The sequence below is a fragment of the Benincasa hispida genome, chromosome 10, assembly GCF_027475165.1.
Source record: "Benincasa hispida cultivar pf3 chromosome 10, pf3_genome.v1.1, whole genome shotgun sequence".
NCBI lineage: Eukaryota > Viridiplantae > Streptophyta > Magnoliopsida > Cucurbitales > Cucurbitaceae > Benincasa > Benincasa hispida.
In genome coordinates this window covers 36,227,786-36,289,159 of record NC_143487.1, presented here as the reverse complement: position 1 = coordinate 36,289,159, position 61,374 = coordinate 36,227,786, and the positions used below count along the sequence as shown (strand labels likewise).

Here is a 61,374-nt window from a genome sequence, read left to right as displayed (position 1 = left end):
ATCTGTAGGTTCATTAGATTCATTTGCTAGCTCAATCAAACTAAACCTTGGAATAGTTTGATGAGAAAATTTGAAACGTTCAAATCAAGTTTAGGGATTATTGATGTTTAATTGTTGAATTAAACAAATTGGAGAGTTGAAAATATTTAAATATGATTTAAATATTGTAAACATGAATAGAGATTCATGTTCGGGATAGGTGTTTTATTAATTTAATATTCAATATTATTCTAATTTAATTAATTAAATTATTTAATTAATTAAAATTGATTGTATATTTGAATTACTTTTAATAAATATTAAAATTGAATTTATAAAATTCAAGAAATTCAAAATTCAAAAATTCTTTTTAAATTAATTGTATGAAATTGCATCAATTGGGAGTTCTACAAAGATTGTAATTTCTAAAACCCTAGTTGTGTTTTATGAACATGCATGCTTAATCTCTAAAATTAATGTAGCTAGATTGCTTAAGATCCTAATTACTTTCGTATGTTAATTGTTAACTCTAACAATTGGTATTAGAGCATGATTCAAGCACTTAATTTACCTTAATTTTAGTTTGATGAGTGTTTTTCATGAGATGAATGCAATGGTTGCTGAAATGGATAATTTACAGTTTTTGCATGTAGATTTACGTTCAATTGTGTTGCAATTATTATAATTGGCTTATGTTTATGGGTCTTGTTATGTGAAGAATGGTCTGTAAAATTGTTAGGGTCATTAGAGTTGAAATTATGTTGTAATGAATAAGATTTGGAGCATGTGTATTAGAAATTGAAGCTAGTTTCTGTTTCTTTCAAGAGGCATCGAGGTGCTATTGAAGAGTTGTCGCGGCACTGTGATAGAGCACTATCTCTGTCTATCTCAGTTTAAAGTTATCAATAATAGATCCACTCAACTAAACAAATATAGAGTGCAAATGATATAGAAGCTATAGAAACATATATTAATGTTTATCATTGAAGTTTATTACTGTCTATCTAAGATAGATAGATATAGAATACTATATCTATCTATCTCAGAGACAATGATAGAACTCTATCACTATCTATTTGAGATAGACGGAGATAGAAGTCTATCTTTGTCTATCTCAATTCAAAGTTATCAATAACAGATCCACTCAACTAAAAAAACAATATAGAGTGCAAACGATATAGAAACTATAGAAATAGATATTAGTGTTTACCATTAAAGTCTATCACTGTCTATCTCAATTCAAACTTATCAATAATAGATCCACTCAACTAAACAAATATAGAGTGAAAAACCATATAGAAACTATAAAAACAGATATTAGTGTTTACTATTGAAGTCTATTACATTCTATCTGAGATTAGATAGAGATAGTACTATCTCTGTCTATCTCAATTCAAAATTATCAATAATAAATCCACTCAACAAACAAATTTAGAAATATAAAGTGTAGTACTATCTCTGTCTATCTCAATTCAAAGTTATCAATAATAGATCCACTCAACAAACAAATTTAGAAATATAAAGTGCAAACAATATAGAAACTATATAAACAGATACTAGTGTTTACTATTAGACTCTATCATTGTCTATCTCAATTCAAAGTTATCAATAATAGATCTACTCAACTAAACAAGTATAGAAATATAGAGTGCAAATGATATAGGAACTATAGAAATAGATATTAATGTTTTCTATTGGACTCTATCATTGTCTACCAAAGATAGACAGAGATAGTGCTCTATCTCTATCTATCTTAATTCAAAGTTATCAATAATAGATCCACTCAAATAAACAAGTATAGAAATATAGAGTACAAACGATATATGAACTACAGAAATAGATATTAGTGTTTACGACTAAAGTCTATCACTGTCTATCTGAGATATTCTATCTTTGTCTATCAAGATAGACAGTGATGGAACTTTATCACTGTGTATCTCAGATAGACAGAGATAGTGCTCTATCTCTATCTTTCTTAATTCAAATTTATCAATAATAAATGGATTGATTAAAGTTTTTGCTAAAGTTCCTAATATAGATAGTTGACATACAAGTACATTATTAAATAAGCACTATTAAATAAGCATGATGCACAACAAGTATGTATTGTTATTAAAGTTCTATTGATACATGGAAAATTTAAAGTTATCAACTACTTTAATTTTACCTTCTTCTTCTCTTCAACTTTCATTATTTTCTTTCATTTTCCTTTACTTCCATCAACTTTGACCCCTTTTCTTGCTTACCATCTAGTTAAACAAAATTAGGTTCAATAATGTTTAATAAGTATGACTAACTAGAAGAATTAATGAAATGAAAACAAAAGAGAATGACTAGAACCTTGAAGGATTTGATGATAGATTGTAATCTTGAAGAATCAAAAGCAGCAATAGGAGAAGAAGATGAAGCAGTAGGACAGAGGAAGAAGAAGAAGGAGAGACAAAAAAATGAAGTAGCAATGGCCAGAGAAGAAAATGAAGTAGCGGAAGAATGAGAAACCGACGAGATAGAGGACAATAGATGGTTATTGTGTAGTATCTAAGGATATGTTGCCGTTGGAAGAAGAAGACGTCGAAAGACACGGGTATCAGGCATAAACGTGGGTTTTGGATAATCCAATTAATCATTGGGCTGGTCGTGATTTTTTGTTTAGGCTGGGATATTTTTGGTATTTCACATGTTGGGTTGAGCTTTCTTCCATCCGTTTTGGTTTCTTTTACAATTTTACTATTGATTGTAAATAATTTGGACTTTTTTATTACATTTGAAAAGAACCATTGTTTTTATTTATTTTAAAAATAATAAAATAAAAAATTTTAACAAAAAAAATTGATAGTTTTGTTATTTTTCCACCGAAAATAAATTCTGAAAGGGAAATAATGTGTTTGGAATTATTCAACTAAAAATTTTAAAAAGAAAAAACTTCTTTGCATGCTACTTCTCAAACTTGCCAAATTGAAAATAAATTACAAAGTAAAAACATTCCAAAATTCTAAAATAATAATAAAAAGCAATTATAACTAGTCGGGACAAGAATATTCTAGTAAGATAAAGTTATTGGATACAAGTTGGGTTCATTTGACACAATTTGTCGAATTTTTTACCATCAATCCAACGTAGTCTTAAAATATTAATATATTCTAAAATCAAACCATCCCCCATTAAAAAAATCTTATAATATACTGTGTAAATAAACTTTAGTAGATAATTCTGATTAGATTTTGTAAATAGTTCAATATATAATCTCTTTCTTGCTTAAAAAATGAACAAATTATATCAAGCAAATGGTACACTAAAAAGAAGCAATAAAAGACGAAGGTTATTATAAGTCAATAAAAGCCATCAAATTGACCTTCACAATTTTAAAACCTTTTTTAAGAACTGAAAACAAGAGAATAAAACGACAAAGACAAAAAACAAAAAACAAAAAAACAAAAACACAAAAACGAAAAGGGAAAATCATTTTCAAACAACCATTTTTCGAAATATTTTTTTTGACGGCGAGAGTTTCAACTCCTTTGACAAGATTGCAAATTTACAACATCAATCGTCATGTGTGTTGGAAGCTGGCTGATGGCTAGCCCCACTTTTTTTAGTTTGGGATACTAACCTCTACGAGCTTCCTTTATTCTATTTTATTAAAAATTAAAGATTTGTTTAGATGGTTTAGAGATAAAAAAGTTTTTCAAAAAAACTATTTTTATTTAATCACTATTGATAAAATCTATTTAATATAGATTTTGAAGGTTTTTAAAGAGTTAAAAATACTATTTGAGAGTCTATTTGGAGTGATTGTCAAATATTTTAATTTTTTAAAATGATTTATTTTCAAAATTAAATACTTGACAAATTAAAACAAACACACTCTAAAATAGCCCACAAAAACAAAACAAAGAATTAGACTATTTTGTCCATTTACAAAAATACTACAAGAAAGATATTGAAAGTTGTTCGGCATAGAAAGTATGTAAGTTGTTTATTTTTAAGAGTTTATATATCAAAAATTTTCCGTGTGTTTTGATCCAAATATATTTTTTAAGTGAAAGTGAGTATAACTCAATTAATATTTAAATGTGTTAGTAACTACGAAGTTTGTGATTCAAATTCCTCTACCTTACTAAAAATATAATAATATGTATATTTATATAGTGGTTGAAATCTCTCCATGTTTGTGCATTGACGCTCTCATCTAGTTGGGATAGTGATTGAGGTGGTTCCTTCTGCAAAGGATATGTTGCTATTTTCTAAAACGGACTATTTAACTTTGTCATTTATCTTGTTAACATTTTATTTATTGGCAAATTGTAAGAAATACTCTTGAACTTTGTACTTTTTATTAAAAATTCAAAAATACCGTTACCATTTGTTTTAGATGGAAACAACTAGTATTTTGTTTAAAAAATGCCCTTAAACTTTTAAAAGTATAAAAAATATTCGTAAACTTAAAGAAAATTCAATAAGACCTTTACTATTAGTATATAAATAGAAACTTTTAATACATCATTACAAAAACAACTCTAGAATTTCAAAAGAAAATATATTAAATGCTCCTATAGTTAGTATAGTGATCAATGTTTGAAGTTTCCTTGAGTTCGAAAAGAACCAATTTTATAAAAAGAACTATATGAATATCTCTTTTTCATATGAATACTCAAAATTTTCTTTTATTTGTCCAATTCTTAAATCCATTTTCTTAGAAATTAAAATAAAAACCAAAATTTTAAGGTCATACAATGATTGACTTCTTAGCCAAATTCCAAAAACAAAACTAATTTTTTCAATTCTATTCTTTTTCATTTTCAAAATTTGGTTTAGTTTTTTAAACCATCGATAAAAAAATAGATAACAAAGAAATAAATTTAGAGGTAGAAACAATGTTTTAGACTTAATTTTCAAAAATAAAAACAAAAAACCAAATAATTACTAAACATAATTTATGTTAAAACATAAAATCTCACCATCTCATAAAATTCCAAAATAAAAATCTCCCCTTAAAACATACAAAGATGATAAATAGCCAAATACAAAAAAAAAATGTAATTTGCTATTAATACACACTTAACTTTTAATGTACAATCTTATTAAAAACATTTAAATAATCATGATCTCCTATTATTCTTTTTCTTCTTGTTATAGTTTATATACCTTAACTGAAGTTGACAATTTTGTTTATTTATTTAAGATAAACAAATATCAAAGTACTGATAACAAAAAGGAGAAAGAGGGTTTGAAGAAGAGAGATGGGAAAAAAGAGGAAAAATAGAGAATTAAGAGGGTATTAATGGTTTTTGTTCATATAATAACAATATTGGTTTTTATTATTATTACTATTATTTTTTTTGTTGCCAAAATGAGCATAACTCAAGTGCATAGTGTTTGTACAATCAACTTCTATATATATATATATATATATATATATATATATCAGTATTTTTAAACTATTTTTAGAAGTTTAAGAGTATTTTTTAAAAAAGTTTAAAAGTTTAAAAGCATTTTTGGCAAAAGATACAAAATTTGAGGGTATTTTATATAATTTAGTCTTATTTATATATTAATGAGCAATACATGGGTGCATCTCTATCTTTGTGTAGTTAAAACCTACTCTCATCACATATAAAAATTATAATAAAAATATGAGGAAAAATTTGAAAAAAATTTATCACGTAATAAATTATAGTTAAAAAAATTTGTGAGATGCAGGGTAAAAGTTTGTATTTTTTCTCTATTTATAAAGTTACGGGAACGAACTTTTCATTTATTTTTAAAAACTAGTTTGAGAACATCTGTGATAGGCTTATAGCACTTGGTTCAAAATCTTTATAGCTTAAAATTTTAAACAAATGTACTTTTGATTAAATTTAAATAGTATAAATATTTAATGTTAAATTTAAAAGTAATGAAAAAGATTATGATTAAGACTAATTTCATAGAATAAAACATAAATAATTGGACAAATATAATTTTTTTTTAGATATTGGAATTGGAGTTTAAAAATAAATAAAGAGTAAAATGGAGAAAGAGAAATTATTTCAAATGATAAAACTGTTAAAAATATTTACCAGATATAACAAAATTTTAGAACTACCAATAATAAACGTTGATAGACAATGATAGACTTCTATCAGTGTCTATCAATGTCACTGATAAACAATGATAGAAGTCTATCAATGTCTATCAGCATCTATCATTGATAGTTCTAAAATTTTACTATATGTTGTATATATGTTGGTTTCTTTTTCTATATTTTAAAACAATCCATGGAAAAATATACTTTCATTTATAATTTTAAAGGGTCTTGATTAAATGTAATTATCAACATCTTTAATAATGATATACATTTAAGATTTTCTAAAAAAAAAAAAATGAAACCATGGTGTATCTTCGTGGAATTTTTAAAAATGGACAACTATTATTATTATTTTTAATAAAAAATTAACAATTTAAAATTACTTTAGTGACTACTTTGTCAAAATATTAACCATAAACATTGAATTCAAATGAAAGGAGCAAAACATAGTGAACAAAGACGGATTTAGTAGGGGGCTAGAGCCTCTCCTCAATTTTATGCTCTTTATATATATATATATATAGAAAAAATGGCATTCTATCCAAATCACTAGTTAGTCCATTGATAAATATGCCTTCCAGCCCTCACTAAACCTAGGTTCAAATTTCACTCATTACATTAATTTTTATTAAATTATATAAAGTCCATTATCAACAAAATTTCTGGATCAACTAATTGTAAAATAAAAAAGGTAGAGAATGATGTGAAAGTAGAAAATGATGTGAGAGAACAAAATATGAATTGTTGAAAGATACGAGGGCAAAAGATAAATGTAACATTAACTTTTTATAAAAAAAAAAAAAAAAAATGTATGAAAGGTAGGCGATAAAGGGATGGTGAGTGCGAAGATTCGTTATTAAAAAAGTTAAAGATATAGGGGTAATTAGAAATTCTCCCCTCTTATTCCATTATAATGTAGTATAGATTTTTGTAAAAATATATATATATATTTGTGAAAGTATTTACGCACATTATCATTAAAGATAATAATATAAATATATATTTTACCTCCTTTAGACAAAACCGACCTTAGCTCAGTTGGTAGAGCGGAGGACTGTAGTTGGAATGTTCCATCAGGTATCCTTAGGTCGCTGGTTCGAATCCGGCAGGTCGGAATATTTTTTTCCATTTTTCTTTATTCTAATTCTCATATAAGTATAATTTTTTATTTGCTTGAGGAATCTTAGTTCCCATAGTTCGTGTAAATACAGTTTTACTATGTTTTTCAAATGAACAAAGTTCCCATAGTTCATGTAAATACAGTTTTACTATGTTTTTCAAATGAGCAAAACCACATTTTGCTTCGAGGGAACGTCACTCTTTTTTTCCTCATTTTCTTCTTTTTCATTTTCCTTTACAAGCATGTCAAAATAAGTTATAAAAATTAGATCCATACTCCTACAATATAAATTTTACAAAAATAACAAAATCGATTAGCCCTGCCCAATTTAAATGAGGCATTGAAATTGAAAAGTAAAAAATACCTCCACTGGTTCATTGAGTTCCATATAGAATTTGATTGCTATTTGATTGTTATTTGATATTGATTGTTATAAGGTTGCTAATGATATAAATTGCTATCTGATTGATGTTTGATTATTATCTTATACTAATTGTCGATTATACCAATTATTATTTGATTCCTATCTAATTACTATCAGATACTGATTTTTAATGACATTGAATGCTATTTGATAATGTTTGCTATCTGATTAATATTTGATATTGATTGTTGTATGATTGTTATCTATAATAATTGCTAATGATATTGATTTGTTATTTGATTGTTGTCTGATTGTAATTTGATACTGAATGTTATCGGAATGTCAATAATATCGATTGTTTGATAGCAGCACTAACATCCTCACCTACCTTTTCAGGGATGGTGGCTATCCATCGAGAAATCCCCAAGGTCATCAGAGGGTGGCTCTATAAATAGAGCATTGACATCAATGGCAAAGTATCTTGGAATTCTGCCTTAGAAAAAACCTGTAATCATAGGCGAAAGCACATTCAAGAGTTTCTCTAATAGTTCTTCACTTCCATGGATCACCTCTGATTGACGACTAGAACTACGCCAAAGCAAGAATCTGAGAGGGTCTTCTTCACTTCATGCTACCATTCCATCACTAGCAGCCTTTTCAAACATCTATTGGAAGTAAGAGATTGCTGAAAACTAGTTGTCCATCTTTTTGTCTTATCTCTGTTGTTTTATTACATTTTGGTTTAAGACATTAATGTTAGACATATTTAAATAATAATATGTTTAATTAAAATATGGGTTATGTATGTGGATTAATAATTTATCACATTGGGTTATTTTATTAGATTGGACTCTATTATGTCCTAATTAATTAAGGCCCTAGATTCCTAATTGAGTATGGACTTAATGGGTAGAAGCCCATTCCTAGTTAAGGGTTTAATGGGAACCCTAATTGAACTAGTATATAAAGAGACTTTAGGGCTATGGTCTCCAACATACCAAAACATTTAGCACTCGTCTTTCTTGAATCCCATCTAGAGAGAGATCCCACTAAGACATTCGGAGTTTTGGTTGAGGAAGACCATAGTCATCCATCATAAGCTATCATCAATTTTGCAATGGAATCCGATATGTTATTCTTGACAATTTGACATGAATGATCCTAGGGTTTATCTATTCAATATAGATATAAAGAATTTATGCTAACAAGTGGTATCAGAGTATGGATTTCATGTTGAATTGTCGATTCACATTTGTTTGTCATGGATCTTGATTCGATTTTGGGTAAAGAAGTTTAAAGAATTAAAAAAAAAAATCATGTTTATAATAGAAAAGGCTACTGTGGGAGGAATTTTCAATGATGTTCTTAGTTTATTAATCAATCCGTTTGATTTTTCCAGCGATTCTTATATGATCTTGTTTGATCTTGCTGGTGGTTCTTGATCTTGATTATTGATAATTGAGTGAATTTAAATCTAGCTTTTAAATTAATAAGATTTGTGAATTTGAATCTAAAGTTTTACTAGTGATTTAAGTCAAGATTTGAATAATCAAGTTGTGGATTCAAGATTAATTGATCATGCTATGGTTTAAATTTAAATATGATTGATAATGTGGTAAATTTAAATTTAAATTTGATTGATATTTTGATGAATTTAAATTTAAATTTGATTGATGATATTTAGCGATATTCACATGTTTTGTTGCTTTAATTGTATTATGAGTATGTAATTATTAAGTGAATATTGGTAAAGACTATTTGGTGTTCTTCCTCTTTTATTTTTTTTGTACAATAATATTATTATATTATTGTATCTTATTTTAGATTGAGTTGGTCAAAATAATATGTTACCAAAGTATCCTCTGTTATCTAGATTAACTTAATTCTAAAATATATGATGTGCATATTCATGAATTTATGCGGATAATTATCAGCCCAAAGGAAGATAATTATTTTGCCAAATTGTGGATATGCATGTGGTAATGAGTACGTGGCAATTATAAGGATTGTTCATGTGAAAAATAGTCGGTCCAAAGAAATGCTATTTTTTGACAGAGTTAATTGTCAGTACTTTGATTACTATGTTGAGAGTACCATTTACAGTTTCTGTTTTTTGCCCAAAAGTTGGACATCAATGTTATGCTAGGTATCTTGTTAAAGGGGCCCACCACATATGTGAAATAATTTTGTTATATTTTAATTGTGAGCATATGTTTTGTTGTTTATTGTTTCAGTTGGTCTTACTCAAATATCTGGAAATCTAAGTTCAATCCCTAAGTTGAATGGATCGAACTTCAAGATTTGGAAAGAAAGACTAGAGATACTTCTTGGGTGTATAGATTTTACTAGAAGAAATTCAGGTTTTAATGTCGATTTTAAACCGACATTGAAGATAGTGTTATTAAAGCCCTTTAATGTCGGTTGCCTTTAATGTCGATTTTAACACCAATAACACAGCCTTCAATGTCGGTAGCAACCTTTAATGTCGGTTGCAAATGACATTGATGGTCTTTAATATCGGTTGCAACCGACATTGAAGGTCTTTAATGTCGGTTGCAACCGACATTAAAACCTATTTTTTTTTATTCTTAACCGACATTGAAGTCCGAATTTGTCTGTTTTATCAATTATTGTCCGTTTTTTAAAGTTCCCTTGCCAAATCCATTTTTTCGGTAAAAAAGTATAATATGACACATCATCATCGAACGCTATGGCTAGGACATATTATTCATGTATGGATTGTAAATCTATTACATTTAATCTGCAAATTTTGCTATAGAATTATAATTTAAAAGGCGTACAATAATTCAATCCTTGAAAACAAAAATTACAAGTAATACAAATATTATGATTTTACAAGGGCAACAGAATCTTCCGTGTAAGGGCAACACTATTTTATTTGTCTACAAAGTTGGGAGGGTTTGAGAGATTAAGAGATGTAATATACGTTGTTGAGATGGACTTCATTACCAGACACATGGAGGGTCCTCCAAGCTGCATTTTCTCCATAATAATGTTACAAGTTGTTGATAATAAACTCTCCCTTCGCATCCTTTTGATTTCCGATACTCCCGTGGTAATCAGATCCATGTCAATAGTTCCTGAAAGTTTATTGCAAAGAAGCAAAATTGAAGTTAGGATATATGAGTTAAGAAAACACACATCACAACACACAAGAATAATATCAAGTTCTAAAACAAAATTCTCTTAAACCTAACTTCTAGCAAAGAGCCATACCTTGAACATATAAATTTATACAACACAAATTAAGCACCTACCTTCAAACGATGTTTTCCAAAAGGAGGCCGTAATTCTCCATATGTTGTGGGTAATACTTTATCATCAGATGACAAGTTTAAGAGTTTTAACAAATCACCTGTGAGACAAGTGCTATCAGAAACTAATAGAAGAATTTTACTTCCCACAAGTAAATCAAATATTTGCAATTATGGAGACCATGCTATTGTATTCATAGTGCTACTCACAATGCTGCTTTCCTGCTGTGTACATGCATGCCAAATCAATGGCCTAGATGTATAAGAGAAACCATAAAGCGCACACACCTATCAATATCAGATCAATAACAATTAAATATTTCTCTAAAACTTTGATGATTATTGACCTGATATTGATAGTTGTATGCCTTCTATGGTTTCTTTTATACATCTAGCCCATTGATATTATAACCATAATCACATTTATATAAAAATATAAAAGGCCAAATGTTAATGAAACTTCAATTTGTCACGCACAGATGGACTCAGCTTATCAACAATCATTTCCAGCATATCACTCTCAGACAACCATTGCATCACATCCATAAAATTTGGATAGATGTGATCATCAGCACCAACAAGTCGCACCAAAACCTGCAGAGAAAACTCCATTTCTTATTAAAGTGCAAACTAAGCATCATTTAAAGTATTTTTTATGGGGAGCCTTCAAAGGCCCACATTACCTCCATAATAGATGTAATTCCAATTAAATCAACTAATTGGCGTAGTACATCTTGATAAGCCTGCAAAAGGGGAGAATGCATGAGATGGCAGTTTAATTGTTAAACTGTAGAACAAAGAAGTCTCAAAGAAAAATTTTGACTAAAATGCAGCTGTATGTTGATAAGATTATAGCATCCTACAACCATCAACCTCAGTAAGATGTAAGCATTATCTGATGTTATCTTTTATAAATTGACATACCTGGACATAGTGCATAAATGGAACTGTCTTCCGTATCATGAGGCATATGATTACCTAATTTATTTGAAAACAAATAGTTATTAAAATAGTGAGAAGTTACAAGATACAAAACTACTCCCCTTCAAGAGAATGTAAAGTTCCCCCAACCCAATCCAAACCTAAAAAAAAAAAAAAAAAAAAAAAAAAAATCCATGTGATAGCCTAGAACTTAAAACAAAATTTAAGAGAATGAGATTAATTCATTTCTACGATAAAATTTAAAGGTACCTTGCTGAAATAACTAGCTAACAAAGCACTATGAGGTCGGTCTGGTTCCAAGAAGGAGAAAAGCATGTCCATTAGCTGTAGTCAAAAGTAAGATTATGATGTTATTGTTTATGTTAAACACCATATCATTAATTAGATAATCAACACAACAAAACCAAAAAACATAAAAGAACTATGAGCCTGTACCTCTTCCTCCTCTACCAGAGTCTTCAAGATAACATCAATTTCACAAATAAAGATCTCACAGGCAATAAATGGGAACCTAATTCACAATAAGTAATCAATAGAAAGAATTTATAAGCCTATAATGTAACACTTTCCCAAGGAACATTGGAAACCTATTCAATATCAGTCTTTTAAAAGACTATAGTAACTTATTCCCTAAGGCTTGTCTCAAGACAAGACTCTAGATTTACACCTCCTTTGACTATAAGAGGCTCACACCTCTCATGAAAGGTTTGAGAGGCTTACGCCTCTACAAAAATACACTAAGACATAAAGTCTCCACACGCATATAATATAGAAGAATAATATGAATATGCCTTCTTCAAAAATATAAAAGTTTGAGTTAACAATTTCAAGTTCAAAGATGTTTTATAAGGTTCTGAGACAACCAATGTCAAGTTCAAAAGGCGAGCTACGGTCACCATATCACAGATCTGAAATGCTTAATTAGATGAGTCCAATATAACATCCTTTCAAGGAAACTACAAACAATAATAATGGGCACAAATTGGGAAAACGAGGGGAAAGAAGTAGCAAGTCAAAAAGTGCATACCGCAACATGCATCTGATTTAAGCCCCCATTGCAGGACACCCGAAGATAACCATTACTTGAATAGTTTCCTGCACAAATTGAGGTCATAATTTTAGAGGTTGAATGAAATGGAAGCCAGATTAGAATGGATGAGTTACACAAGTAGCTCAATAGTGATGCCAATAAAGTTCCATAACTTATTTTATTGGAAGAAAGTAAAGGAAAATAGATTCCATAAATTTTAAAAGGATACTAATATCATTGCTTGAAACAGAATAAGCACTTCTATGAAATAAGCTTGATTGATCAGATAACACATTTCGATATCAGGTAATATATAGAAGAACATTGGTAATTCCAAAATTCATATATATTTATAATCCCAAGCAAAAAAAGACCAACAACCAAGAGGTGTCAGTGAACTCTATAGTCCCTGCTATAAAGCGAAACAGATCTACTAGCCAAATGATTCAACATAAAACCAAGCTTACTTGTACACAACTTTACTTCCAATAAAGTCAACAGTAGGTTGAGAATAAAATATATGTATTCTTACTTCTCTCACGGACACGGAAGAGAACTAGATCGACGGCGTGAAGGAGATCGACGGACACGGGCGAGCGACGGCATGAAGGAGATCGACGGACACGGGAAGGAGATCGACGGTGAGCGAAGAAAGGTGAAGAACGAGCGACGGCGAGCGAAGAAAGGTGAAGGAGATCGACGGTGGGTGAAGAAAGGTGAAGGAGATCGACGGCGAGCGAAGAAAGGTGAAGGAGATCAACGGTGAGCGAAGAAAGGTGAAGAAGATCCGTCGAGGGAAGAATGGTGAACGGCGCGACACAGAGATAGGGTTTGGGCGAAGAAGGACACGATAAATTAGGGATATATTATTTAATAAAATAAGAAAAAAAATATTACACCTTTAATGTCGGTTTTAAACCGACATTAAATCCCATTTTCAATGTCGGTTTAAAACTGATATTAAAGATCCGTTTTTTTTAAAACCGACATTATACATCCAATTTCACTTTTTTCAACCGACATTAAAGCCCGAATGTCTTCTAGTGTTTGGACCTTGCATTAAGGACCGATAAACCTACTTTTACTGAGGAACAGCCAAATACGGCTAATATAGAGAAGTGAGAATGGTCAAATTGCATGTGTCTGATGATCATTAGGCACTCCATTCCGGAGTCTTTTTAGGGCTCTATCACGGAAAGTGAAAATGTCAATAAATTCCTTGCTCAAATTGAGAAATATTTTGCTAAAAATGAGAAATGGGAAGCAAGTAGTCTTTTGACTTCTTTAACTTCTATGAGGTATAAGGGCAATGGAAACATAAGGGAGTACATTATGGAAATGTCCAATCTCGTAGGTAAATTAAAGGCACTTGATATCAAGATAAATGAAAATTTACTTGTGCATCTAGTACTTATCTCCCTTCCTGCACAATTCACTCAGTTTAAGATAAGCTATAATACTCAGAAGGATAAATGGCGTATTAATAGCTTATCTCACAATGTGTGCAAGAAGAAGATAGGATTAAGAGAGAAAGGACAGAAAGTGCTCATTTGGCAATAGGCTCTTGTGATAAGAAGAAAAGGAGAATTATGGATCCTGCAGAAGGGACATCTCAATAAAATAAAAACAAGAAACAAGCTACTAAAAATCCTTGTTTTTTCTGCAAAAAGAAAGGTCACTTCAAGAAAGATTATCCCAAGTACGCCAAGTGGCGTGTAAAGAAGGATAAACTTCTTACTTTCGTTTGTTCTGAAGTTAATTTAGCTTCTGTACCTACAAATACTTGGTGGGTAGATTTTGGTGCTACTACTCACATAAGTATATCAATGCAGGGTTGCCTATGGAGCTGACCGCCAAGTGATGCTGAAAGATTCATCTATGTGGGCGATGACAAAGCAGTTCCAGTTGAAGCTATTGGAAATTTTAGATTACTTTTAAAAACTGGTTATGTTTGGATCTGAATGAGACTTTTATTGTACCGTCATTTAGATGAAATTTAGTTTTTATTTCCAGTTTGGACAAATTTGGTTTTTCTTGTTCTTTTGGAAATAATAAAGTTAGTATTTTTCAAGATTCTAAGCTTATTGGTACCGGTTCTTTAATTGGTAATCTATATATGCTTGATTCTTTTGCTTCATTTAACAAGATCCTATTATCTAATTCATGTGGTACAAAGTGTAAATTAAATGAGAATTCCGCTATGTTATGGCACAAGCGTTTAGATCACATTTCTAAACAGAGAATTCAGAGACTTGTGTCTTGATTTAAGTAACTTCAACGTTTTTGTGGAATGTATTAAGGGAAAACAGACAAACATAAGAAAATTAGGTGCCAACAGATGCTCAGACGTCTTAGAACTAATACATACAAACATTTGTGGTCCATTCCCTACAGCCTCTTGGAATGGACAACAATATTTTATTACGTTCATAGACGACTATTCAAGATATGGGTACCTATATTTAATTCATGAGAAGTCTCAATCCTTAGACATTTTCAAGTCTTTCAAAGCTGAAGTTGAACTTCAACTTAGAAAGAAAATTAAGGCTGTCAAATCTGATCGTGGTGGTGAATATTACGGTAGATATGATGGATCAGGTGAACAACATCCAGGTTCCTTTGCCAAATACCTAGAGGAATGTGGAATCGTCCCACAATACACTATACCGGGAAAATCCAGTATGAATGGTGTAGCAGAAAGGTGAAATAGAACACTTAAGGATATGGTAAGAAGTATGATTAGTCATTATTCTCTACCAGAATCCCTTTGGGGTGAGGTACTAAAGACTGCAACATATATCCTTAATAGGGTACCAAGTAAAGCAATATTCAAAACCCCTTATGAGTTGTGGATAGGAAAGAAGCCTAGTATTAGGCATCTTTACATATGAGGTTATCCAGCTGAGGCTAGGCCTTATAGGCCTAATGAAAGAAAATTGGACTCAAGAACTATTAGCTGTTATTTTGTTGGGTATTCTGAGCACTCTTAGGGCTTCAAGTCTTATGATCCCACTTCTAAATCATTGTTTGAAATAGGAAATGCTAGATTCCTTGAGGATGTTGAGTTTGGGGGAAGATAACATAAGGAAAGTTGTCTTTGAAAAGGAATTGGTTTCTTTTCCTCATGTGATTATAAATGATGTTCAGGCTCCAATTCCTAACTTCATTATTGAACCAATTATAGAACAAGACAACATTGAAGTTCCCGTTGTTGAACCTGAATTTCAAACTCAATAATCTCAAGAAGTGCCACTAAGAAGATCTACTAAAGAGAGAAAAACTGAAATTCCAGATGATTATATTGTGTTTCTTCAAGAACATCAGAATGATGTGGGTGTAATGGAAGATGATCCAATCAACTTCTAACAAGCTTTACAAAGTTCTAACTCTCAAAAGTGGATAAGTGCTATGTAAGAGGAAATAAAATCCATGAAAGACAATGACGTTTGGGAACTTGTCGAACTGCCATCAAGAGTGAAACCCATAGATTGTAAATGGATATTTAAAACCAAAAGGGATTCACATGGCAATATCGAAAGATATAAGGCTCGTCTTGTTGCAAAATATTTTACTCAAAATGAAGGCATTGTTTACAAGGAGACTTTCTCTTCGGTTTCATCGAAAGACTCTTTTAGGGTAATCATGGCACAGGTAGCTCACTTTGTTTTAGAGCTATATCAAATGGATGTAAAAACTGCGTTTCTCAATGGGAACATTGATGAGACGATTTATATGGTGCAACCAGAAAACTTTGTGTCTGATAATTCAAAGTCTATGGTGTACAAATTAAAGAAATCCATCTATGGTCTCAAGCAAGCCTCTCGTCAATGGTATCACAAATTCTATGAAGTGATAACCTCATTTGGTTTTGAGGTGAACATTGTGGAAGATTGTGTATATCACAAGTTCAGTGGGAGTAAATCAATCTCTCTGGTGTTATATGTTGATGACATACTCATAGCTAGTAATGATGTAGGTTTATTGCATGACACTAAGAGATTCCTCAAAAGAAATTTTGAGATGAAGGATCTTGGTGATGCTTCTTTTGTATTAGGAATTGAAATACTATGAGATCATTCTCAAGGTAATTTGAGATTGTCACAAAAGAACTACATTGAAAAGATCTTGAGTAGATTTGGCATGAAAGATTGTGCGTCGGGAGATACCCCAATCGCTAAAGGTGATAAATTTCATTTAGGTCAATGCCTCAAGACCACACTCGAGACTAAGGAGATGCAGAAGGTTCCCTATGTATCGGCCATTGGAAGTCTAATGTATGCTCAAGTATGTACGCGTCCAGATATTGCGTTCATATTTGGAGTGTAAGGCAGATATTTGAGTAACCCGAAGATGGATCATTGGAAAGCAGCCAAACGGATTATGAGGTATTTACAGAGAACAAAAGATTATATGCTCACTTATTGGAGATCAAATGTTTTAGAGATCATTTGGTATTCTGATTCTGATTATGCTGGATGTCAACACACTTTGCGATCTTCTTCAGGCTATATCTTCATGTTGGCTGGAGGAGCTGTATCCTGGAAAAGTGTTAAACAAACACTTATGGCTTCTTCTACCATGGCTGCGGAGTTTATAGCATGTTATGAGGCATCCAATCATGGAATATGGTTGCGAAATTTTGTCATTGGGCTGCAGATAGTGGTTGGCATATAAAGATCGCTAAAATTATTTTGTGACAATAAGTCGGCTGTGATGTATTCTAACAACAACAGAAGCAATACAAAGTCAAAACATGTAGACGTGAAGTTTCTGGTTGTTAAAGAAAGAGTTCATAATGGTCAAATTTCGATAGAACACATAGGAACAAACTCTATGGTGGCAGATCCACTGACTAAAGATTTACCACCTAAAGTTTTTCATGAGCATGTTGCTCACATGAGTGTTAGTCACTTTTCTGATTCCATGGTTTAGTGGAAGTTTGTTATTAACGATGTTCTTTGACCTTATTTTGTTTATTTTCTATATAGAATAAAGTTGATGGTTTATATTTTATTATCTGAACTTGTTTGTCATGCATGCAGTTTAGCATAAAGATTTTTAGAATGATCTCATTAAGGAATTTGGACCAGTTGGAAACAGACATGATTTAGATCACTTTGCATGTAGTTTCCATGCTATCCATCCATACTTGATCTATGTCATTGAATGTATTGGAATTGGTGATCAAGGAAGGTTTAGTTACAAGGGTAGTGACGAAAGCCACCTTGATTCCGTGCTATTACAGGAGATGGACCAGATTGAGCTAAAGGGGAATTTTATTATTGAAATAACTTGTTTCTGCGCACTTAAGGTTTATGTGATTTAATTATATTAGGTACATAGACATAGCCCAAGTAGGAGATTGTTAGACATATTTAAATAATAATATGTTTAATTAAAGTATGGGTTATGTATGTGGATTAATAATTTATCACATTGGGTTATTTTATTAGATTGGGCCCTATTATGTGATCTAATTAATTAAGGCCCTAGATTCTTAATTGAGTAAGGACTTAATGGGTAGAAGCTCATTCCTAGTTAATTAGGGTTTAATGGGAACCCTAATTGAACTAGTATGTAAAGAGACCTTAGGGCTATGGTCCCCAACATACCAAAACAATAAGCACTCAGTGAATCCCATCTAGAAAGAGATCCCACTAAGGCATTCGGAGTTTTGGTTGAGGAAGACCATAGTCATCCATCATAAGCTATCATCAATTTTGCAATGGAATCCGGTATGTTATTCTTGATAATTTGACATGAATGATCTTAGGGTTTATCTATTCAATATAGATATACAGAATTTATGCTAACAATTAATACATCTTGTAATCAACACATCTATCTATATATCATCATGACTACCTTCATTATCTTCCTTATCTTGACCATCGATTTCTCATTTACCATGTGTTGCTAATCTTCACATGGTAAGAGGGATGGTTAATGCTTTGAACTAAGTTGAACCTATAGAGATCAATCTTGTTTGCTTAGTGTATAATTATTTGAATGCTTGCCTTTGATCACTGATTGAGCCAAGCAACTATGACCAACTACCCGAGGGAGTAAGTAGTTGTGGAACTCACTAAGCAACGTAAGAAGTATTTCTAGAGATAGAAATACCTTATGCTCAACGCATCATCGTTCATGCATCATAGAGATGTGAGAAATGTGGCTAGCCACTGAGAGGTGTGCGACAAACGGATGATGCGAGCCAAGATTCTACTTAAAGCTAAACGTAGAGATGTGGCATTGATTTCCCCTAAACCTTGTTTTTTCCATGCATTTCTATTACACGTTAAAGCTATTGTTTCACTAAAGACTCAGAATTATTCTCCAAATGCTCACTGCCTCTTTAGTTAGTTTAGTCGCATTAGTTAATTCATTGGATAGTAGTTAGTTGCATGTTTCTTACTTTCTTTATTTTAGTCATTTAAATTCTGCCTCAAACACATTACTTTACAACCGTCTTTAGCTGCAAGTCCCCATGTTTGACCTCGGATCATCTTGAGAAACTTGTGATCTTGTTATACTTGGCAAGAGAACAAGAAAACTTGTGACATGAGCGTATGATCAACTACATTACCGCACATCCATATTAGTGCATAACCATATTTAACACATATAATTTAACGCAACAATTCACATACTCTTGTTGTTGAAAATCGTGGAATAGACAAGAGTAGGGGACCCAAAGGTCATGGTAACTCGAATGGAAGGTCCAAGTCTAGAGACAAAGAGAATAAGATATGTCATTATTGCAACAAGCCTTATCATATCAAAAAGTTTTGCTACCCTTGGAAAAAAGAACTAGGTAAGAAGAAAGACTCACAAAAAGAGGAAGATGATAAAAATAGTGCAACAATTATTTCTCAGATTGATAATATTGTCACCTTGATTTGTGCAACTAGTGAGTGTCATCATGTAGAGAGTTCAAACACAGAGTGGCTGGTAGATTCAGGTGCTTCAAACCATTGTATTTCCAAAAAGGAGTATTTCATGAACCATTAATCTGGTGATTTTGGTAGTATAAAGATGGGAAATAAGAGTTCAGCTAGCATAATTGGGTTAGGTGATATTCGTGTGAAGACAAGTGTTGGGTGCATGCTTACATTAAAGATGTGCGTCATATTCTTGATTTATGCCTTAACTTGTTGTCTGCAAATGTGCTTGATCAAGAAAGATTTTGACATATCTTCAGTGATGGTAAGTAGAAATTGTCTAAGGGGTTCAATAATAGTTGCTCGAGGTGAGTTGTGTTACTCGTTGTATAAAAAAAATTGAGTATATGTTCTGAGTTGAATGCAGTTGAAGAAAAGAATTCTCTAAATTTGTGGCATCAAAGACTAGGGCATATGAGTGATAAGGTGATTAAACTATTGGCAGGTAAATCTCTCATCCCTATTGATAAAACAGTTTCTCTTGACCCTTGTGATTATTGTTTGGCAGGTAAAAAGTATAAAATTTCCTTTTTTAGGAAGTCCACTAGAAGGCAAGGAAAATTGGAGGTAATACATTCTAATATTTATGGTCCTATTGAGGTGGAGTCTCTTAGTGGCAGTAAATATTTTATCACTTTTATTGATGATGCTACTCGAAGAACCTGGGTGTATATATTGAAGACAAAAAGCCAATTGTTCAAGATTTGGAGAAAGTTACATGTCATGGTAGAAAGGGAGACCGAAAGAAAATTGAAGTGTTTTCAATATGAGAATGGAGGTGAGTATACTTCAAATGAGTTCAAGTATTATTGTTCAGAATATGACATTAGACATGAGAAGACAGAGCCCGATACACCACAACACAATGGAGTTGCTGAGAGGAAGAACAAGACTATTGTGAAGAAGGTGAGATGCATGCTTAGTATATCTCATCTTCTTAAGACATTTTGGGTTGAAGTAGTGCAATGTGTCGTGTATTTGATTAATTGATCTCCATAATTCCTTTTGGTCTAGACATTCCAAAGAGAGCATAGAAGGGACATGATCACACTTATTTGTATCTACGAGTCATTGACAACAAGGCATACGTGCATGTGCCTAAAGAACAAAGGTCAAAGCTTGATTTGAAGACCAATCCATATATTTTTGTTGGTTATGGGGATGAATAATATGGTTACATGCTCTACGATCCAAAAAAGAAAAAAGTAGTGAGAAGCAGAGATATAGTTTCTTTAAGCATGAGAAGGGTGCAGATCTTCTGAGTACAAGGTACACTTCTACTTCAGAGTTATTTTTTTATACTACTAATGATTCTACTTCTACTTCTTCTGTTGTTATGCTGATAAATGAGAATGGTGATGATGCACATGATGATGTTGGTGAGATACAACCAGATGGTAATGTACTAGATCATGTTGATGATGATGATCTTGATAAGTCTTCATCTGATGAAGAAATTCATGAGGAATATGCAAATGAGGAAGTGAGTCATGAAGAAGTTCATGAGCAAGGGGCAACCTATTCCCCAAATGTAGGATACTCAAGCTCGAAAATCCATCAGATAGTGTAAACCTTCAACAAGGTATCAAAGCTCAGAGTTCATTCTAGTTAGTGAAGATGGAGAGCCAGAGAACTATAAAGAGGTCTTGTCTCATGATAAAAAAGACCAGTGGCTCAATGCAATAAAGGTGGAGATGAATTCTCTAGAAAAGAATGGAACCTATGAGCTAGTGAAACCTCCAAACGGAAAGAAAGTATTGAAAAACATATGAATTTTCAAGAACAAAAAAGATGGTGAGAAGATCAGGTACAAAGCCAGATTATTGGTTAAAGGATGCAACCAGATAAAGGGCATTAACTTTGATGAGATCTTCTCTCTAGTGGTAAAATGACATCTATCATAATAGTGTTGGGTTTAGTAACAAGTCTTGATCTTGAGATAGAGCAACTAGATGTAAAAACTGCATTTTTATATAGTGAATTGCATGAAGAGATCTACATGGAGCAACCTGAAGGATTTGAAGAAAAAGGGAAAGAAAAACTTATTTGCAAGTTGAAGAAGAGTTTTTATGAGCTTAGACAAGTGCTAAGACAGTGGTACAAGAAATATGATTCTTTTTTGATAAGCAATGAACTACAGCTGATTCTTGTGTGTATTTTAAAAAGTTCCCTACAGGTAACTTCATCATTCTTCTTTTATATGTGGATGATATGTTGATAGTTGGACAAGATGCAAATACGATACAAAATTTGAAGAAAGATTGTCCAAGTCTTTTGACATGAAAGATTTAGATCCTACAAAGCAAATCTTAGGTATGAAGATTTCTCATGACAGGAAAGCTAGAAAATTGTGGTTATTCCAGGAAAAGTATACTGAACAGGTGCTGGTGAAGTATGCTAAGCCTGTTAGTACACCGCTAGCAACTCACTTCAAGCTAAGTAAGAGAGCTTGTCCTACAACAGAGAAAGAGAAAGAAGTTATGTCATCCATTCCTTACCTGTTGTTGGTTCTTTGATGTATGCTATGATGTGTACTAGATCTAATATTACATATATCCAGTCAGTCTAATGAGTCATTTTCTGTCCAATCTAAGTAAGATTCACTAGGACGTAGCGAAATGGATCTTCAGATACTTATGGGAAACCTCCAAATTGAATTTGTGTTATAGAGGTGACAAACCTATATTGAAAGGCTATACTGATGCAGACATGGTAGGTGATCTTGATAACAGAAAGTCTACCTTTAGTGATGTGTTTACATTTTCAAGGGGAGCCATCTCATGGTAATCCAAGCTACAAAAATGTATAGCATTGTACACAACTAAGGCAAAGTATATTGAAGCATTGGAAGCAAATAGGGAGATGTTATAGCCTAAAAGGTTCCTTCAAGAATTAGGTTTGAAACAAGGTGAGTATGTAATATTTTGTGATAGTCAGGGTACTATGTATTTGAGAAAGAATTCAATGTATCATGCTCGTACCAAAAACATCGACATTAGATATCATTGGCTACAATATGTAATTGAAGAGAAGAGATTGAATCTAAAGAAAGTCCACAAAGACAAAAATAGTGCATATATGTTGACTAAGGTAGTTCCCAGAAGCAAGATTGAACTTTATAGTAAGCTTGCCTAGATGAGATTCAAGTAATCATGGATGTGATTATGTCTTCCCTGTGCCAGATTGGAGGGGGAGATTGCTGTGGGTATTCAGCCCACTTGTTGCACAAGCAAAACTTTATTTTTAAACTTGTGTTTTATGAGCCTAAAATGTCGGGTAATATGTTTGGCTCAATTAGGGCTAATTTTTTTGGTTGGCCTATCTTGAAAGCCTTAGATTTTCTTTTATGTGATATGGGTATGACCTAAGGGAGAAGAGAGTGAAAAAAAGAGGCAGAAAATTAGAGAGAAAGACAGAGAGCTGTGCAGTTAGGATTTTCAGTAATAGCTTCCACAAAGTTGTCAATTGCCAAAATTTGAACTATTGGATTGTGCTGAAATTTGGTCAGTCTATTCGGGACATATATAGTCTCATTTTAAACAGTTGGATTGTTGTTTGGAGCTCTGATTTTTTTGTAATCGTTGCTGAAGAGAATCTATAAAATTGGGTGATTTTTTCATTCTTTTTATCTCTCAAATGTTGATCTCTTATGTATGAAAATGTTTGTGGATAGTGAATCTTTGTATGACTGATTTGGGTTCTTATTCCCTCAATTTTATCATAATAAGAGAAGTTGACAAGGGGACTCCTCACAAGTCCCGTGGTTTTTTACTTTTCACATCCAAGGTGTTTTCCACATATAGTTCGTGTGTGCTTTTTGCTTTTAGTCTTCCCAAAATTTTATGGTTTATTGTTGTCCATTATTTGTTGATTACTTGATGATTATTTGGTGATTAATTTATGGTATTTTTGGAGTACAATTGTTTGGTTGATTGTTTTGGAGAAGATCCTAGTGGATTGTTCATATATTGTTTGGATTCTACCAGTAATGAGGAAGAGATTATTCAAATTGTTCGTAGAAATGGAACATTCTTCAAACTAAATTACATAATAAAGAGACGTGTTTTAGTCTATAAAGCATAGACACAGATATGAATACGATTGGATACGGCGGTTTGTCAATTTCTAAAAAAGTAAGATACGGATATGTCTAAGGATGATTTATATATATATATATATATATATATATATTTTAATATATATATTTCTAAAAAACGAGGATACTGATACATTGAAGATACATTTTCTTTTTCTTTAAAAAAAATCTAGGATATAGATAAATTTAGCATACAAGTTAATAACAATAGCACAAAAAAGAATACAAACATTGAAATACAATACAAAAAAAGCAACATCTAAGATGTTGAAGTATAATAGTTAATAAAATGCAATAGAAAAGTGACTCATATTGCAAAGAAGAAGAAGAAGATTAGAGGGAGAAGTATGAAGATAAACGAAGAATTTCTTCATTGAATTGTTGAAGATATCCAAATGATTTATATTTTGGTGGACTTTGTGAGGACTCAAATGTTAAGATTGAGATTAGATGATTCTGGTCTAAGATTTGGTCCGTTATTTTTTTTTCTTTTAGTTTTGGACTTGGATAGTGAGCTTTTTAAATAGATTGCCTAGTTTTAGATTGAGAAAGATCAGATCAGTTGCTTGTCTTTTTTTTTTTTAAAAAAAAGTATACCTAGAAATAAATACGTCAAATTGCGTGTCAGATATGTATCTGGAAAGTATTTAGAAGTATCGGTATCCGATACGTGTCTGATACTGATTCTTTACCTCACATGAAGCATCTGTGCATCATAGGTTTCAGTGTTTCTTGTATCTAATGCCATCGTTTTCAACCTCCAACAATGAGGGAAGAAGGGATGGAAGAGTGAGTTAGAATGCTATGATGATTATAGTACAAGTGATGACAAACTAATTAGCTATGAAAATTATGGTTATGAGAGTCCCCTTAAAAATGATGAAAAGAAGAATTTGAAGATGATTTGGAGAAGAAGACTCAAGAATTCATTGAGATGATCAACGATATAATTTGGAGAGGAAAAGAAATGTTATCTTTCTTCCCTTCTTCATTTATAACCTGAAAAAAAAATGTGCATTCAAAGTTTTAAAAAATTATTGAACTATAAGATATAAATTTAAAATTTGACTTTTCTTTTAAACCAATGCAACAATATCATTAGCTACTACCAAAATTTAGTAGACATGAACTTTTTGACATCATGTTTTACAACTCGAAATCAACCATTTAGGAAAATTACAACGACAATTGAACCAAACTTTTGAAAAACTCTATGAGCAAGCTTAGGAGTTGAGGTATTCTATTCATGTCTTGTAAAATGAAAGGCATAAGACTGAAAGGACAAGGACCTTTGCCAAATATCCTCAAGAAACCTACACAGCTCCATATACGGATCGATCTGCTTATTAACCATGTCAGTGAACGTACTAAATACAATTGAAAACTGTTCGAAGATCTATTAGACACAGTAGACCTCAAAGTTTAGGATAATTTAATTTTAAATTTATTATTTTATGAAGTTATATAGCTTTGGGTAACTCCTCCACGTAGTGGTATGATCAATACACAAACCTTTAAAATCAAAGGAAAGCGCATTTATGTTTCTTATTTCTATCCACAATCCATGTCTCTATGACTATATCTATAATGTACAGTGTTAGAAATAAGTTAAAACTTTAAGGCATTTTTTATATCCATTTTGTTTTTAGTTTTTTGTTTTTGAAAATTAAGCTTCTAAACTCCACTTTTACCTCTAAATTTACAAATTATGTTCTCTACTTTCTACTGATGTTTTCAAAACCTAGTCAAGTTTTAAAACCTAAAAAGAAAATAGTTTTTGAAAACTTATTCTTGTTTCTAAATTTTGACTAAGAATACAAATGTTCCTTTTAAGGAAAGTGAAAATCATGATAAGAAAATTGGAAGAAAACAAGCATAAATTTCAAAAATAGAAAATTAAAAACAAGATGATTATCAAACAGTCCAAACATAAGTAAACTCACAAGAAATACATACTAACTATCCCAGTTCTTCTCCAAAGCTCCTACGCTCCGAAACATCCTGCAAACAAATTTAAGTAATAAAATTTGTTACACAATTGATAAGGAACATAAAATCAGCATCATAAATGTCAAAAGTATCAGTATATGTATGTACCATATCAAAGAAATGAATAATAGTATAAGAAAATAAATCATCTTAAGAAAGCGTTGCTTTTTCTCGCAGCCAATCTGGTTATAGATTCCAGTCACGTCTGCAAGGTGTTCTTTCCTCATATACTTGAGAATAATGGAGTTAGAAATGCCACTCAAGTAAGAACCGTCCCAAGTGATTTAATCTCTACTGTCAAGCTGCTATTATTTGCATTTTGTACCATGGAATTAAGACTATTAGATCCAGTACATGGAAACTCTTAAGTACAGAATTGAAGTTGCTCAAGCAAAGTTGAAAGATGTTACTGTTCTTTCAGCCTATCTATAATAGTTGATTGTCTCTATCTTGTAGGAATTAGGATTTTAATATCCCATCTAAGTGATTAACACAGAGTTTGAACCCATTCTCCCAAAGAGCTCCTTTTACTTCATCACATGATCCAACAAGTACTAGGCTAACTCATAAGAAAGAAGTTTGAAACCAAATTACTATTGTCCAAAAAAACTACACCAGCCTTTTCGTTTCAGTTACTGGTTATTCTCTTAGAAAACATAAACCAAATTGTAATCAAGTTATCAGATCATGAAATAGAAATCAATTTCGATGTTTATAATCAACTTTAGTGCCTTATTGGGAAGAAAATAGTTCATTTAGTTCTGCATTATATTTCTTCCTAAAGCAGATCTTTTCCATATGCTATATCAGGGACCAACCACTTAACTATGAAATTACATTATGCAAGTCCCAATTTAGCATTTGTCCCTCCACATTAACTTATTCTGAAATGCCAAGCATACAAAAGCCATCTTTTAACTTTCAAACCTCTAAACAACATGTTTCAAACTCAATTAAAAATCACTACCAAACAAACCATGGCCAGTTGGAAGAGAGAATCAGTTTTGAAATATCAAGCTTTCATACCTAGATGAATTTCATGTACAATCCTTCAATAATGATAACTGAGACCTAAAGTTAAAGTAACATAACTGAACAGTTGAGTTAATGGATTCAGGAAACCAAAACTTACAGTCTGACATTAAAGAATAAGCATGGAAGTGACACCAAAAACATGAACCAATGTCGTGCTAGAAGATGGACAAAGCAGAAAACTGCCTGGGCAACAAATTCCAACATTACAACTCTATTTATCCGAGATGTGGAATCGAAGAGATTGATATAGTCAAACTCTAAATCCACCAAGCATATAATCTGCAGCACAACAGTAACTCAAATCACGATTTTTCGTTTCATAGTGTTGGCAGATTTCTAATAATGCAAAAATATACAGTTAAAAGCAACCAAAAAAGATTTGCAAGAATACACTTCAAATTATGTAACTAAAGCAGCAAGAAAAGCCCTTAGAAAGGACTTTTAGTAGTGGCGATTATGATAAAGCTTAAATAATCTTGTTCGACATATTTCTTCTCGAAATCTTCGTTCGCATACATTTTGTTACTACTATCTTTGTGTACACTTCCTCTATTCCAAGATGAACATATGAGAAACAAAAGAAAAGAAACGAGTCGGAAGTTTGACATTTATCTGTAATTAAACTATTAATCTGAACTGCAAACCTCCAATTTTAGCAGAAATATCATCAAACAGAGCATATCTAGTTTTTTGAGATCAAGGCACAAAAAATAAATACAAGTGATTGGCGATAGATCGAACAGAGAAAGAACCTGATAGCCGAGAATGGCAATGAGAAATATAAGGAGGAATATATTAGAAATTAGTTTATATTTTGTTATAAGTTTTATTATACGGGTAGTTAAATGCTGTTGTAATTATGCCTATTTATAGGCCTCTTTTGGTTAATAAATGATATAGCAGATTTATTTACTCTGCTTTAATATGGTATCAGAGACAAAATTAAAACTCTTTTTCGTTTTCCCTCCAGCCACTCTTTTCTCGTGACTTTTCTTCTTCTCGGGCCGATCTCACTCCCCGACCTTCCGAACCCTAACGCCGATCTCACTCGCCTCCGTCCACAGTGTCGAGCGCCACCAGTGAGTGTCGATTTTTCTCTCATCTTCAGATTTCGACGCCCTCAAGCCGCTACCTTATTCCTTGTGATTTTTCGTTCTCATTCTTCATCCGAAACGACGATCATGACCAGATCCGATGACCCAAACTCATCCGGAACTCCAACTCCATGGAGAATGTTCGAGCTTCCCCATCTTCGATTCTTGAACAATATCAGAACCCTTATTTTCTTCATCCCTCAGACAGCACCAGCCTTGTGCTCATTTCCAATCTTCTTACGGAATCAAATTACAACTCGTGGAGTTAGGCGATGAAGATCGGGCTCACTGTCAAGAATAAACTCGGCTTCATCAATGGTCAAATCCCTCGACCTTCTGGTGAGTTACTCAGTCCTTGGATCATATGTAATGGCATTGTCACCGCGTAGATTCTTAACTCTCTTTCCAAAGAGATTTTTGCTAGCATCAACTTCTCCGATTCCGCTCAAGAAATTTGGGCTGATCTGCAAGAACGGTACCAGCGTAAAAATCGACCAAGAGTCTTCCAACTACGCCGTGAAATTTCCAACTTATCCCAAAATCAAGATTTTGTTACCACATACTATGCCAAGCTGAAAACATTGTGGAATGAACTCATCTCCTATCGCCCATCTTGTTCTTGTGGAAAATGCACTTGTGGTGGTATTAAGAACCTACAGACTTACTTCCAAACAGAGTATGTTATGGCTTTCCTCATGGGTTTAAACGATTCATCTGCTCCTATCAGATCTCAGTTGTTACTAATGGAACCAAAACCAACAATCAATCGGGCCTTTTCTCTAGTTGCACAGGAGATTGACCAGAAAGCTTATTCTTCATCCTTTGGCAATGCAATATCTTCATCTAATGCCACTGCCCTCCTTGTGAAAAATGGTTCTTCTGCTTCCCACCAGACTGCACCAAGCTATTCTCGCAACACCAATCAAAACAAGAAGAAGGATAGATCGATCTGCACCCACTGTAATATTCAAGGGCATACTATTGATCGTTGTTACAAACTTCATGGATATCCACCAGGGCACAAGTTTTACAAACCTCCCGAATCAGCAAGAGCAGATCATTCTAATTCTTTATCCTCTTTAACATCTGAACAATGCCAAGGCTTATTGGCTATGCTCCAGTCCCATCTCAACAAGTCCAAAATAGCTACCATAGCAGCAACGTCCAATAAGGCAGATTCTATCACTCCTACAACTCACGTTGCAGGTATTTGTTCCCTTTCTGATATATCTTCTGATCAGTGGATACTTGATTCTAGTGCATCAGCTCATATCTGTCATAATAAGGTCCTATTCACTACTCTAAGAAAAATTAAACCGACAAACGTTACTTTGCCTAATCAGTCTCAGCTTCTGGTTGAATTTGTTGAGGATATTCAAATAAGTACAGATATCATGCTACAGAATGTGCTATATATATCAGATTTCTGTTTCAACTTAATTTCCTTAAGCTCTTTAACTTCCTATCTACCCGTCATGGTCACTTTTTTTAGTGATTTTTGCCTCATTCAGGACAAGTACTTTTTGAAGATGATTGGCAAGGCTAACAAATGGAATGGATTATACTTGTTGCAAGCATCGATTGATAAGTCCTTACATTCATTTTCACATACTACAGAACTTGTTTGTTCTTCCACTATTACATTCTCTGCTTCTACTTGGCATAATCGGCTTGGACATCCATCATATAAACATCTTAGTTTCCTAAAAGAAATTTTACATGTAGACATGGATAGTACTTGTAATAAATACATGATTTATCCTCTAGCAAAACAAAAACGACTGTCTTTTCAAAGCCATAATAGACTTGCTGCTCATGCTTTTGATCTTATACATTGTGACATTTGGGGCCCTTACAATGAACCTACTCATGCTGGATATCGTTACTTTTTAACACTAGTTGATGATTATTCTCGGTACACTTGGGTTTTTTTGATGAGGAACAAAAGTGAAGCTATTACTATTGTCCCTCGCTTCTTTCAGTTGATTGAAACTCAATATGGTTTTTCCATAAAAGCTTTTCGATCGGATAATGCACCAGAACTGGCCTTTACTGATTTTTTTGCTGCCAAAGGTGTTCTCCATCAGTTTTCTTGTGTTGAACGGCCTCAACAAAATTCGATAGTAGAAAGAAAACATCAACATTTGTTAAACGTCACACGATCTCTGTTATTTCAAGCTAGGTTACCTATCTTATTTTGGGGAGAGTGCATATTGACCGCATCTTATTTGATCAACCGCATTCCATCTCATATCTTGTCCTGGCAAACACCTTACTATCGTTTGACTGCTGAACATGCTGACTATACTTCACTATGAACTTTTGGTTGTCTTTGTTTTGCCTCTACTTTACCTTCTCACAGGACTAAGTTTCAGCCTCGGGCCATTGCCTCTGTTTTTTTGGGATATCCTACTGGCATCAAGGGCTATCGCTTATATGACATTGAGAAGAAGCAATTCTTTATTTTAAGGGATGTTGTGTTTCACCGCGTGGATTCTTAACTCTCTTTCCAAAGAGATTTTTGCTAGCATCAACTTCTCCGATTCCGCTCAAGAAATTTGGGCTGATCTGCAAGAACGGTACCAGCGTAAAAATCGACCAAGAGTCTTCCAACTACGCCGTGAAATTTCCAACTTATCCCAAAATCAAGATTTTGTTACCACATACTATGCCAAGCTGAAAACATTGTGGAATGAACTCATCTCCTATCGCCCATCTTGTTCTTGTGGAAAATGCACTTGTGGTGGTATTAAGAACCTACAGACTTACTTCCAAACAGAGTATGTTATGGCTTTCCTCATGGGTTTAAACGATTCATCTGCTCCTATCAGATCTCAGTTGTTACTAATGGAACCAAAACCAACAATCAATCGGGCCTTTTCTCTAGTTGCACAGGAGATTGATCAGAAAGCTTATTCTTCATCCTTTGGCAATGCGATATCTTCATCTAATGCCACTGCCCTCCTTGTGAAAAATGGTTCTTCTGCTTCCCACCAGACTGCACCAAGCTATTCTCGCAACACCAATCAAAACAAGAAGAAGGATAGATCGATCTGCACCCACTGTAATATTCAAGGGCATACTATTGATCGTTGTTACAAACTCCATGGATATCCACCAGGGCACAAGTTTTACAAACCTCCCGAATCAGCAAGAGCAGATCATTCTAATTCTTTATCCTCTTTAACATCTGAACAATGCCAAGGCTTATTGGCTATGCTCCAGTCCCATCTCAACAAGTCCAAAATAGCCACCATAGCAGCAACGTCCAATAAGGCAGATTCTATCACTCCTATAACTCACGTTGCAGGTATTTGTTCCCTTTCTGATATATCTTCTGATCAGTGGATACTTGATTCTAGTGCATCAGCTCATATCTGTCATAATAAGGTCCTATTCACTACTCTAAGAAAAATTAAACCGACAAACGTTACTTTGCCTAATCAGTCTCAGCTTCTGGTTGAATTTGTTGAGGATATTCAAATCAGTACAGATATCATGCTACAGAATGTGCTATATATATCAGATTTCTGTTTCAACTTAATTTCCTTAAGCTCTTTAACTTCCTATCTACCCGTCATGGTCACTTTTTTTAGTGATTTTTGCCTCATTCAGGACAAGTACTTTTTGAAGATGATTGGCAAGGCTAACAAATGGAATGGATTATACTTGTTGCAAGCATCGATTGATAAGTCCTTACATTCATTTTCACATACTACAGAACTTGTTTGTTCTTCCACTATTACATTCTCTGCTTCTACTTGGCATAATCGGCTTGGACATCCATCATATAAACATCTTAGTTTCCTAAAAGAAATTTTACATGTAGACATGGATAGTACTTGTAATAAATACATGATTTATCCTCTAGCAAAACAAAAACGACTGTCTTTTCAAAGCCATAATAGACTTGCTGCTCATGCTTTTGATCTTATACATTGTGACATTTGAGGCCCTTACAATGAACCTACTCATGCTGGATATCGTTACTTTTTAACACTAGTTGATGATTATTCTCGGTACACTTGGGTTTTTTTTATGAGGAACAAAAGTGAAGCTATTACTATTGTCCCTCGCTTCTTTCAGTTGATTGAAACTCAATATGGTTTTTCCATAAAAGCTTTTCGATCGAATAATGCACCAGAACTGGCCTTTACTGATTTTTTTGCTGCCAAAGGTGTTCTCCATCAGTTTTCTTGTGTTGAACGGCCTCAACAAAATTCGATAGTAGAAAGAAAACATCAACATTTGTTAAACGTCACACGATCTCTGTTATTTCAAGCTAGGTTACCTATCTTATTTTGGGGAGAGTGCATATTGACCGCATCTTATTTGATCAACCGCATTCCATCTCATATCTTGTCCTGGCAAACACCTTACTATCGTTTGACTGCTGAACATGCTGACTATACTTCACTATGAACTTTTGGTTGTCTTTGTTTTGCCTCTACTTTACCTTCTCACAGGACTAAGTTTCAGCCTCGGGCCATTGCCTCTGTTTTTTTGGGATATCCTACTGGCATCAAGGGCTATCGCTTATATGACATTGAGAAGAAGCAATTCTTTATTTTAAGGGATGTTGTGTTTCATGAAGATATATTCCCTTTTCATCAAATCAGTTCTCAAGCAAAGGTACTTGATCCTTTTCCTGATTTAGTTTTACCATTATCACTTCCATTTTCAGGTGATTTATCCAGTAGTGAAGCCTCTTCATCATCTGCTTCTGCTACTCCTGAGCTTTCTGACCAGCCTACTTCACATGACGTTTCTCAACCTACTGCTCCCTTTGTTCCCTGTGCACCTGCTGATGATGATGCTGCAGTCACTGATCAGCCCCATCTGTCTTTACTTGACAATTCTTCTCACTGTCGCCGCTCTACAAGAACGACTAAACCACCCTCATATCTCAGGGACTATCATTGCAACCTCCTTTTACACAATCATTCTCAGCAGACAGTTACTAAGTATCCTTTGCAAGTTGTTTTATCTTATGACAGATTGAATCCTATCTACAAGATGTTTTCCCTCAATATCTCAGCCGTATATGAGCCTCAGTTTTATCACCAGGTTGTCCCTCATGAACATTGGCGCCAAGCTATGCACGATGAACTTCTAGCAATGGAAACCAACCGTACTTGGTCTATTGTGCCCTTACCTCACAACCAACACTCTATGCAAATGGATATACAAAATCAAGTATCATGTAGATGGGACCATTGACCGCTACAAGGCACGGTTAGTAGCCAAAGGATACACGCAGCAAGAAGACCTCGACTACATTGAGACATTTTCTCTTGTTGCCAAGCTTGTTACTGTCAAAGTACTTCTTACTCTTGCGGTCTCAAAAGGTTGGTCTCTACTTCAACTAGATGTTAATAATGCTTTCTTACATGGTGATCTCGTTGAAGAGGTATACATGGATCTACCCTTGGGTTACAAGCACAATGTTGTTCACAAACAGGGGGAGCATCTTGTTCGTCGCTTGCATAAATCCATATATGGCCTTAAGCAAGCATCACGCCAATGGTTTGACAAGTTCTCAAAGGCACTCCTTTACTTGGGATTTTCTCAATCCAAGTCCGATTACTCCTTATTCACTCGAGGTTCTGCTCAATCCTTTGTTGCTTTGCTTGTTTATGTTGATGACATAGTCATTACCGGTGCTTCTTTACCTATACTACATGAGATCAAAGATCATCTGCACGAGGCCTTCAAGCTCAAAGACTTAGGGTCTCTTCGGTATTTCTTGGGTCTTGAAATTGCAAGATCGTCTCAGGGTATTCTTCTATCACAACGGAATTATACATTGGAGCTCCTAGAAGATCATGGTTTGTTGGCTTGTAAACCGACTTCTCTACCTCTTGATCCAGCTTTAAAGCTCCAATTTGATGTTGGTACCCTCCTTCCTGATGCAATATTGTATCAGAGACTCATTGGAAGACTGCTATACTTGACTATTTCTCGGCCCGACATAGATTTTGCTATCCATAAGCTCAGTCAGTTTGTTGCTCAACCTAGACAGCCTCATCTTGATGCTGCCATGTCCTTACTTAAGTATTTGAAAGCTTCACCGGGCCAAGGTATTCTGCTACAACCTGTCCACACATTCCAATTAAAGGCGTATTCTGATGCTGATTGGGGATCTTGTCCTGATTCAAGGAAGTCTATAACCGTTTTTTGCATCTTCTTGGGTGATTCTATAATTAGTTGGAAGGCTAAGAAGCAATCTATGGTATCCCGTTCTTCTGCCGAAGCTGAATACTGAGCTTTAGCTGCTACTACAAGTGAATTGCTATGGGTTGAACAACTTCTTCATGAGCTTTCGGTACCTCTTATTCATCCCTCTTTAATCTACTGTGATAATGAGGTTGCTGTCCATATTGCTGAAAATCCAGTTTTTCATGAACGGACGAAGCACATTGAAATTGATTGCCATTTTGTCCGAGATCACATTGTTCGTGAAAATGTCAAACTTCTTCCCATCCGGTCTCACTTGCAGCTTGCTGATATCTTCACCAAGGCTTTGCCCAAAACTTTGTTTTTCTCCTTACTATCCAAGATGGGTATTCTTGATATAACCACACCATCTTGAAGGGGAGTATTAGAAATTAATTTATATTTTGTTATAAGTTTTGTTATACGGGTAGTTAAATGTTGTTGTAATTATGCCTATTTATAGGCCTCTTTTGGTTAATAAATGATATAGCAGATTTATTTACTCTGCTTTAATAGAATAAGTTGAAAAGCCAAGCAAAGAGGTCTCCCATGGCTTCCGCATGCCTTTCCTTCTGCCGTGCTCTCTTCGTTCTTCTTCTACCTTTCGATTTTCAAACAATTACTCTCTCACTCAATTCTTCCTTATTCAAATGAGCAATTGCAATAATCTATTTTACAAAACTTCTCTCTAACGTTTCATCTTTATACACTCTTGTCCTCAAACTTTCACACAATTACTTGCTAACGATTTAGTTCTTTACTTTTAGTTTTTATACTTTGAAAATCATGAAAATTTTATTAATCACTTTATTTGTCTATATGGATAAAAATTTCACTAAACCTCAATAATATTTTTCATTAAATCATTACAAATATAAAGTAACGTAGAATAAATGGTTATATTTATTAAACTTCAAGGTTAAAGCACTATTTGGTAATCATTTCGTTTTTAGTTTTTTGTTTTTTAAAATTAAGTCAATTTTCAATTCATTTCTTACTATGATTTGCATTTGTGTTCAGTATTGAATTCTTAGCAAAATTCTAAAAATAAAAAAAAAAAGTTTTAAATATTTTTTTTAGTTTTCAAAATATTTTTTGTACTAATTGGTAATGAAAATTAGTATAATAATAATGAAATTCATTAATAGATCAATCGTAATGGGCTGCAATTACAAATACAATTGGGTTGCTTTTGATCGTGTTTACCTAAAATTATGAATTTTATCAAATTTACTATTACCGTTATGATTACCTTTACTTGGCCAAACTGTAACAATAACGATAATGGTAAATGTGTCAAAATTCATAGTTTTTTAATTCATAGTTTTTTATCTGAAACAATAACAATAATGGTAACTATAACCATAACCTTAACGGTAATCCAAGGTAATTTTTAGACGCAATCGGATTGATCATCCTCTGTTCATCAATCGGTTTGTGATTTTTGTTTACAGATTTAGACGTAAGTCCCATGTATCATTATGGTTGTAGAACACAAGTAAACAACACTAAATATAATCAAATGGTGCATACTTTTTAAATTACCATTGATTTATTACCATTGGACGTGACCTAAGTTCAATAACTAAATTGTTGTTGGCATGAAAACTGGATAACTTTTTCTTTCGAATCTTTTAAATAATTTTCACATTATCTTTACAATATGATATTGATTCAACAATTTTTTACTACCTCACTTGATATCTTTTAAACGATGAGTAATACTTGGATGCATCCCGGCATCACCCATCTTTGTGCATCCCTTTTCACCACTTGCATCTAAAAAAAATAAAAATATTTAAAAAAAAAAAGTAGAAAACAAAATTTGTCACTTGGCAAATTATGATTAGACCATTTGATTGGATGTACAAAGATAGGTGATATCCGAGATACACCTAAATATGTTTTCTTAAGCGATTAGACCTTAATACATAAACTTAAAACATAGTCGATCAATTGCAATACCTCATTTCTTTTTCGAGTTTAACAAATAAAGGCAAAGAGATTCGAACATACTTTTCAAATTAGGGAGTGATGGAATACAAGTTTGTTGGGCCCAAATTTGGACCTTTTATACAAAGAGATTGGCATGCTATATAGGAGGAATTTTCATAAAAAAGAACCACCCTCCATTTAATATTTCACATAAGTTTCTTTTACAATGGAGGAATCTCCTCAATAAATATAAAATTTTCCTGTATTGTGAAATGTAATGAACACATAAAGTTAGAAAGAACTATGTAAAAAGAGTCATATCCCTCCTTTTCTAAAAGCTTTCTAATGGAGCCCATCCTTTCTTCTCCAATTCCAATCCAAGAGCCTAAAATTATTATGCAAAGCCAAGAATCAATGGATTAAATAAACACTCTTTGTTTAGGGTAATCAAATGAACTAAGATGCCAAAATACAAAAAAAGTATGATATCTTTGTTGTTGGGACTCATTCACCTTGATTCTCTTTCTATTGATATCAAAATCAAAGTTCCCGATACGGGATGCTGATCGGTATTCTACTATCGACTTTTTGCCTATCGGCTTCTCGCCTGGTGGAAACCAAAACTCGACGTCGCCCACAAACTAATTTGTACAAAGAAAATTAGTCCCTTTCAATTTCCGTTAAGTGCCATTAAGCTGTCTATACTTCACAAATGAGTTATAAACTTACGTACCCCTAGTATGGGACTTTAATATTCCACTAATAAATAGGCATCTTTTCGCTCTACTATCTTTTGCGTAAACTTGTCGGGTTTTATCAATTTTATCTGCAATGAAACAGAGGATTTCACAAACCGACACTAATCGATTGGCATTCTTGTTACAGCAGAATAAGCTTAGTTTTGACTTTTCCATATGATCATTTCCTGTTTAGTTCTCTATTCTCACATTACCACATGTTGAAATCATCATTTTAGAAAAAGTGTGATGCAGACATTTGAAATCACTCATTAAACCGAGTCAGACTTATACTACAATATCAACACATACTATTCAACTTTTCTGTTAAATAATAGAAAAATTATTCTAAATGATAAAACTGCTGAAAATAAATACAAATAATAGCAGAATATCGTCTATCGCGGTTTATTATAGATATGTAGTGAAATTTTATTATATTTATAAATATTTTAGTTCATTTTTCTATGTTTGAAAACAACCCATAATAATATTTGAAACTATTCTCACTTTTTGGTAAGAGTTTGTGTAAGAAAATTTGTTGTGTTACACAAGAGAGATTTAAATGTGTTGAGAGTTATTATCAAAACTTCATTGAAACTTAAATGAAGAGGATTTTAGTGGGGAAATAGATTTACCATGGTGGAGCATAATGGGTGACATTTTCTGAAGTAGATGTGCAGTTTCTAGTTGCTGGACACAGTGCCAAATTTGGTTTTTCTGCACACCAATATATTCAGGCTTTTTCCCACTGCATTAAACACACATATTATCCCTCAATCAAAATTTTTATCCCCGGCTAAAACAAGTGCCAGATTCCTAAAATTTACTTCCTCTTGTTTTCGTTTCATAACCTTTTCCTAACACATCTTTTCAAAATCTAAACCAAGATTCGAAGAAAAAAAAAAATAGTAGTTCTTGAAAATTTGTTTATATAGAAACCCATTACAAGTTTTCTTTAGGAACAAGGGCCTTAGATTTTGGTATAAATTATATCTTTCTCTTTCTATTTCTACATTTGTGTCAAACTAGTACCTATAATAGGTTGTTTGAAATATAAGAGTTTTGATATCTGGGGAGTTTTGATGTCTGTATTTGGGGTGCAGAGTTGTATTGTTTGAGTTCATATGTCTATGTTTGGGTGTGCAGAGTTGTTATATGTAACTTCTTATATCTGTGTTTAGGTGTGCAAAGTTCATATGTCAGTGCTATCTGGTTCAGTTTCACTATTTTTTTAAAATTTTATAATTCAATTATTGTATCAATTCAATTTTTTGTATGCAATTATTGTCTTTTAAATAATTTTTTATTATTGTTGTTTAAAAAAAACTCTGTCAAAATTTAAGGTTAATCGTAAATAGTCAATGAAATACCAACATTTAAAAATACTAAATTTAATTCTAAACCAGGGATGAATGTACAACATTTTTTCTAAATTTTTTTCCACTTTTTAATAATAAATAAGTGAAAGTAGTATTTATAAATTTAATTTTTAAAAACTATTCAGAAGTAGAGGGTTATGAATAGACAATTAAATATTTTAGTGAGACATTTTGAAAAAAAAAAAAGGTTTTGCTTACTTTTCTCATATATATTAAGGATGAGTTTTCTATTGAAGTTTTATAATAGGCTTTTGAATAGTAGATTTTGATTATTGATTTTGTATATGAAGAGATTATTTTATTTTAAAAATTGTAATTTTTTTTAATAGACATTATACAGATAAATAATTGATATACTAAACAAATAAAATTGAAAACATTTGAACAAATGTTCCAATGTTGCAAAGAGAAGGGAATTACTCGAAAAGAAACATGAACAAATTGATAGATTAACACCATTAAAAAAAAATAGTTTATTTACTCTGGTTTCAGAGTAATTTTGAAATTTTGAAAATTTTAAAATAAATTTTGTCATTTTTAACCACACTTTAAAATATTTTTAACTATTTAGAAGTATCTAATAGATTCTTATCTCTATTGAATTTTGCAAGCTTGACTTCTAGCTCGGTTTTGAGAAATTGGTACCGATGACCCCCATTTAGGGTCATCTTGAAATTTGTACTCACTTTTCAATTTATTCGATTTTTTGCCTTCTAATGATGTCATCACCTTATAAATTTACCACTTTAACCCTTCTTTATTCCTTCTCTCTTTTGTAGATTTTTTTCGTTTTTTCTGCCTTTCTTTTTTTTTTCTGGTGATTTCTTCTATTTATGACGCCATTTGTTTTTCAACGATTTTTCTTTTTTCTTTTCCGTGGTTTATTTTTATTTGCTTTTTTTTTTCGTTTTTCCAGCAAGATTTCCTTCCCGCTCTCTTTTCTTCAATTGCCCTCCTTTTCTGGTGATTTCTTTTGTTTATGTTGATGACTTCTTCTTCTTCTCGAACCAAAGATGTAAGTTGGAGCGTGAATCAGAATAAGAGGAAGAAGAGAGAGTGAGACCAAGAAACGAGAGGAAGAAACGAGGGTGAGACCAAGAAACGAGAGGAAGAAAAATTAAAGAAAAACACTACAAAATTGATAAGGAAGAAGCAAGAGGAAAAAGCGAGAGGAAGAATTCAAAAGAAAGAAAAAAACAAGGAAAAAATGAAGGAGAGCAACGTGAATTGGGGAATGAGATGAAGGAGCGAGAGGAACGAGAGGAAAGAACAAGAAATCTAGGTTGTGTCTGGCCTCGCACACGTTTTGGGGTTAAAATGGTACTTTCACATGCAGCTGACGTAAGCAGAAGGCCAAATTTCGAACGTTTTTTAAATTGAGGCCAAATTTCTCCCTCTCATATGGCCTTTAGATACTCCATGCTAACTTGCATAAGAGATCCTCATATCGATGTGTATTGAGCCTATTACACTATGATGCTATGTTAGTATAAGGAGTGTATAGTTTAGCTAAACACAAAAGAATTAAGGTCAGGTCTGTTTGGAGATTATTTTTCCTCCTCTTTCGGGTGGTTGAATGTGTTATTTATACGCCCTTCATGTGACAAAGGGTTAGAGACGTTTTTTACACTCGAGGTCTAGGGAGTCAGTCTAGGTCTAGCTCGGTTATTTCTTGGTTGATACATATTCATTAATTTGGTTGATCAACCCAAACTCTAAGACATTGACATTTCCATTTTGTGATGCATACTTTCTTATGTCTTGTCAGTACCTTATGGACTTGAGTTCGTTCGTAGATTTTGAACCTTACCTTAAGCAACACTCAACTATTTTTAATAGATGACTAAAAATATTTTCTCTTGATTTCTAGTATTGACCAAGATTTTAAATAGTGATTTTACCGATTAAAAGTGGTTGATCAAAAGTAGTTTGAGAAATTCTGAAAGTAAATAAAGGAAGCACTTAATGTGCTTTTAAAGAATGCACGACTCTTTTTTAGAAGAAAAAGACTTGCTAATAAAGTAAATATTTCATTTAAGAGGATTTGTGCTTTTAAAAAAAAAAAAAAAAAAAAAAAAAAAAAAAAAAAAAAAAAAGACTTTAGCACAATAACCGCGTTTACCACCCCGTCAAAGTAATTGGCTATGATGAAAAATCATGCATCAATTTGGTTTCTAATTAGTTGAGAAAGTATATACTACTCGAGGATTTGAAGAAAAAAAATTGGAAAATAAGTCAAATCAAACAAACTTCAAATATCTTTTATGAGAGGGATAATATACCATCCAATTTCACATTAAAAAAAATACTCATTTTTACCAAAAAGGCTATCCCTTTTCTCAAGGGTATAACCATATCAAAGTTGGTTAAACAGGTACACCCAATTGATCCAACCTCTACTAATGTATGCTACAATTTAAGAACATAGTTCAACGTTTAAGACATTAAGGGCACTAATAACCTTTCATCTTGGTTGAGAGATTGAATCTCCACCTTTACAATGTAAAGAAATGTTCTAAAACATAATAAAACTCTACTAAAATTCCCTATTCAGTATATCTGGCTCAAATGACAGATCAAACTAAGGTTATGGGCAGATAAGCAAATACAGTCCCCTCCCTTCGCTATGTATACCAAAATTAATACAATGGCTAATCCAAGCGCACATTATTAATTGTTATTAGTTGTAACAAGTTTTTATTATTTTTTGTTATTTTTGTTAATATCCTTATTGGTAGGTAACTGTTCCTTTTTCTCCTTTATTGTACATCTATATAATATATCTTTCCTGTCATTAAATAAATTAGAGAGAAAAGTATTATTTACTTTTCGCTTTTCCACTTCCAATATGGTATCAGAGAGAGAAAATTTCCCAAATCCCTAAAATTTCTTTCCCCCTTTCCCATTCCCGTGCGAAGTCAAAATGGTTTTTCCCGAGAATCTCTTCGTCCTCCGGCCGATCCATCTTCCTCAGCCGATTTTTCGACTACTGGGCTTCCTCTTTCTCACCCCGATCAGTACACTCCCTACGCTCTTCATTACAGTGAAATTTCCAATCTTGTTCTTGTTTCCGAACTTCTCACCGACGACAACTACGTTTCTTGGAATAGATCGATGGTTCTTGCCCTCTCCATCCGAAACAAGCATGGTTTCATTGATGGTTCCCTCGACCCACAGGTGATCTTCTTTCTTTATGGACTCACAATAATAATGTTGTTGTTGCTTGGATTCTCAACTTTGTTTCTAAGAATATTTCTTCAAGTATTCTCTTCACCGAATCGGCTCGAGCAATCTGGCTTGACCTTCAAGATCGTTTCTAAAGACGCAACGGACCTCACATTTTTCATCTCAAACGCGAGTTATCCAGCCTCAAGCAAGATCAAGACTCCGTCACTATGTATTTTACTAAAATGAAGAGTTTCTGGGATGATTATGTTTCCTATCGCTTTGGTTGTACGTGTGGGTAGTGTACCTACGGCAGCATCAAATCCATGGAAGACTTTTTTCAATTCGAGTATCTCCTCTGTTTTCTTATGAAGTACGAGAAGATTCATGCATATAGAAATGATTGTTGCTTGTTTAAAAGTACGAAAAGTTGAAAAAAAAATATAAAAAAAAGAAATAAAATAAAAGTAGATTTTTAAAAATGAAGTTACTTTTAAATGAAAAAAAAAACTTTTTGGATCAAACCCAACAATTTTCCGCAGAACTCCTATGCATAAACAAATAAAATTTACAGCAGTAAAATAATTAGTCACCCAGCTGCACAAACGAATGGATACGTGTTATCATCATTTACATTATTGTGTTGGCAACTGCCAAGAAAAATAACAAAAAAAGGTGAATGCTTCGAGGACCAATTACAGAAAAAATGATTTCGTATTCCAAATTTAGTTGCAAACACTGAGTCTTCTCAGGGAACAATGAGCATAGATAGACAGGACTCTTATTCCCAACATTACAACGACATCAATGAGAAAACTAAAGGAGACTCATATTTTTTCCTTCTTCTGATAAGAAACTGAGATGAAGAATATTAAAGCCACAAAACAGGACAACCTAAAAGCAGGGCCAGAAGACTACCATCACAGAGAGAAACCAACATAAAAAAGTCTTCCAGTTGCTAATAATTCCTTGAATTCAATTAAAATTTACCAAGCCCAGAATTAGAAATCAAACTCTGGATTCTATTAGAATATGAGGGATTTGCAGTGAGACAACCAACTTGATCCCTTCAAGGATCGCTAAAATTTTAATAAAAGGGGCATAAAATCAATCTCGAGGAGGTGCATCACCGATATCGTAATGACAAAACTACAAGCATCACGAATCACAGCGCCGAATCTTGTTTTATTTTGAATTTTAATTCCAAGTCATTTCAAGTGTCGGGTCATTTGCCCAATGTATAGACTGGAGAACCAAAGCTGTTGTCACTCCTGTGAAATGCCAACAGTTTAGTATGTCTTACTCCTAATGTTCAAAATAATTTTACATTCACATATTTGAATAAATGTATATATATTCTTGAAATACTTTGAATTTGTTTGTTGGCGCTTCGAACAACCAAATACGATTATGACCCTAGGGTTTAGAGTAATGCGTTATATAAACTCTCTAATCCTAGAGGTGCCGTCTGATGTAATTTTCCTTAATAATACTGTTCTCCCTCTACCCTTGGACGTAGCTAACACATCGTTAGTGAACCACATATATCTATGTGTCGATCTTCTCTATTTCTATGTTACTTTTTGTGTTATTTAATTGTCGATTTCGTAACACACACACACGGTATATGCTGTTGTAGTGGCGATTGAAGGAATAAACAAAATTGTTACCGGAGAATTCTACAATCTTTTTGAACAAGAGGTGATTGAATGTCACCTCAGCACTCTGATCAAGGTCACGATTTCATGGATATTGTTTTCAGAGATGCAATGCACATTGGAATATCATGTATATATATATATATATTGGATGGTATCATCCTTCATGTTGCATCAGGGATTGGGACTAGAAGACATTCCTCAGTCAAGACAAAATTAAGGTCATCAACCACGAAAATAGTTTTAAGTTAATCTTTCTATATTGTATAATTAGTTTTGCTCAAATTTAAAGAGGCTAACAATAAAAGAACCGAACTAATAAAAAAAATTAATATACATTAGATTTCTACACAACTATTATAAATCCAATCATTTAGCAAAACATTTAATAAATCTTATTTAACATCTAATTTTGCAATGCTTCAGCGATTTAGGATAAACGCCACATAAGGATGATTAGTGACTCCTTCACTGAACTGGGACACTTTCAACTGATCATAACACCAGAATAACTCTTATTCCTATAATAATTGGTCATCATTGATTTGGTTAAGAAATCATTAACTTGCTTGACAATTTCCTATAAGTGTGACTCTTTATTTTAGATCTTAGAGTTCCTCCCAATGAGCCAATTGAAAGGAAAAAACGATTAGGCCACAAACTAAGTAATCATATCCATTTCTATAGTTCGCCATGATATTGACCTAATGCACAAACCATCCAAAGGGGAGACGCTCCTAAGGCGTCTCGAGGCCGTACAAGAAAGTCTCACGATACAAACCAATGAAGGAAATTGTAGGACATGTTCACACATATTCTTCTCCCACTTACTATAAATGCTCTTTCCATTCACCTTGATATTGACCCATGCAAACACCATCCGAAGGGAGATGCTCCTCCGGCGCCTCAAGGCCAAGCATGAGTCTCATGGTGTGAATCTTAAGGGAGAATGTGCGTGGAAAAATGACGTATCACATCCTTCTTTTTCCTCCCGCTAATTATTTGAAAACTTGGGTTTATTACTTAGATAAATCTAGCTAATAATTTATCTAAATGAATTGTTAAATTGGCCCAAATATAACTCTTGTATTGGATACTTTAACAATATATGATTTTGTTTATTAAATACTTCAATAAACTAATATCCCAATTTAAACAAAATTTTCCTTAGACAAACGTCCCTTATAGACAACTACATTATAAATTTAATCTTTCATTAATTCAATATAATCCTATTAAAAGGAAAATAAAAGATTACTTATATTTCTAATCACATTAGAAAAATGTTTAACATAGATCTAGGTGTTATCAATTTTAAATCATTTAAAATTAATTTAACCTTTGTTTGCATGCAACTCTTGATTATAGATTTTAATTCTAATTTCATTAACATATAATACTTATAAGGATCAATGAAACAATTAAAACCTAAGTCATGCATCTAATGACATACATAAAAATATAACAATTATATTTCTAAGGTAATATCATGTTTCATGCATTTCCATTTTCATTACATAATATAACACTTATATTATATAATAATGAAAATAAATAACACATCCATCACATAATATAACACTTATATTATACATCATACAAATATAACTTTTATAATAATGTATGATGCATGGACATGTGACTATGCATTCACTCATATAATATAACTCTTATATTAAATATGATACATAAGCATGCTTAATTACATCATGCAACTATATAATATAACTCTTATATTAAATATGATGCATGATTTGATGTTTATCCTATGGTGAGATTTTAATCTATATGACATACAATATGCTTAAAATACTAGCACAAAAAGGAAAACAAATCAAAAGCAAAAGAATGCTCTGACTAGAAATTTAACTAATGAAACATCAATGGCCTCCCCGACAACGGCGTCATTTTGACAAGTCTGAAACTTATGCCGCCAATAAGATTCATACTTGGTCAAAAGAAAATTTATATACCTACTCCTATCACTACAAAGACTTAGCAATAGTGGTAAGTACGGGTCGATCCACAGGGAAGCATGATTTGTTTGTTAAGCTAATTTCCTAACTAGAGTTCTAAATGGAGGGTTTTGGTATGAATGAGATAAATGTGTGAAAATGAAATAAAGGGTAAAAGTAATCTAGGATAGGGACCTCTCTAACTTCTAGTGCAAGAGAGAGTATCTTATGCAATTTCTATCATGAAAATTAATAATTAAACAAACATTCCATTCTATGCATGCATGACTACTAAATCGATTCAATTTAACTAATCTCTACAAAGGCCGATAATCAATTAAATCAGAATTATCAAGCATCCTAATTATTAATTAAGGTCAGAAAGAACATAACCTAATTAAACTATATGTTCTTAATTCTACTGGGTTCTCAGCGATCATATAAAATTAAAATCATATGCATTGAGAATGAGGATTCAATCACGTTGATTAAATGTCAGGAAAAGCCACATTCAATTAACCAACATATTCTTTATATCTAGATTAAACATGCATTACCAAGATTCAAAACCAACTTATAAATCTAAGCATCCACATATCTTTTACTGTCGGAGTGAATTCAAGCATAGACAAACACAAGAAAACGTGCAAGCTCGAAATTAACTAGTGGAGACATGCAATTATGATAGGGTTGTCAGTCCAATACATAAATACAAATCTAATTACATCAAGATTCAAATAAAACATAGAATTTAAGAACATCACATTTAATCATAGAAATCTCAAGAAATTAAACATAAGGCTCTTGCTCAAAGAAATTAGATAGAAGCTACCTCTTAATTCATAGACAAACTAGAGATAAACATTTAATCCATCGATTAAAACCCAAAATAAAAAGAAAAACTAACTTAAAGATACTAAAATTTGAAGAGAAAAGAAGAAGAATGAAGATCAACCTTAGCCTCGATCAATTCAGCCTCCAAATTCAGCATATTTTAACCTAAAGGCAAAGAGGGATATATAGAATTCATCGCAACGTTGCAACGTTGGTGCAAATTTGATGCTCGCGCGTGGATTCAACACTTTTCCATCAAAATTCGTAGTGTTGAAATGATGCACATTCTGCCTTATAGCATTGGGCAAGCGTCAGGTGAGCGTTGCAACTCTATGACAATGGCATTTTCGTAATTTCCTCTCCTTTGAAGCACAAATGCTTAAATCGCCTCCAAATTGCTTTAAATTAACACCGTTCTTCACCAAATTATTAATTCTACCTCTTGATTGCTTGGTACCTACAAAATAAGATAGAAAACACATAAAATCCAACAACGAGTCCGAATTAAGCTAGGAATAATAGCTTTTTTTAGAGTTATCAGCATTTTGCCTTACAGCATAGAGCACAGCGTGTGGCAGAATGCTTCCTCTGCTTCAATCTCCAGCCCGATCTTGCTCCAATGGCCACCAAAATCTTCAGCAACCAAAAACCAATAAGCGACATGGACTTATAGACTCGATAGTGGAAATTAAATTCCCAAAAAACTGGGCAATTACAACTTGAAACATGTTAAAGCGATAATTCTATGCCAATTTTGAAACATCCATGTGGAATACCACATAAATTCAAAATACAGTAACCAAAAATCCCATTAACTCTGTAACTAAGTCGGAAAACGAAATTCAAAGACGAGATGGCTCTAATACCAATTGAAAGGATTTGGAATTCCCGCACAATAGAAGCAAACGATCATTTGTCTTTGAAACTCATTTTACAGTAACTTAAATAAATAGAGCAAACGGAAATAATGATAAACATCCACCCTTAAGAATGCTTCTAGTGGAGTTAAGAGAGGAAAAGGGATAAGAACACTAACCCTTGAGGAACCTTTCTTCTCGTTTCCTCTTTGGTGTGATCACGAACGTGTTTCTTCTCTCGAACCTGAACAAACACAACGAATATAGTAGCAAACTCTTTTACTCATTCGACACCACCACAAAGGAGTTTTCCTTATTATCCTCAAGGAGAGAATCAAAGGCGAAGTTGTGTGGATTTGCCTTTTGGTAAAGAAATTGCGAGACTTCTAGAGAGTAAGAGAAAAATACAGAGGAAAGAGAAAGAAGATGATGTGAAGGCAGAACCCTTCTTCCTCAAAACCAATTCCACATGTGTGTATATATATATAAAAGTATGAGAGTTACAATAACTCTTTCCATTATTTATTTTAAATAATCTTAAGGAGTTATGAATTTTTTAATTCAAAATTCAAAAATTCCAAAAATAAATAAGAATTATTAAACTAATTTAATATAATTTAAACTATATGTTATATCTCATATAACATATAAGATACAGTTTCTTATATCACATATAATATAACCTATAATTTATTATTCCCTCATATAACTATAGTATTAATATGAATCATATCCATATTAATTTTAACCTATAGTTTATTATACGAATCATATTCATATAATCAATATTTGAATCATATTTAAATATGTAATTCTCTCATTAAAACTTGATATTATAATGTATCACACATTATACTTTATAATATAATATATTAACATACATTATTTTAATTGTATCTCATACAATTAATTCCCTTTTAATTAATTTGAACAATTCAAATTCAACCAAAATTAGTTTGATTTTCATCAATCTTTATTGAGCTAACAAGGGGACCTTATGGACCTACATATTGAAGCTCCAATAATAGAGATTAATTGATTAAACTCTTTAACCAAATTAATCAATATTCATTAACTGTCAATCGCTCCATTAAAGACCAACAGTTGCACTCTTCACACTGTAGATATATTTCTGTGTCCTTTGGATATAACTAATCAATAGTGTGTTGACCCTTCACAAATTGCTTGTAAGTACGTTGGGTCAAAATTATTGTTTTATCCATGTAGTTCCATTTCCTTAAATACCACTGATCCCTCTAGTAAACAATTAGTCATAGTCTCACTATAACTAGACCCCTCTCTGACCAGTGAGAGGGTGAGAACCCTAATTATTCAAGACCTGAAATCAGCCCTTAAGGGAGCAATTCATCTACTTATCCTAACAAAAGGAATGAGTGAATTCTATCTTGTGTAGTTGAGTTTCCAACTCCCCACTCAGATGAATCCCTAAAATCGTAGGCATATTGAGTCGATGAATCTGACCACTTTCCTCCATAAGAATCAAAGGACTATCTTCATAGGCAGGAGTTCACAACTCACTCAGAATTAGGTCAAATCACCTATGGTCTTCCTAATAAAATTTAAGTCTCTTCTAGCAACGAAGTTATAGAGAAAGACTAATCACTTTGTGGTCTAGTCTTATACAAACTCTTTGTATAGGATGTCCTGCTCACATGTCTTCACATGAATGATTAGGATCATATCATTTATATACTTTACAACAATTGTAATAATTACAAAGCAGGCCGTATCTGTAGTGTCACCAAGATAAGGTACCAAACTTTATTCAGCTACTACAGACTGTTCAAATTATTACTTAAACATGGTCAATCTGTATGTCTCCAAAACATGTTTAAGTTACATAAAATAATCTAGGATCCTTGTTTATTGGATTGAGTTAGTGCATATAAAATAAAAATTATTTTATTAATAACAATTTGTTTATACAAGTTTACAAACTATATATGAGAGATTTAGGATACCAATCCCAACAGAAATAACCTTGAATTTTTTTCCCGTAATGGATAATTCATTATTACCTATTTAAAATAATCAACTATTATATCAAATAACTAATTAACTATGAGGCTTTAAGGCATAAGTCTCAACAAAAACACCTCTTTAACCAAATTGATTTTTCAAGTTAAGGAACTCATTTTAAAGAGATCCTTGAGCGGAAGCGGATCGTCCAAATTCTATTTTGATTGAAAAAACTAAATTTACAGTAAACATTCAAGATATGCATTCTAAACAAATTACAGCATGTTTTTTGTAAAAAAAAAAATAGAGTTCAAGAGATTATACCTTTGAAGAACATTTCTTCGTGTAAAATCCTCGAACTATCACAAACTCAAAAACAACAATAAACTTGAAGATCCTCTTTAAGAAATCTCGAACCAAATAAGAGACACAACCACTAAGAACCTTTAGTATACTCAGGTTGAGAGTCCAGGAGTTGTGGGCTTTGACTATTTTGGAGGAGGAAGAAGATTGAAGAAGACAAACAGAACGTTTTTGTGATTTTTCTATCGTATAAACTTCTCAATCGTGTGGTGCTCAACGTTAGTTTGTAAGAAAGAAAAGAAAAATATATCCTTTTATTCCAATTTGCCATAAAGCCACTTAACCACCCGCTAAGGTGGTTAGAGAGAAATGAGGAATTATTATCCAATATAATAAAATTAATATAAAAAAATATGATAACTAACTTATCATATCTTGTTTATATTAAACTATATGTTATATCAAATATAATATATAATTTATAGTTTTAATATTGTATCATATACAATATAAACTATAGTTCTTTTTCTCTATTTCTATGGCATTTAATATAAATCATATTTATATTAAATTTAACAACTATGAATCACATTCATAGAAAATATATTTGAATCTTATTCAAATATTTATTTCCTCCAAATAAACTATAATGTATTAAATACATTATAACAATTATATCATATATAATTGAATCAATTTAATTATATCATATATAATTGAATCAATTTAATTATATCATATATAATTAAATTGACTAACTTATTACATATATAATTAAATTCCCTCTTATTAATTTGAACAATTCAAATTAACCCAAAAACTTATTCTCAACTAAATCCTTTTGAGCTACCAAGGGGACCTTATAGACCTATAGCTTGAAGCTCCAACGGTACGAAAATAATTAACTAAACTCTTTAATTACATTATCCACCATCCATTAACTATAGGGCACTCCACTAAAGACCGACAGCTACACTCTTCGCACTACAAATATATTTTTGTGTCCATTGGATATAACCAATCAACAGTATGATGACCCTTCACAAATTACTCATAAGTAAAATTGGGCCAAATTACCGTTTTGCCCCTATAGTTACATCTAACTCCTTAAGTACCACAGATCCCTCTAATGAACAATAGATCATAGTCCTACTATAACTAACCCCTCTCGGGCTAAGAGAGTGTGTGGCACCACATTGTTCAAGATCCGGAATCAGCCCTTAGAAGAGCAATTTATCTACTTATCTCTGCTTCGAGAAATGAGTGAATTCCATCTTGTGTAGTTGCGTTCCTAGATCCCCAATCAGATGAATCCCCAAAATAGAAGGCTTGTTGAGTCAGCAATTTGCCACTCTCTCCCATACAAATCAAAGGACCGCCCTCATAGGCAGGAGTTCACAATTCAGTCAGGATTAAGCTCATGTTACCTTTGGTCATCCTGGTGAAATGAAAGCCTCTATTATGAACGGTGTTATATAATGAGACTAAACATTCCGTGGTCCGGCCTTATATAAACTCCTTTGTATAGAATATCCCCGCTTGTATGTCTAATACATAAATGATCAGGATCAGATCATTTATAGCACTTTACAACATTTGTAATACCTACAAAGCAAGTCATATTTGTAGTGTCATCAAGATAAGGTACCCAGCTTTATCCATATACTACAGACCATTTAGGTTATCACTTAAACATGATCCACTTGTATGTCTCCACATACATGTTTAAATTACAACGATAATCTTGGATGTTACTGTTAGGGTTGATGCCCTAAAGTCTCGTGTCCTGTTTGTAAATAGTATGTACGAACACTTGTATTGTTAATATATGATACTTACTTCACATCTTGAATTTTTACTCAGTTACTTGTTTTATTTGCTTTACCGCAAAACAATAAACATAAAATCCCTGGTTATCTATATGTGACTCAAGTATGTATGTGGTGACATATAAGTGGATCATGTCTTGAGTGATAACCAAAATGGTCTGTAGTATATGGGTATAGGAGGGAAACCTTATCCTGATAACGCTACGGATGCGGCCCGATTTGTGGAATGGTCATAAGTGTTGTGACTTGTCATAGATGATCTGATCATGATCATTCGTATTGGGGACATGCGAGCAGGGGTGTCCTATACAAAGAGTTTGTATAAGACCTGACCACGAAATGTTAACATCTGGTTATATAACACCGTTCATGACAAAGACTTCACTTCACTAGGATGACCATAGGTAACACGACCTTAATCCTGAGTGAGTTAGGAACTTCTGCCATTGGGGGTGGTCCTTTGATTTGTATGGTTACGAGTGGCCAGTTCGCCGATTCAAACCTACCATTTTGGGGATTCGTCTGATTTGGGAGCTGGGAACTCAACTACACAAGATGGAATTCACTTCTTCCCCGAGGTAAGGGTAAGTAGATAGAGGGTCCCTTAAGGGTAAATTCCAGGGCTCGAATGATGTGGTGCCACACACCTTCTCTTGGCCCCAGAGATGTTCACACAGAGTTGGATTATGTTGTATTATTTATTAGAGGAATCAATGGTACATAAGGAGTGAGATGTAACTACAGGGGCAAAACAGTAAATTGGCTCAGCTGTACTTACGAGCATCTGTGAAGGGTCATCGTACTCATGATTGGTTATATCCGAGGGACACAGAAATATATTTGTGGTAAGAAGAGTTCAGCTGTTGGTCTTTAGTGGAATCACTGACAGTTAACGGATGGTGGATCTTGTGGCTAAAGAGTTTAGTCAGCTATTCACGTATCGTTGGAGTTTCGAGCCACAGGTCCATTAGGTCACCTGGGTAACTTGGATAAAGTTGAGAACCAGTGTTTGGGTTAATTTGAAATGTTCAAATTGACAAGAGGAAGTTCAATTATATATGATATAATTGGATTGGTTAATTATATATGATATTTGCTAAATATATGAGATACATTATTTTGGAGGAAATTAGATATAAATATGATTTATATCAAGTAGAGGAGAAAATACTATAGTAGATATATGATATATATGATACCAAACTGTAGGATATAAATATAATATGATTATATTTATTAATTAAATTAATTGATTAATTATTTGATAATTAACGAATTTATCTATGTTCAGACATGGAAAGTGGGCTGCGATGGTTATGGTAACCTGTGGATTTAAACAATGAAAATCGTTTTCATTTTTTATCAGTCGTGCATTTCGTATTATCGCGCGCCCAAAAGAATCCGTGAAATCGATCGTGAGAGCCTATACGATAGAATCTCATTCGTCTAAATCGTCTGCTTCACGTTTTCTCTAAACGATCGCATATATTTTTCCTAAACGATTGTTTAGTTTTTCCTACACGATCGTGTAGCTCTACTATATGATAAGCATTTTCGTTATACGATAGCAGAGTTTCATCTCCCACTTGCTTATTGTTTACACGACATGTTCTCCTCCGTCCTCTACCAAACTCACCAGAGCCCACTCTTTGGGTTTTTGACTCCAAGAATACCGGGTTTCTCTTGTGGTGGTGTCGTTCCCGCTGCATTGTTCGTGTTCGTTCAGATCGTGCTGTTGCAGTCGACATACTCGTCGAGTGTTGGTAGATTGGTGGGAGGCTTTCCACTACTTAAGGTTCAGACATACGAAGAGAGTCTTCATTTGGTATAAACCTTTTTCCTTGTTCTAAGCATGGTAATAATTAGTTTAATATGCATAACTGTTTGTGTGGAATGTATGTGTTTTATATTTCCGTAACTGTGAAATCGGAGCGATCCGAACACGCTCATGGAACTCTCAGTATGAGAGCCTTCAATTGGTATCAAAGATAGGTTTTTTATACTCTGATTTCATTTGTTGCAACAAAATAACATATACATTCATGGTGGGTGCATTTCTACGCTGTTTTAAATGTTAAATCTACTGTGGATGTGCCGGATTAATGGATGTTTTCGGAATGAATTGCCTCGGTTTGTTTAATTCCTTTTACGTTTGCGGTTGTTTGTAAAGGCCCCTGCGTTTTTGGGTAGTAATAATCATTATCGAGTCTGTATTCAAAGTCTGTTTGAGGTTTTGAGTCGTTCGTCGAAGTTCTGGGCAAGCGTTGCGGCTCTTCGAGGAAAAAGGCAATCTAAGGTTGATTGCATCGAGCAGAAGAAGTTCTACGCGATCGCTATCCATCGCATCGTAAATATGATGGAGTACGCGATTGCTGATGAACGCATTGGTTATACGATGGGGTATGCGATCAAGAGTTGATCGTATCGAGTTGACGATCGGACACGCGATCACTGAGTATCACTTAACACGTAGGCGCGCTAGACAATCGTTTAGGTCAACAAGCTTCATCGCTTAGTAACTGACTAAATGATCGCTTAGCATCGCAAGGTAAATCGTTTACCAAGTTGCACACATCGGTTAGACGATGAGACGCTCGTGTATCATTTAAAGTGCGCCAGACGATCATTTAAGTCAGCAAGCTTCAACGCTTAGTAACTGACTAAACGATTGTTTAGTAACTCAAGGTAAATCGTTTACCAGTCGTCGCGCTACACGATCAGGCTTCGCAGCCTCATCGTTGTCTACGCGATCGTTTACTTATGCTTCTATCGTTTAGTGCACGCTGGACGATTGTCTACCCACTGGAGTTTGCTACAAAATGAAGACCTCCTGACGGTTCAAGACCCGATTTGCTCAATGAAAAATGTAATAGATAGGGTTTTTTCATTCCGATTTTTGTAAAGGCTTATCCAGGTCCATTAATCCTTTGTTATTACATGCGATGTATGTTTTTATATGTCATATGGTATGCACATATAGTAAATCCCACCTTAGGTTATGCAATGGTCATGCATCATCTTTTTATTGTAATTGTTATAATTTAGAGAAGCATGATTTAATTATGTAAGAGCATGCTCATGCATCATATAATATAAGAGTTATATTTATGCATGCATAAAAAGTATTGACATGCATCATCTTTATATTATAATTGTTATAGTATAAGGGTGAATGATAGCATGTTTGCTTGGTTATTACGCGTAATATAAAAGTTATATAGTAATGACTGGACATTGCATGAAGCATGACACATAGGTTACTTTATAAATGTTATAAACGCCTCGTTATGCGCAATGTTTTTTAGTTGTTTCTTTTTAAGAGTTAAAGAGAAATTAGAACTAAAAGAAATAAGAAAGACATGCATGCTCACTTAGGTTTAATTCATGGTTTTAAAATGTTTAAAACTTGAATCAAATAGACCTAAGATCACGATTCTAATACGATTAGCAACCCTCAGGCTTTAATCTTTTAATCAGTTTAATAGGATTAAATTGGCTAATAAAAGGTTAAAGTGTAGAAAATCTATCTATAAGGGACATTTTGTCTAAGACAGATTCTGTCTAGGCTGGAGTATTGAAGTTGACGGAAACGTAACACCCTTACCTGGAAACTTACCTGGAAAGGTGCATGCATGCAAGTTAAGGACAGTCCATTAAAGTGTTTAAATGTGACTATTTGAACATGTTCATATTTCATAGACAAACGTTGTTTATGAGTAGAGTTTAAAAAGACGACTTAGACTAAAATCAGTAGTCAAATTGTCTAGGTTAATGAACCCCTAGGTAGAACATTCAGTGGGAGGTACTTGGGGCATAAGATGCTTCACTTAAACCTTTCACGTTTCTCTTAAATAGTCCACATCGTGAGATCTATCCTCGGCCTCGCGGCACCTTTGGCGTATCCCCCCAACGGATGGTGTTTGGGTAGATCAATATCAAGGTGGATGGAGAGAGTGTTCATAGTAAGTGAGAGCGAGAAGTGCAACAGCATATCCCTCAGTTTCCCTCGTTAGGTTGAATAACGTTCCTGCGCATCGCCTCGAGGCACCCTGGGAGTGTTCACCTAAAGAATGGCAGTTTTGAGCATTTCTTTATTTGATCTCCTATAAGAGGATAAAGTAACTTAGTCTCTTGTCCTAATCTATCTTTTCCCTATGGTAAGCGCATTAGGGCGGGACTCTGGCACCGAAAACGAGGGGTTACATTTACACGAAATAGTTAAAGGTTAACGATTCTAGACCGAAAAATGGTGGCTGTTACGTCCAGTTCAAAAAGTTGGTTCAGCATAATGGTTGAGAATGACTCATACCAGCGAAGGGACAACTATCACCCCACCGGTGGCATTTGTCCTGCCTCACTGGGGCGTAATTGCAAAATAGAAGTCTATAACTTAGGGTACTTGAAACTGTTTTGCAAAACTGATTGGTTTAAAAGTGGTTAGCAAAATCTAATAAAGTTTTGTTCATATTTTCAGCAACATTTTCAAATGACAACAACCATATTATCGTTGTTAAGCACCGAAAAACTTACTGGCGATAATTTCGCAACATGGAAACATATGATCACGACAATCATGATCATCGAGGATCTCATGTTCACTCTCACGGAGGCCTGTCCTCTTATTCCAGCTCCTAATGTCGCTCGAAATGTTCGGGAGGCATACGAGAGATGGACAAGGGCGAATGAGAAGGCCTGGGCCTATATCTTGGCAAATCTTTCTGACGTCTTGGCCAAGAAGCATGAGCCTATGGTCTCAGCCTGTGAGATCATAGAGTCCCTGCCGAGGATGTTTGGACAACCGTCTGAACAACTTATGCATGAGGCTCTTAAAAACATATTCGACTTCAAAATGGTAGAAGGCACCTCTGTTCGTGAACATGTGCTAAACATGATGGTCCACTTTAATGTGGTAGAGTTAAATGGGTCTACCATCGATGAGGGCAGCCAGATTAGCATAATTCTACATTCATTGCCGGAGAGCTTCCTGTACTTTGTTAGCAATGTGATTCTTAACAAAGTAAAATATAACCTTACAACTCTCCTCAACGAGTTGCAGACATACCAATCTTTACTTAAAAGTGAGGAGAGGCAGAAGGGTGAGGCAAATATTGCTTCATCCTCCAGGACGTTCCATAGAGGTTCGACCTCAAGAGCAAAATCTGCACCTTCTGCTTCTAATTCTGCAAAGGGGAAGAAGAAGAAGGGTGGTAAGGGAAAAGGGAAGAAACCTGCTAACCCACTGCCTGTTGCCCCAAATAAACGTCCACAAGTTGCTAAAGAAAAGTGTTTCCACTACAACCAAGATGGATAATGGAGGAGGAATTGTTCTCGATATCTGAAAAAGAAGAAAGCAGCCAAGGCTAAGGCCAAGGCAGATAAAGGTAAATGTGATTTACTTGTGTTTGAAACTTGTTTAGTGGAGAATGATGATTCTGCCTAAATAATTGATTCAGGCGTCATTAACCATGTTTGTTTTTCTTTTTAGGGGATTAGATCTTGGCGATAGTTGGAGGCTAGTGAGATGACGATGCGAGTAGGCACCGGGTACGTCGTCTCAGCTGTGACAGTGGGAGGACTCCAGTTCGCTTTACAGAATAGGTTTCTTATTTTAAATGATGTATATATTGTTCCTGAACTAAAGAGGAACCTCATTTCTGTAAAGTGTTTATTGCAATATAAATATAATATCTCTTTTAATATGAATAAAGCGTTTATTCATAAAGATGGTGTTTTTATTTACACAACAAATCTGGAATCGAATTTATATGTGCTAAGGTCGTTAGCCATTAATTCCCTCCATAATACTGAAATGTTCAACACTGCCGTAAATCAATCAAAACGTCGACAAATTTCTCCAAAAGAAAATGCCCAACTTTGGCATCTTCGTTTAGGGCACATCAATGTCAATAGGATTGAGAGATTGGTAAAGAATGGATTTCTAAGTGAGTTAGAAGAAAATTCTTTAACAGTGTGCGATTTTGCCTTGAGGGTAAGATGACTAAACGACCTTTTGCTGGAAAAGGTTCTAGAGCCAACAAGCCTCTTGAGTTAGTACATTCTGACCTTTGTGGTCCTATCAATGTGCGAGTCCGAGGTGGCTATGAGTATTTTATCAGTTTTACTGATGATTACTCCGGGTACGGGTATGTTTATCTTATGCAACGAAAATGTGAATCCTTTGAAAAGTTCAAAGAGTTCAAGGCTGAAGTTGAAAACACATTAGATAGACGGATTAAAATACTTCGATTGAATCGAGGTGGAGAGTTTTTGGACTCGACATTCCAGGACTATTTGATAGAATATGGAATCATTTCCTAACTCTCAGCGTCGAGTACACCTCAGCAGAATGGTGTAGCGGAGAGGAGAAATCAGACCTTGTTAGACATGGTTCGCTCGATGATGAGTTATGCTTCCTTACCGGACTCGTTTTGGGGTTTCACAGTGGAGACTGCGGTGTACATACTCAACTGTGTTCCCTCTAAGAGTGTTGCAAGAACACCTCTGAAGTTGTGGAACGGGTGTAAAGCTAGTTGCACTTCCACATTTGGGGTTGCCCTGCACATGTGCTTGAGGCTAATCCCAAGAAGTTGGAACCACGATCGAGGTTAGACCTCCTTGTAGGCTACCCAGAGGTACATGAGGGGGTTTATTTTTATGATCCAACAGAAAATAGAGTGTTTATTTCAACAAATGCTACTTTCCTAGAAGAGGATCATATAAGTGCGTACAGTCCACGAAGCAAAGTCGTGTTGCGTGAGCTTTCCAATGAAACTACTAAAACTTCAACAAGAGTTGTTGAAGAGCCTGTTACATCAGTAAGAGTTGTTGATGGGAGTTCATCCAGTAGGTCGGTTCCACCTGAAGAGTTGAGGGAACCTTAACGTAGTGAGAGGGTTGCGAACCCACCCGTTCGCTATCTGGGTTTCACGGAAATCCTTGCAATGGTAGAAGATGGCGATGTTGAGGATCCGTTGTCTTATCAGAAAGCAATGGAGGATGTTGACTTGGATGGCGACGCTGATGAACCTTGTGTCTACAAGAAGATCATCAACACTTCAGTAGTTTTCTTAATGTTGTTCGTAGACGTTATTCTACTCGTTGGGAATGATGTAGGTCTATTGACTGCAGTTAAGAACTGGCTAGCGACCCAATTCCAAATGAAATATTTGGGAGAGGCTCAATTTGTTCTAGGTATACAGATCTTTCGGGATCGTAAGAACAAAGTGTTAGAACTGTCTCAAACATCGTACATTGACAAGATATTGCTCAAGTACTCGATGTAGGACTCCAAGAGTGGCCTACTGTCGTTTAGGCATGGAGTCACTTTGTCTAAAGAAGTGTATCCTAAGACGCCTCAAGAGATTGAGGAGATGAGACGGATCAGTCTAACCCAAGCCATTTTAATGTTGTTGACCCGTTTACGAAGGCTCTCACGACTACAGTGTATGAGGGTCACCTACAGGGCATGGGTCTACAGGTTCGCCTGCGGCTGGACTAGGGCAAGTGGGAGATTTTCTTGTACTGGGCTTTTATGCCCTAGTTTATTGTTTTGTACTAAGTTTTTTGTACACCCCTCTTCACTTTAGAACAAGTGGGAGATTTTTGGGGTTGATGTCTTAAAGTCTTGTGTCCTGTAGTTTGTAAATAGTATATACGAATGCTTGTGTTGTTAATATATGATATTTACTTCACATCTTGAATTTTTGCTCAGTTACTTGTTTTATTTGCTTTACCACAAACCAATAAACATAAAATCCCTAGTTAATTGTATGTGACTCAAGCATATATGAGGTGACATACAAATGGATAATGTCTTGAGTGATAACCAAAATGGTCTGTAGTATATGGATATAGGAGGGAAACCTTATCCTGGTAACGCTACGGATGTGGCCCGCTTTGTGGAATGGTCACAAGTGTTGTGACTTATCACAGATGATCTGATCCTGATCATTCGTGTTGGAGACATGCGAGCGGGGGCGTCCTATACAAAGAGTTTGTATAAGACCTGGCCACGAAGTGTTAACGTCTCGTTATATAACACCATTCATGACAGAGACTTCACTTCACTAGGATGACCATAGGTAACATGACCTCAATCCTGAGTGAGTTGGGAACTCTTACCATTGAATGTGGTCCTTTGATTTGTATAGGTGTGAGTGGCAAGTTCGCCGATTCAAACTTACCATTTTGGGGATTCGTCTGATTTTGGAGCTTAAGCTACATAAGATGGAATTTACTCATTCCCCGAGACAGAGGTAAGTAGATAGATGGTTCCCTTAAGGGCTAATTTCGGGGCTTGAACGATGTGGCGCCACACATCTTCTCTTGGCCTGAGAGGTGTTCACACATAGTTGGACTATGTTATATTATTCATTAGAGGAATCGGTGGTACTTAAGGAGTGAGATGTAACTAAAAGGGCAAAATGGTAAATTGGCCCAGCTGTACTTATGAGCATCTGTGAAGGGTCATCGTACTCATGATTGGTTATATATCCAATGGACACATAAATATATATGTGGTAAGAAAAGTTCAGCTGTTGGTCTTTAGTGGTATCACTGACAGTTAACAGATGGTGGATCTTGTGGCTAAAGAGTTTAGTCAGCTATTCACGTATCGTTGGAGTTTCGAGCCACAGGTCCATTAGGTCACTTGGGTAACTTGGATAAAGTTGAGAACCAATGTTTGGGTTAATTTGAAATGTTCAATTGACAAGAGGAAGTTCAATTATATATGATATAATTGGATTGGTTAGTTATATATGATATAATTGGCTAAATGTATAAGATACATTATTTTGGAGGAAATTAGATATAAATATGATTTATATCAAGTAGAGGAGAAAATACTATAGTAGATATATGATATCAAATTATAGGATATAAATATAATATGATTATATTTATTAATTAAATTAATTGATTAATTATTTGATAATTAACGAATTTATCCACGTTCGGACGTGGGAAGTGGGCTGCAATGGTTATGGTAACCGGTGGATTTAAACAATGAAAATAATTTTCATTTTTGATCAGTCGTGCATTTCGTATTATCTCGTGCCCAATAGAATCCGTGAAAGCAATCACGAGAACCTATACGATAGAATCTCGTTGGTCTAAATGATCGTCTGCCTCACGCTTTCTCTAAACAATCGCATATCTTTTTCCTGAATGATGGTTTAGTTTTTCCTACACAATCGTGTAGCTCTATTATACGATAAGCATTTTCGCTATACGATAGCAGAGTTTCATCTCCCACTTGCTTATCGTCTACACGATGTGTTCTCTTCTGTCCTCTACCAAACTAACCAGAGCCCACTCTTTGGGTTTTTGACTCCGAGAATACCTGGGTTTCTCTTGTGGTGGGGTCGTCCCCACTGCATTGTTCGTGTACGTTCGGATCGTGCTGTTGTAGTCGACAAACTTGCCGGGTGCTGGTAGATCGGTGGGAGGTTTTCCGCTGCTTAAGGTTCAGACATACGAAGAAAGTCTTTACCTGGTATGAATCTTTTTCCTTGTTAATTATTGTATTCTAAGCATGCCGATAATTAGTTTAATATACATAACTGTTTGTATGGAATGTATGTGTTTTATATTTCGGTCACTGTGAAATTAGAGTGATCCGAACGCGCTCATGGAACTCTCGGTATGATATCCTTCAGTTAGTTTATTGGTTTGTGGTTAATGCAACTAAAATATCACATATTTTATAGACAAAGTGAATAAAAATATCATATATTATTAATCATATAAAAGTTTGTTCATACATGGTTTACAAACTATAGGACCCTACAAGATTTAGGCATCAACCCCAACAATCTCCCACTTGTTCTAAAGCTAGTGTGGTTTACAAGATAATATAAATACAAGTACATAAAACAATAAACTAGGGCATAACACACCCAGTACAAGATGTCCCACTTGCCCTAGTCCAGCCGTGGTCTATCCCATAGACCCATACTTTGCAGGTGACCCTTAAACACTATAGCGGTGAAGGCTTTCGTAAATGGATCAACAACGTTATGCTCCGAAGCTATCTTCGTGACAATCACGTCCATCAATGCACAATCTCTTGTATGAGATGATACTTTCACTCTATGTGTTTGTCGTAATTATCACTTCTAGGCTCACGGGAATTAGCCACAACACCACTATTATCACAATAAAGTGTGATGGGCTTTGACATGTCTGGAACTGCTTCCAGATCAGTCAGAAATTTCCTAAGCTAAATGACCTCCTTAGCAGCTTCACAAGCCACTACATACTCAGTTTTACAAGCCAAACGACCTCCTTAGTAGCTTCACCATAGCAGCCTCCATGGTGTTTCGTCGTACTACTGCCCCTCCGTTAAAAGTGAACACTAATCCTTGAAGTGGATTTTCGAGAATCCTTATTAGTCTGAAAATCAAAGTCTATGTATCCTGTAAGGATCAAATCCTTAGAAACATACATAAGCATGTAGTCCCTCGTTCTCCATAGATACTTGAGGATGTTCTTAACGACTGTCTAGTGATCATATCCTAGATTACACTGATATCTACTACCTATCCCCATTACATATAGATGTCAGGTTTAGTACATAACATCACATACA

General features: G+C 33.8%; 1 non-coding gene and 1 pseudogene across 1 annotated transcript; one reads left to right on the top strand and one right to left on the bottom strand.

Moving 5' to 3' along the window:
• Window positions 1–7,069: 7,069 nt before the first annotated feature.
• TRNAY-GUA (transfer RNA tyrosine (anticodon GUA)) lies at window positions 7,070–7,161 on the top strand. Its single transcript is given in 2 exon segments — window positions 7,070–7,106; window positions 7,126–7,161. It is a non-coding gene; the product is annotated as a tRNA-Tyr (tRNA).
• Window positions 7,162–25,769: 18,608 nt separating this feature from the next.
• On the bottom strand, window positions 25,770–34,699 carry LOC120089041 (protein cornichon homolog 1-like; annotated as a pseudogene).
• Between the last annotated feature and the right edge of the window lie 26,675 nt (window positions 34,700–61,374).